General features: G+C 43.0%; 2 protein-coding genes across 3 annotated transcripts; one reads left to right on the forward strand and one right to left on the reverse strand.

The window, feature by feature from the left end:
• The first annotated feature begins 3,979 nt into the window (after positions 1-3,979).
• Positions 3,980-13,085, forward strand: LOC110721779 (YTH domain-containing family protein 2-like). Of its 2 annotated transcripts, none has more exons than XM_021900970.1 (10): positions 3,980-4,139; positions 4,841-4,887; positions 5,624-5,676; positions 6,939-7,083; positions 8,833-8,885; positions 9,031-9,426; positions 9,787-10,278; positions 11,417-11,629; positions 12,283-12,456; positions 12,732-12,872. In XM_021900970.1, the coding sequence occupies exons 2-10, from the start codon at positions 4,860-4,862 to the stop codon at positions 12,852-12,854; spliced, it is 1,677 nt and encodes a 558-aa protein (XP_021756662.1). In that variant the 5' UTR covers positions 3,980-4,139; positions 4,841-4,859; the 3' UTR covers positions 12,855-12,872. The 2 variants fall into 2 exon arrangements, with proteins under 2 accessions (XP_021756662.1, XP_021756661.1); XM_021900969.1 differs by having other exon boundaries at positions 3,981-4,139; positions 9,013-9,426; positions 12,732-13,085.
• A 27,151-nt stretch (positions 13,086-40,236) lies between these two features.
• LOC110721742 (translation initiation factor IF-2-like) lies at positions 40,237-42,996 on the reverse strand. The gene is made up of 3 exons (XM_021900931.1): positions 42,580-42,996; positions 41,575-41,694; positions 40,237-40,758 (listed from the first exon to the last, which is right to left on the reverse strand). Exons 1-3 carry the CDS (start codon positions 42,994-42,996, stop codon positions 40,237-40,239), a joined length of 1,059 nt encoding a protein of 352 aa, XP_021756623.1.
• Positions 42,997-71,735: the final 28,739 nt, after the last annotated feature.

Genomic DNA, 71,735 nt, shown 5'->3' on the forward strand with positions numbered 1-71,735 from the left:
GCCTTTCTCTTCTTGCCGCCTGCTTCTTGAACAGGCGCACTCTCCTTGACATTGTCAAGGTCTATTTTTCCAACACTCGACCCAGTGGCCATAACAGTGGGCTTGACATCCGAGAGATAGCACTCTCGGGCCATCCTCTGATCTCCCCTTAGGGACCCGACTGTTCCATTATCCCTCTCAAACTTGAGCAACATAAGAGATGGGATTATAACAGCCTTGGAATTATTCAGGGTTGGTCGTCCCAGAATCATGTTGTAGGCCGAGAGTTCTTCTACTACCAGGAACCGGACTACCATGTGTCGTCCTTCCCCTTTTTCGCCCAGGCGGATGGGTAAATCCACTCGTCCCACTGGGTGGACGACTCCTCCTCCAAACCCTACTAAAGGGTGGGATGCCGGATGTATGCAATCAGTCTGATATTTTAGTTTCGACAGACATTTGCTACTGATGAGATCTGAGGAGCTTCCGGTATCTATGAGGATTCGGCCAACTCTCTGGTTGGCCACTTTACATTCAATAACGATAGGGTCGTCATGCGGCCCTCTTACCCCTCCTAGATGTTCTTTAGTGATGACAATCTCAGGAAATGAATATTTGGAGGGCCGTTCTTGGTGAACGGAATTTACATCTAACCGTCTGATATTGTCTTTGTTGCCCCTAATAGTGGGGCCGCCTCCTGAGAAGCCGCCTGCAATGGTGTAGACGACTGCATCATCTGTATCGGAACTGTCGGCCTGTTGATTCTTTTTGGCCGACTGCTTTTTTGAGGAAGTGTTCCCCGTAGATTTCTTGACATAAGTGTCAAGATCACCTTGCTCAGCCAGGCGGTTCAGATACTGCATGAGACTGATGCATTCATTGGTGTGATGACCAACATCTTCATGATAATCACAGAATTTTTCTTGGTTCCGACTGTTTGCAGAACCCTTCATGGGGACCGGCTTCTCAATTGAGATCCGTCCCTTTATTTCCTTTAGGATAAATTGGCTATCCTTGTTAAACACATACTTTGGGGAGTGTTTGAATTCTTTTTTCTTCTTCTGGGACGGCTGTTTAGAGGAAACAGTTGCCCAGACCTCTTTTCTCTTCTCGTCTTTGTTTGACGACTGCTTCTGTCGTCCTTCTCTTTTGTCGGACCTTTTCCCGTCTGACTGTTTTACCGTACTACAAAGATCAGTTGCCTGTATATAGGCTTCCGCTTCAATCAAGGCCTCTTGAAGAGTCGCCACCCTCTTTCGGACCAAATCAAATTTGAAGGTCGACCCGTCTTTGAGACCTTTGAAAAAGTCAGTATAGGCTACTTCATCCGGTAACCCTTGAATCTGTATTCTCATCAGGTTAAACCGCCTGATGTAAGAACGAAGCCCCTCCTTCTCGCCCTGCTGAATTGTTCCTAAATCAAGGGTCGTCTTCTTCGCAGGGATGTTCATGGCGAAGTTGGAGGTGAATAAGTAAGCAAGCGTCGTGAAGTTATTTACACAACCAGTCGGCAAGTTGCCGAACCATTGTTGTGCGATTCCTTTGAGAGTCGCTGGGAAACACTTGCACCAAGTGGGATCATCCAACCCTTGAAGGTACATCAGGTTGGTGAATGCCATCAGATGGTCTTCTGGGTTAGTAGTGCCGTCATAGGCGCCTACTAATACATTTTTCACTTTGGCCGGCTGAGCGGCTTCAGTAATTTCCTTGGAGAAGGCCGACGGCTGTTCACCAAGTCTAAGAAACCGTAGCTGCCAGTCCATAGGTTGGACATTTTTTGCTGCATGTCCACCAAACGGAGGTGGCTGTAAAAAATATTGTTGCTGCGGTACAAACAGTAAGTTTGGTACCGCCTGGTCGCTATGAAAGCCGGACTGACGGGAGGTGCCGCCTGACTAACTCTCATGATACGACTGAGTATGCCTCATCGAGGTATTTCGCAGACTGTCTTGGAAGTTTGAAGTAGAGGTCGACTCTGACAATCGGTCACTCTTCTTCTGCTCTAGCAGTAGCCGAGCGTCTGTGTATGTTTTTCTCGACCCGTCCGCCTGAATATGACGAACAGGTTTCCTATTTCCTGGAGTAGGAAAACGGTATTTTGTGAATTCAAGGGCAGGTGGCTCCCACTTCCTATATTTAGGATGAGGGGTCGCCTCTCGCCCTTGAACTGGTTTCCTCTTCAGTGAAGTGGAGGGTTTCTTAGCCGACTGCTCCTTGCCCAGAGCAGGCGGCTTCTTGTTGATCAACTCTTGAATTTCTCCCTTGAAGTCCCTCATGAAGGTCATGAGTTCGTTCCTTGTGATGGGAGCAGACCCATTAGTCGGCTGCTGCCGAACAGGCGGTGCGCCTGCTGGCTCACTTCCAGTTTGAAGAAGTTCCCGTTCCCTCCTTTCGGTATGACGGGTACGTCGGGCCCTTAGGGTCCCGTCTGAAGCTGTGTGAGCTTCAACTTCAAAGTCATTCTCAGTATCGTGGTCCGACTGAACTTGAGGGTCGTCTAGGGGACGCCTCTCTTCAGGAGTCGGTACAAACGTGGATGCCATCTCAGAAGTACTCTCCCCACAGACGGCGCCAAAATGTTTCGGGGTTTTCTGATGTCCTGCGGGAGAGTTCCAATTCCGAGACTGGAACCGGACGCCTGTACCTGCAAAACAACGGAGACTCCTGGTGGTGGGAGCTCCGCCTCCGACGGTCAAGTTAGTACTTGATTAAGGAGTAATTAATGCGGAAATTAAAGTGATTGGGTCTCTCTAGGTGAGAGTGTTTAATGTATGTAATCTGCTTTTTTAGCGTGTTCCCTCCCTTAATGAGGATTAAGGGAGGTATTTATAACCTCGGGAAACGTGCCAATCTAGGTTTAGGTTAACCTTGGGCTGATTGGGCTTCCCTCGGAAGTTGGGCCTAGGTGACCGGTTATCCCAGGTGTCATGGGAAGGACACGTGTCGTGTCGTAATTGGTCCATGGTGGACGGATCATTGCTTGACACGTGGCAGGCTCCTATTGGCCCATGTGACGGACACATGGCGGAACCTGATTGGTCCACTTGTCAGATGGTGATTGGTGGGGAAAAATCCCCTAATCAGATCCCGCGCCCGCGGCCATGAGAAAATGTGGAGAGCCCTCTCCATGGGACTTGAAACTCCTTTGCTTGGCTCTTTTTGCTCCTCTTGAATCCTTTGCACAAAGCTAAGTCTTTAGGCACCTACAAGAGAAACCAAAGAGAGAAAATAGAAGAGAAAAAGAGCAATAAAAAAGGAAAACACGAAGAAAAGCACATAAAGGAAAGTAAAACACGAAAGAAGAAGAAATTGAGAAACTAGAGGAGAAATGATCAAAATGGGAAAAGAAAAGCATGAAAAGCATAGTGAAAATATCCTAAAACACTACCCTATGAGTGCCATAAATGACACTCATCAAATTCCAATCAATTAAAACTTGTAAACAAATGCGAAAATCAAGGAATTAGAAGGAAAGTGTGAGAGATTACCTACAGTTGTCTTCAATTGCTTGAATTCTTCAATCGGATTTTTGACTGTTATTAAAGGGAAAGGAATTAAAGAGGAGAGGAGAGAGGAGAGAGAAAAGGTAGTTGGGGGGGGGGGAGTAAATTGGGTGGGAAAGGTTAATAGTGGGCCCCATTAACGTGAAAATTGGACGGAAAACGTTAATGGGTAGTGCTATCCAAACGTTTTCTATCTTGCGGATAGTTGTAAACAATTTAAAAAAAATGGGTAGTTATTAACAAAATACCCTATCTTACGGGTAGTTATAGACAAATTTTCCTTAATTTTTAAAAATTTGTGGTAGCATTAGTGATTGACCTGATTGTTAAAGCACCACAGCTATACAGCAAACATACTAAATCTGACGGACCACGGTGAATCAAGAAGAGCGGGGAAATCCTCTAAACCGTCAGATCCAAAAACTTGAGGGTTTTAGAATTCCTGCAACTTTTCGTCTGCAATAGTCTTCCCCAACTTTATATATATCTTCTTCCCTCCTACAATCCCTTTTCTCTTTTCTCTTTTCTCTTTCCTCTCTTCCTCCCTTAAACCGCTCTCTACATCTAGAAAAGCGGATTTATCTCCGAACTCCTGGGAAGTTTATCAAGATCTACTCCTCTTTTAAACTTTGTATTCCTTGATTGGAGTTTTCTCAGGTTTGTTTTTTTATGTTCTCTGGGTTTTTAAACAAATTTATTATTAAATTTTAATTGATTTTCTTAGATTTTAAATTTTTTTTTTCACTGCTCCGTTTTTCCTAATTTTGAGTTTTGAATTTTACCCAAGTCGTAATTTTGATAACCAAGTTCTGGGTTTTAGTCAAACCCCATGAATTTTCCTGATCTTAATTTTTATTTTAAGGTTAATTTGATTAAAGATATTTTTTTGATGAACTTTCTGGATTTTGATGTGGTTCCCTCAGCTTTCTCATGTTCAAATTCCTTATCAGCTAAGTAAATTTCGTATAGAATTTTCTAACTCTTGATTTTGATTTTTAATTATTTTGTCGTTGTCATATTATATGAGCATAAATTTTTATGTTTTTAAATTTTATTAACCATCCTTTTCAAAAGCAAGAATCTTTTACTTTCCTTGATAAGTGATGCAGAATAAATCCTCTCTTATTGCCTTGCACTAACTTTCTGTTTATTTTTTTAAGTAATACTCGGCATATATTAGTGAAAGCGACATTTTTGTGCTATTATTGTTTATTATCTTCAGAATTTTAGTCAAATATCTAAGGAGACGCTACATACAAGTATATACTAAAGAAGGAAAAGGGTTGTTTGTTTAATAATCGGTTTTACTATATACAAAGACTTATTTCTCAGTAAAATTTTGCCATCTTGTAATACAGGTGATAAATTGGAGGAAGGATGGTTTGTGAAAAGCCGACCGAGCTATGTATCCTTTTCGTGTATGAATGTGTTTATATCTGATGCTTTCTGTGTGTCCATGGCAATTTTTCCCTTTGTTAATCAGTTAGTATTGATTATTATAGTTCGAATGTTTAGCTATACCTACGGTTATGAACTTTTGGGGCGAGTAGTGAAGGGTAAATGATGCTTAAATTAAGTTTAAAATTTGATGAAAGAACATCCATGTTATTGTTGATTTGGATTTAGTTCGATTTTATTCTTGGCATAGCTTACTTTTCAGGATTCAGTTTGATTTTATATCAGTTGAAACATTTCTTTTATCACGTTGCCGATGCATAAAATCAATTGAAATTGTCTTTTATTATACTATTAAAAAAAAATACTAATATTTGAATTTTTATTAAGTACACATTGAAAGGAATCTAAAAAAAATCACACATGACTACATTTTTTAATATCTATAATTTACAAATGTTAGTCAAAGTAAAGTTAATGAAAAGTGTATAAGTCAAAACCGTGTCAATTAATTTAGAATGGAGGAAATACTTTTATCGTTGATAAATATCCTCTATTTTTAAGCCTTGTTATTGTTGATGTTTATCCTCTGATTTGAAATTTACTTTTGGGATTTTGCTGAACGAGTGTTGATTAATTGAGAATTTGAGATTATTACGCATATGGATGTGGCGTGCTTAGTCAGTATCCCTTGTTAATTTAGTAGGATGCTACTCTTGCTACTTCAATCCTTGACTCTGATCCAGCTAAAGGGGCGGATTCAGGTTCAATCCTTTCCAAACCTGCAGAAAAGGCTATGGTATGTTAAATTTATTTTGGTATCTATGATAAGATTATTTTAAAGTTAACTGTTTATTTCATTTTTTCCCCAAGTATTTAGTTTCATTCAGGAGATTACTATTGGCCATTGCTGAAAAGAGATGGGTCTAGGGTAGGTTTTTAAGCCCTTTCCGTATAATTGGGGTTAGTTATTATGTATACCAGTATATTCTATGAAGTATCTGTGACACAATCTACTAGGCGGATATTCGATGAAACAATAGAGTAATCTCAATTGAAGTTCCTATAATCTTTTAAGTGTTTAGATGGATTAGTGCTGCACCATATTCTAAATACTGTTATAAGCTGCATTTGTATGTGACTGTTTAGATTCTTTTGTTTGCTGTCACTCATAGAATAAGAACTCGGCCGTTACGTCACAATGTGGCTGAGACATAACGGATTTGGAGCCTACCGTGTCACTTCATATGCTTTGCGTGTCTGGTCACTGTTTGTGATTCTGCTGCGGTGAACTTGAACATGAAACACTTACATAAAGGTCTAAAAGACAGTTGTGAATGAGTTAGTAGGACTGGATAATGGTCATGTTATATCTAGATGTTTCATAACCTGCTGTTTTTGTAAATTATTATCTGCATCAGTTGTTTCTTTCTGTATCATCATGTTAAAAGCTTATTTTTGTGATCAGCCATTGTTTATTAATCTTTCTTAAAAAAATAAATTTTTGTGACGAAAGCTTTCTTCTACTAGACTTTTTGTAGTTAGAATGGTATCAAGTTGTGTAATCCTTGAACCTTGGTTTTAAAAAGCGTGCCTCGCTCCCTGGGAATTGGGCTTTAGCCAGGCAAGGCTCAGTCACCTACGGAAGGCGCGCGCCTCAGAGCGCCTTTGCGCCTCAAAGAAAATAACTATTAAGTTATAAATTGAAGAATGATGGACATTTTTTTCAAATTCAGACTACCTTAGCTTTACATATATCATTATTTAATTTATTATGAATCTTTTAATTGTTATTAAGTACAATCAAACTAAAAATAATTTGAATAGATATATAAATACATGCGCCTTGCATACAAAAGGCGCGCGCCTTCTCCTTGCGCCTAGGCTGCAAGGACCATTTGCGCCTTGGTGCGCCTTGCGCCTTTTAAAACTAAGCCTTGAACCCCCCTCCCCTCCCCACCCCCCCCCCCCCCCCCCCCCCCCCCCCTCCGCGGCTCAAGCTTTACTGTTTAGGAAAGTTTATGAAAGTAGACCCATTAATCATTGCTTGGCATTCTCTAGGTTGCATCTGACAATGGGATCAGTTCTGATTACACCACTCCTAATCAGGGTGCCTCCAGTGTCAAAGGTGAGACTGGTCAAGAGTCAGTTGCAGGGCAAGATGTGTATAATCCACCTCCTAGCTATTACAATTATTATTATCCAGGTTAGATATTGACAGCTTTTTATCTTAAAATTTACTTTGTTGAATTTTTTTTTATTTAATTTTATATAACATGCTCTCTTGCTGAAATGCTATGCTGGATAATAAGTTTGCTACTAACTGTTACATCAGTTGCACAAACTAGGAAAATTGCATACATTATGCTTGGATCATGCACAAAATATAAATATAATATTGTGTTTGTAATGCTATATGTTGAAGCCTTGGCCAGTTGGCCTAAGTATATTGAATTATTCGTCAACTATGCAAATGTGGGAAAAGGTGTCCAAATTATCAATAAAATATGAACTGAAAAGATATACAAGGAGAGAAACGAGTTAGATTTAGCCACCACCCTGTATGCTCTTCCTTTTGAAATATTAGTTTTGAAGAATTGTAATATCAGTTTATTGAATATAAGTTCTGTTTTTCTTTTTACTTTCTTTTTTGTTCTTCGCTCTCTTTTTTTTGTATCACACAATGTGTGTGAAACAACTCACATTCCTCTTTGATTGCCGTTACAAATCCCATTTGAGACCAAAAGACGTTTTGTCAACATGGGACTACTCTCCCGACTAAACTTGTGTTTCTATTAAATGAAATGAAATGAAATGACAACTAATCTCCTCACTAAACTTGTGTTTCCATCAATTGATATGAAATGACAAACCCCATGTTATCACTTCCTCTTTTATTATTATATATTGACATTAATCTGGTTTATATCTATTCTTGGAGCTTCTTGCTTTTTTATTTTTATTTTTTTTCAATAAGATAATATATCTTCCCTTCAATTTTCACTCGTTTGAAATCAGATTAATTCATGAATATTTCTATAAAAAAAAATTATTTTCACATCATTCACAGTTCATGTAAATGATGACATTGCCACTCTTGCCCCATATGTACATACTTATACAATAGTTGGGATTATTCATGTGTAATGATGACATTGCCATTCTTGCCCCATATGTAAATACTTATACAATAGTTGGGATTATTCATGTGTAATTTCTGATTAAACTTTGTAATGTTAGTAATATTTATGTTCAACTCTCTGTAAGTTTAATCTAGCAATCTCTATAAATGATAAGCATGATGCATTATTTGGTAGATTTTCTTGACATGTGAATTGTTTATGCCTCTGATGTGAGTGATTGAACATCAGAATAGAGTGAAGATATGTATATCTTAATTTGGCTGGCATAAACTGCCAAAGTTTGCATTGATGCCATGGTATACCCTAGTGGCCAGTAGCTTTTCAAATTGTATTTTGTAGGGAGCTTAACTGCTTAAGTCCTCTCTTGCCTTTAGATAAGCTGTGCAAAATGCTTTTGTCATTAACTACAGCTTAATTACCAAGCTTGTCCTTAAACTTGTAGACCAATGTATTTTATTTCGTTTCTCACCCTTAATGTTTTCTTGTCACTGCATATTGTACATTGTTATGATGTACATCAATATCTTTATTTGTCCACTTTGGTACTTAGAATATGCCTACTGTTGATAGTAATAGTTAGTATTGGATAAAATGTTAACAGAATAGTTTCTCTGTGCATCTAAAGAAATATAAGCAGTGGATCTGTCAAATAAGAATAGATTGAAAATAAGAAGAAAAAAGTTCTTGACTATCAATGGAGTTTTTCCCTTTTCATATAAATGCTCCATCCATTGCTTTCTTCCTGCACTCCCAACACACACATTAAAATACAGAGGAAGTTTGTTTGACATTTATAAACCTTTCTATTGCAGGCTACAATGGGACTTTTGGTCAATCAGATGATGGCAGAGATCATTCATCTATGGTAACTCAACAAAGACATTTAAACTTAATTTGTGAACTGATTTTTTTGAATGCATTTTCCACCAAATATTTACTTATTTGGGCATTACCCACCAAATTGGGATCTGATGGTTCTCTCCCTCATGTAGCATTCTTTTGCAATGCAGGGTGTACAAACAAATCACAGCTCAATAGCTTATTACATGCCTGGCTATAATCCTTATGCTGCTGGAACTTTTGTTGGGGCTGATGGGCATTGCGTTAGTCAGCCATTTTATACACCAGTTTCTACCTATGGGGCTGAAGTGCCGCCTTGTTATGCTTGGGATTTAAATTATCTTGGAGATCCCTCAACTGGGTCAAATGCTGCCCCTGGGAATGTCAAATCGAACCCCTCTCCTGCTAACGTAGCAAGGTCAAATGGCATCAAACCTTCAAAATTATATGGATCCTTGGGCAAGCACTCTTCGACACCTGTAAACTCTAAATCACGTCCATCTGTTGCTGCGCCTAATGTTTCTCAGCCCAAGTTCGACACTGAACCCACTAAACCATTGAATAAGGTGCATAACACATTGCCAACATTAGAAAATTTTCGGTATGCTTTGACTGTGAATTCTGCTATAGCTTTTGCCCTAGTTTCTTTACAAATAAGGTGTTTGGACCTGCTTTCTGAACTGGTTAGCTACAAAGGTAGCATCCTTCAGGTCAATTAAATAATTTAAGTGAAATTTGTCAGTGGTTTTATGACATTTTTAAATGGATCCAATCACCCTTTTAACTCTGAGCCACCGTGTTGAGTTGATTCTGTCTTTTCTCATGGTTGTAGCTTAAGCTTAAATCCTATTTGCTACTGTCTTTAATGTTATTCTTTCAGTGTCATTCACTGAGATTGAATCTGTCTCTTTTCTATGTTTGCTCAGTCAGGTTCCTATTTTCCATCAGCTGGGTATGCAAATGTTTACCATCCTGCCGGAAACTATCAGTCTTTATCTTTCCCAAAACGAGGTGTGTTTGGAAATACTGGTCCAATGGGCTACAGATCAAATGCAAGGATGTGGAATGGAAATGATAAATTTAGACCTAGTAGGAAAAGTGAGTTAGAAATGTCAGCCGAGCTAACATGTGGTCCTCGAGCCAACAGCAAGAGCAATTCAGACTCATCTGAAAAGGAACCATTAGGTTCAGCAGTACAGAGATATACATATAACTTGGCAGAGTTCCAAACAGAGTATGAAGCTGCAAAGTTGTACGTGATCAAATCCTATAGTGAAGATGATGTTCATAAATGCATTAAGTATGATGTTTGGTCTAGTACTGCAAATGGAAATAAGAAGCTGGATGCAGCATTTCACGATGCAGAAGTGAAAGCTAGTGAGACAGGCGTAAATTGTCCAATATTCCTATTCTTCTCGGTAAGTAAAATCAGTACATCTAAAGATCTAAAATCACATTACGATGAATGATTAGGGACTATTATGGATTATTTCAAAAAGTTGTGGTGTACCTCTACCATGTAAGTTTAGACAATTTAATTATATTCTCTTCACCCCTAATTAAAAATCTAATTTTCCTTTTGCATAATTTTTAAGGAGTGAATTAAAAAATAAGATAGTGGGGTTTGGTATTAAAGGTGAATATAAAACACAAGATAGTGGGGTTGGGCTAGTTAACAAAAGAATAAGATAGTGGAGTTTGGTTGATTAAGTAAGTAAAGAAATCGATAAAGTTGAAATCTGAATTTTGTATAGGGAGTTAGGGACAAGGTTTTTGGAAGGAATAAGATTTTTTTGGGGATAGAGGGATCCGTGTTTTTTGTTTTACTTGCAACTCAGCCTTAGTCATGCACTTTTAAGAGGTGATTAAAGAAGTTAATTGAATGATTTTATCAAAATTATTAACACCATGAATAAGGAAGGGTTAGGTATTGTGTGTAAATATTATTTTGATTAATTTGTTTGTTTTCATTACATAATCTTGACCTCAAAGTGCTTGTCGTAAGGCTTTGTTGCAAGTAAATAAAGAGCAAGTATTTCTCATATGCTTAATTTTTAGTACTTAGAGAAAGGGGTAAAATCCTTATTTGCCCGTGATTAGCTTAAGTTGTTGGTTGGGGTGTCATATTTTCTATTATTGAAAACAAGGTGAAGATTATAAAAAAGTTTAGTTTATTTTGGCGCAGAACTGTTGGATGACTGGGATATATACAGTTGCTCTTATAATATAGATCCTTCTCCACTATATAGAACTAATTTCCCCGTCAAAAAAAATAAAATAAAATATAGAACTAATTTACCTAGACTGGCTGCTAATGATGGACATTAGATCTGAGCAGTTTATGGAGACTTTGCATTAACTCGATTTAAATGAATAATAGTTATGCCCCCACTCCTTGTTAAAGTGCTGCATTTCTGACTCAAACCTTAGGTGTTTGTATAACCTAGTCTTGAAGATGTTACTTTGCATTTTTATTTTTTCTGAAAAGTTGTACTCCTTTTTCATTAGCATTGTAATTTTGGTAAAATTTATTAAGCCTTTCGTTTCAAATTACAGGTTAATGGAAGTGGACAGTTTGTTGGAGTAGCTGAGATGACCGGCCAAGTGGATTTCAACAAGAATATGGATTTCTGGCAGCTTGACAAGTGGAGTGGTTTCTTCCCAGTGAAGTGGCATATCGTGAAAGATATACCAAATTCTCAACTGCGACATATAATTCTTGAAAACAATGAAAATAGGCCTGTGACCTACACTCGGGATACCCAAGAGGTAACAAAATTTTGTAAAAATTTAAGTAATGGATTGGGTTTATAGCAATGTCTACATGAATTTTGACCTCGAACTATTTGTAGTTTGCACTATAACCTTTAATTTGATTGCATCTTTTCAACCAGATTGCTGGATGCTGAATTGTGCTTGTTAGTCATTTGTGGTTGTGGACCTTGTAGTGTAGGTTGTGGTTTATAAATGATATATTTCCCAAATTGTTACTTGGAAGTGAATGGTTCCTCTTCTATCTTTCTGTCTGGGGTGTGAGGTTGTCTAATGTAAGGTGGATCACAAGTTCACAATGCTGTGGTAGCTCATGTGTGTTTTTTTTTTTAACTTTTTTCTTCATATAAGCTGTATTGGTCTCTTTTAAACTGTATGCTTGTCTATATGACGATCGACTACTTTCTATTTATCTTGTTTCTAGTGACCCATGTATATGTGTATTAAATTGTTTTAATCTGGCATATTTAATCTTCTGTTCTGCTTCATACCCCACCCAAAAAAACTTTGCGATGATGCTACATAAGTGGGGTGAGAAATCACAGAGGCTTTTGCCAGCGCCTCTGATGGCATGCCCCATTAATGTTTGAGCAATAAGTGAAGAGGCCACCTTTCTTTTCTCTGATTTCTACATCTTAATGGATTTGTAGATTGGGCTAAAGCAAGGGTTAGAAATGCTGAAGATTTTCAAGAACTATCTATCGAAGACATCACTTGTAGATGACCTCGATTTCTATGAAGGCCGAGAAAAGTCCCTGCAAATGAAAAGAAGTAGCAAATCTGGTGGTCATCAGACAGAAGTATTTGGGAATGGAAATTTACCGGTAAGTTCAGCTCTTATATCCTTCAGTTGACTTCTGTTGGTTTTCTTTTTCCATGTTTTATTACTCTGTACTTTATATAGAGCAAGAATAGACGGAACATTTGTCAAAAAAAAAAAAAAAGAAAAAGAATAGATGGAGCATTCTACTTTGTGTTTTGTATAAGTTTTTGGATTTTCTTAATCAACCCTTCTCCTCCAATCCCGAATATAAATAGTGTTTATTAATTTGCTAAAGATGGATACTTAAACTAATAGCTCCTCTGTCTGGTGTTACAGAAGCAGGTGGAGACAGAAGCTAAACGGGGAGAAGAATTGAAGTCTCAGGTGGCCTCTGTTTTGGCTCTTGTCAACCTTACCAGTAACTTATCCCTCAGTTCCGATCCAAAAGTAGTTCTGTAGTTGGTTTATTTCTGTTTTGTGCAATCTTTCTGATAGGGGTGTCTGAGAGTAGTTTGCTTTGTATCTTGGTTCTTTTTTAAAATGGATGCTTTCTTAGATAGGATTTTTTTTTTTTCTTTCTAAAAAATGTTGTTCGATACCTCGATTCTGAATGCGCTGTCATATGATCTGTCAAAGCTTAATGGCTCTTGTCATCCTTTTATCTTCCTTTGATTATTGTTTTCATTTCAACATTATGTTTTTTTTAATACCCCCTTACATATTAGTTGTAAATTTCAAATTTTTTCTTTTTCACAATTAATATTTCAAAGTTATAATTAACGTAAAGTTTTATATGTGGATGGCCACACGGTGTAGCCATCCTTCACGAGGGTTACTTCGTAATTGTTATAGGGGTTACTTGTTCAATTTTACAGGGATTACTTTGTCAGTGTTTTAGTGGTTCTTTAAGAGTTAGGGTCTGTTCTCATTGACTGAGCTGAAGTGAACTGAACTGAATTGAAATGAATATTTTATAAGAGAAAGAAATTAGAAACTAAACTGAACTGAATTTCAACGTAAGAGAACAGACCCTTACTTGGTCAGTATTGCAGGGGTTACTACTATACAATTAACATGTTATAGAAGTTGTATATTTTTTTATTTTATTAATTTATTTTTAGTAAAAGCAGCTATGGGCACAAATTAATATACTACCTCCGTTAAATGTTATATGCAACTTTGGAATATTTTATATTTCACAAATAATACCCTAAAGTTGCATAAAACATTTAACGAAGGTAGTAGAAACTTAAACAATAAGGAGTAATTGGAAGGAACCTCCTCTATGGTTCTATCACACGGACAAACCTCTAACGCATAATTTGCTCAATTACTTTAGAAGACTAAAGTTAGCTGTAAGAATTAAGATTAGCTTCTTTAGAAACATGAACAAAATTAACCTGCTCAAATACCTCCTCTTTTTTTTTTTTTTTTTTTTTCAGCTTTTTTTACCTAACTGTCATTCCTAATTAAGAGCCGTCTCTTTATTTACCCTTTACTCAGTAAATCAATTGTAAGCAATCACTTTTGAGGACGATGACGACTATGTTTCTAGCATCACATTGTATTGCCGTCTTTAGGCCGAGCATAGCTTTTGCTTCGACCACAGCTACATATCAATTTAGTCGAGCTTGTTGGCAAGTAGTTATAATGACCTCCCTCCCGTTAAAGATTACACATACAACTATCGTGTGTGGGAAAATTATTCGTTCAAGTGGGACTTTCTCTCTCTAAAAAAATAAAAATCTACCTTCTCTCCTCAAAACAGAGCCACACCCCCACCTCGTGTTTTCCCCTGCCGTCGGTGACCTGAGTGTCGCTGCTCTTATTAGGTCGCCGGCGAGCAGTCTTTGAAGGGTTGCGCTTGATTAGACCTTGTTTCTCCTACCACTAATCCATACGCTTTGATTTTTCAGAGTATAGGTAGGTTAGGGTTTCAATTGGGGGTTTCTTCTTTGGTACCTTTGGCGACTTGTATCAAGGTTCACATATAGTTTGGCGTTCCCTTTATGCCACCAGTTATCTCTTTGTCCCGTCGGTGAAGACGAAGTGGAGTTCGGGTTTCCTTCATCGCCGACCTGCTATCTTCTTGGTATGGTCTGTCCTTTTGTGTAATTAAGGGAAACCCTAGTTGTTTAGGTTAGCTTTGTCTTTGGTGTTTTCATATGTTTGTTTAAGTTTTAATGGCTAGCTTTGAGGAACTAAGGGGGATATTGTGTATTTCACATGTTGAAGAGAATGACGTCTCTTCTCATTGGTTGGAGTTTTTAGTTAGGCAGTTGGAGAATCCTTTTGGTATTCTCAATTTTGTTAAGGGTTTAAAAGATGAGGGAAGCAATTTCTACAAGCAAACCAAATAGGGGCTGCTATTGCGAAATACTCTCTTGCTCTAAATATATTGTCCTTTGCTTCAGTTTGTAGTGATGAGGATAAATTGTTGTTTTCGAGCATAGCTGTGTCCCTTAATCTAAACTTGGGCGCTTGCTTCATCAAGGTGAAAGATTATGACAGAGTGGGTAAATTATGTTCAGCGGTTTTGTGTTTTGATGCTACTACTGTGAAAGCTTACTTCAGAAGAGTGATTGTTGCGTTAGAGCTTAATAAACCTTCCTTAGCTTACATAGATCTTGCACAAGCCCTTAAATTAGATCCTAAAAACACCGAGTTCCAATAAAAACTAAAGGAGGTGATATCCTTATTGGGTTGGACTCCGGATTTCGTTGATGAGGTACTTGCAGTAACAAGGGAGAATGATAGGTTTAGAGATTATGTTCATCCGAGGAAAGAAGATAATAGTAAGAAGTTAGGAAAAAAAAGGGAAAAGAAAGGTAGGAGATGGTCGTGGTGATGGTGATGTTCGAAGGTGTACAGGTGTGACAGACAACGAACTCCAACTTGGAAAAGAATGTTGATGGAAATTCTTTGGTTTGGAGGGTAAAGTCAACCCTACCAACCAAGATCCTAGGCCCAACATTATAGATAACAATTCTGTCCTGAAGGGAACTTCAGAAACAAAAAATTCAAATCTTTCAGGGTCAAGTTTTCGGTTTTCAAGCCGGGAGCGATATGATTCCTATTTGCATCTCACTCCAACAATGTATGGAGCGATTTCCAAAGGGCGAACAATAAAATACTATTGTTCTTCCCAAGAGAATTTCATTACCATCCGAGTAGCTAATCCTTTGAGAAAGATGGATAGTGGAGAAACTCAAGAAGGTTCTACACCAATGGAGCTTAGTCACCCCCGTGTGGAAGGGCACGACAGTTTTGAAACGACTCCAGATTTGATGCATGTAGATCCAACTATAGGTATTGCAAGTCAAGAGTGATCATGTGAAGCTACGTCGACATTCCTACAAATTCCACCAGTTTCTTTCCCTTTGTAGACTCCCATTCACCCAACAACGTCCTCCTCTGAAATTTTTTTGGGTTTTGTCTCATCTTCCCGTCCCAGGTTTAGAAGGAAATATGCCACTCTGCATAGTACGTCTCCCGTATTTTTTACTAACTCTTTCTTTTGCAGGTTAAGCGGCCTAGCATGGTAATCATAGCCAAGCACAAAATCATTCCCCAAAGATAAAGAAGTCAACACATTAGCTACGGAATCAATTTTAGCATTCAAGCTAGGCAAATCAAGTTGATAAATAGAAGAAGAAGAAGAGGAATAGATAATAGGAGTACCTCCCCAAGACATCGGGGGAAAATATTGAGAGAGAGTATAAACGGGAGCATACGGATTTAGTCGAAAATTGGGCGGAGGAGTCCTCTTGAGAGATGGGTGGATAGGCCACTTTTTAGGCCGCCAAGGAAGTGAGGTTTTCAAACACCGGGCCATAGCCTCCGGATGGGGAATAGGACACCAATCGGTTGTCCTTGACACTTTCCAAATATACACATCTTCCTTAGAATCCGCTCTAAGATTTTTTGATTGATCAAAGCATCACTAGGTGAAAAAACAAAATTGGCACCGGTTCAAAACCCCTCAATGCCACCGGTTTTGAACCGGTGCCAAAGTGGGGGGTGCCAATTAGTGTATGAAAAATTCAATGTTTTTGGCACCAGTTAACCGGTGCCAAAGTTCCCAAAAAATCAACTTTATTTTTTGTCTTTTTTTCACTTTAAAATAAAATCTACTAAAATAAATAAGAACAACAAATATAAATCGAATATCAATCATTATAATAGAAAATTTACAATATATAATAAAAAAAATTAAGTTATAGATTAATTACAACATATAAATAAAAAAAATTACAATATAAATGAAAAAAAATTACAATATAAAAAAAAAATTACAATATAAATAAAAAAAAAATTTACAACATCACAATAAAAAAAACCCCATACAACATCTAAATCAATATTCTTGCATCTTGATTCTTCGATTGAAGATCTAAATCCATATACCTGCACCAATTAAAACAACCAAAATAAATCGATTAAAATGATTTAGCTGCGAAAAAAATATAAAAAAAACTCAGAAAATAGAAAAATAAAAAAGAAAATCAGTTAAAAACCCAGAAAAAACCCAGAAAATCAGTTAAAAAGAATTGAACCTAGAAATCCAGTTAAAAAGAAAATCAAAAAATAAAAATATAAAAAAAAAACCCAGAAAAAAATCGATTAAAATAAAAACCAAAATAAAAAATCAGAAAAAAACCCCAAAAAATAAAAAAAAAATCGAATTTAAATCGATTAAAATAAAAAAAAATCGATTAAAATGGGCTAAAACGATTAAAATAAGTTAAAAACCCAGAAATAAAAAAAAAATCGAATTAAAATAAGTTAAAAAATCGATTAAACAAACCATAAAATCGAAAATCACTTAAAAAAAGAAAAATAAAATCGATTAAAATAAAAAATAAGTCGATTAAAATAAAAATAAAATTTGAAAATCAGTTAAAAACCCAGAAAATTAAAAAAAATCGAATTAAAATCAAGAAATTATACCCTCACCTTGCTCATGCATGTGTTCGTGGTGGATTAAACCAAAAAAATTTCGAAGAAACCCATAAAATTTTTTGAAGACACCCAAAAAAATCAATTAAACTCAAAAACTTTGAAGAAACCCATAAAAACTTCGTATAAACCCATAAAAAATTTCGAAAAAAACCTAGAAAAATTAATTTCGAACAAACCCAGAAAAATTTCGAGAGAAAGAGGAGATGAAAGAACGAAAGAGAATGAGAAAGGGATTGAAAGAGAATGAGTGAAAGAGAACGAGAGAAAGAGGAGATGAGAATGAAAGATCAGATGAAAGAGAAAGGGATGAGAGAGAGAATGAGAGAGCGGCGAGAAAGTGAATGAAATAGGGATAGGGTTTGAGTGATTTTATACATGGAATAAAAAAAAGGCCGGTTTTTTTTTTTAAGGATTGGTACCGGTTCAAACCGGTGGGCTTTATTTTTTTTCCACCGGTTTGAATTGATCTGGTGCCATATTTCCTGATTCATTAAGCCGCCAATTTTTTAGCCCATTTTTACCACCGGTTTAGACTGAACTGGTGGCAATTAAGGGGTGCCTTTTTGATTTTTTCTACTAGTGCATAAATGTTAAGGAGATGGTCTGGAGACTTCTCACGGCGGTCTCAGATAGTCTCAAGGGACACAAGAATTCTCTCGTACTTGTTGAGAAAAAGAGCGATGATGGTGATCAATCCTCCCAATTGAATGCTCCCAGAGAGGAAAAATACCATCACAGATGTGTATAAAACGATCAAGCTAGTGTACCCCAAAGTCGATGACCTTGACATCCCCAAATGGTTGGATCCGCCAACCAAATCCAACAAAACTCTTCTCTAGAGATGGCGCCAAGGGTTTCCTTGGAGAAGAAAGCATAGGTGAGCAATCTATTGAAAAACCTCAAAGCGGGATGAATGATTGAATTCGCTTTTGAATATTGAGGCCCATATGTTCCCTTTACTGATATATGCCTCCACCACCTACCCTCTTTGTAACCATGATCTCGTTGCAAATCTTCAAAGGCCGGATAGATGTAGTCATTTTCGTCCAATGGTACGGGGAACTTGAAGATTTTGTTGAGGAAAGATAGTGGAACCTGTTTTGGGTGTTTTTGTCCCTCGGGAGAGTTATGTCACGAAGTCTGATCCGGCTGAGTTGTACCTGCAAAACAACGGAGACTCCGGGTGGTTGGAGCTCCGCCTCCGACGATCAAGTTAGTAACTTGAAAGGGAATAAAGAGTACGGAAATTTAGGTGGGGATCTGCCTGGATTCCAAGCTCAGGTATTTCTCTAATGTGAGAGAATGTAGGTGTAATAAATTATTGAATATGTGTGTCCCCCAAGTGGGGGAAATATCTCCCTATTTATAGGGTCCTTGGATAGCGTGCCCCTACCTAGGTCGCTTGACCTAAATTTCAGTGGGCTGCGCCGAATAACGGCGCTTCTAGGGATTTAGGCCCTTGAAGGCCGCCATTTCAGAGACATATCTGAGGGCGCCAAGTGTCAAGAGGATGTTGAGCCACATGGGCCATCCTGAGCTCGACACGTGGCGTCCTCTCATTGGTCCACGTGTTTAGGGTATAAATACCCTAAACATTTTCCCCTCACAGGTTGCACGTGCATATCACGTGGGGCCTGTGATACGTGTCCACCTTTCATAGGTGAACAGTAACGGGTTAAAATTTTGAATTTCAAATCAAAAATTTCCCCCCGCTTTCACTTTCTATAAATAGAAAGTTACCCCCCCTTTTCTCACCTTACATTCACATTTGACTCTTTAGAGAGAGAAAAAGAGTGATTCTAGAGAGAGATTCTCAGCTTCCGTCTGCATCACAACAAGTTCAAGCTTCCGTGTGCCAGCAGTTCAACACCCGGTTTACCGGCTGTAGCGGTTTTCAGATTTTCCAGAGTAAAAGCGAGGTAACCGCCTGTACCATTTTAGCTTTTCTCCCTTTCAATTTGTATACCATTTTTTCTCCGCCTGTATACCTATCTTTTTAGAGAATATAAATGAGTTCTCGACCCACTCACTCGGCACTGCCTAGGACACTCAGCCGATCCCCCGGAACGGCTGAGTCTAGAACAGGGGGTGCCTTTTCCGGACTGTCGGAACCAATATGCTCATCTCCAAATTCCTCCCTCTCTGTGTCTGTGTAGGACACAATGGCCAGAACGAAACAAACGGCCAGACGGACTAAGAGCCGGCGCACTATGAGAATGCCAGCCGATGAGGTTTTCCCAGACGGGGAACAGAGGGATTGGGAGGAGAGCGGATCTGACGAAGAGGCTCCCTCTACTTCCGGGAGCTCCGGGGTACGAGAGGTAGGCGGCGAGGGTACCGCCTCCTCTAATGGAACCGGCAACGCTGAGGTTGGCGAAGGGTCAAGGGAAGAATCTTCTGGCTCTGACCAAGGCAATTTTGCGGCTGACTATCAGCAGCCGCCTAAGGTCGCTGACAACCCCAACCCCAAAAGGACCCGGATGCTGCCGGGCAACATCGCCCTCCTCAAGAGCGGATTCAGGGCCTTCAAAGAAAAACACCCCTTTGGAAGGGGCTGGGAGATAATCGTTCCTCCGGCTGACGTCGTAATGGCCTGGGGCGATGATATTGACCATGCAGACGACTACTTCATCTGCTACAAGGTGGTTATCGAAGCCGGCCTCCGGTTCCCCCTCCACCCTGAAATTAGGAAAATTCTTAAGGGGTACGATGTAGGGGTTTGGCAGCTCACCCCCAACTCGTGGGTGAATATTCTTAGTTACATCGCCGCTTGCGAGTTTCAAAATATAAACCCCAGCTTTTCCGCCTTCGCTCATATGCACTACTTGAGCAAAGCCCCAGGTGGCCATGGGGCATGGTATACTCTGACTACCTTGCCCCAATACCTGATGACTTTGGACAAAGTGTCCAAATGGTCCGGGTGGAAGGACAAGTTTTATTTGGTTTCTTCCTCCACCTTAAGACACAACCGGACACTGCGCTGGTACAAGACTGAGCCGGCTCTTCTTGGACGTAAATGCCCTCTCCCGGTGCTATCTACTAAGGCCTAGGAGAAAATAATGGAGCTGGGATTTTTTGAAACAACAACTGAGCCCATGGGGGATGGGACCCACATCATAGTTCCCAAGAACTGGATTTCCCATCCGGACTTTTTCAAGGACGAGTGCTTCTTGTCCGCCTGCGGGCTGAGTACAATGTTTCCCAGGGGTAGAATACTTCTCATCCGGAATGATTATTATTTAATTTTATTGCAAACTTGCCATAATTTCTTCTAACCATAAGTTCTTGCTCTTGCAGACGACGCCTTGAGAATGGTCGACTCGGCGAAGACTCCGGCCAAGTCTGCGGCGCTGCTGCGCAAAGAGGCTGCGCTTGCCAAAAAGGCAGCCGTTGAAGCCAAAGACTCCAAAAAAGGCGGGGTAAGACCGCCTGACTTAATGTGTTTGCCCTTTTTTTTTTTTTATTTTAACGGTTGGGTATACTTACCCTTTGCTTATTTCTCAGGATTCCGTCAAGAAGATTCCACGATCTTTCTCCAAGCTGCTCAAGAGGAAAGGAGACGATCTGGAGAAAACTCCGGCTGCGAAAGCCGCAAGAAGAGACCCTCCTCCCCATAAACAATCTTCTGCCCATTCCGATCGTCCAACGACTGGGGGCAAATCGCCTGCTGCAATGAAAATTCTGAGCGAAAGCTCGGAACGCTCGTAGCAGAAAGCGCCGGATGCCTCTACGGCATCGAAGGGTGGCGAGCCACCTAATGTTGCAGCCGGTGCAGCAACGCCTGGGGAGAGGCAGAAGCCGGAGACCCATCCGAAAACCCAAGGTAAGGGGCGAATTGAAATACCTTGGCCACTTGATTTTATGAGAATCAAGACCAAGGTTGATCCTTCTAAGGGGTCGGTCAGCAGCCGGCAATGGATGAATGCCGACTACGCTGCTTCTTTCTCACAGAGTATTACTTTTGATGCAGATCTGACTTCTGACGAGCCGGATCTTGCGGGTTTTGCAAAACGGATGGTGAGGACCCTCACCCGTCTGAGAAGAACTCCATACCTGATTTGCAGGTCGTGGATTTCGACCGGATAATGGGTCAACTGGCTGAGGTAATAGATCCCGCAACCTTGATATCTTTTATCTTTAATTCTGCTAAGTAAATCATAAACTGGTTGCTCTTGTCTCAGGTGACGCTGAGAGTGGACGGCCTCCGGGGCTCCTTTAGGTGGAAACAGGAAGAGGTAAATGACGCCAAACGGAGGACCCTTGAAAACCTCAACTCTACTGAATATACTGATTATATGTGTAATTTAAAGATTAAAGCAGTAGAGTTGAAACAGGAGGAGCTGATCCGGAGTTTGACGGCTGCAAACGACGAAGCTAACAGCCGGGCTGATGACCTTGATAAGAAAATGAAGGATGCCAAATCAGATCTCAAGGCATTAGAAGATGCTGATAAGGAAAACGCCCAACTCCGAACAGACGAGCTTGCCCAAGAGCAAAAACGACTGACAGAGGAGAATGAGCGCGACAACCTGGCCCGACTGAAAATCACCTGGAGCCTCCTTTACCCAGAAATAGACTTTGAGGTCTATAAGCTGAGGTATGATTACGCCACTGAGGTGTATGATGCCCAGCTACTGGGTGATGCTCCAAGCCGGCGGATGAGCATAACGAGGGCCAAGCCAGTCAAACTCAGCCGGAGCAGCAGCCACCTCAGCCTTAGGCAGGCCTCCCTACTTTCTGCGGCAGTATGCCATTTTGTTTCTTTACCGGCTTGTATGCCGTGTTATGTTGTATTTTTACCAACCATGGGGTTGGGTTAACAATTTATTTTTGTTTCCTCACCGGATATAACTCCGGTTTAACACAACTTATGGCCTTTGAGCCATTTTTTATATTAATGAAGTATTCCGATTCAGTCGGTTGTTTTATACATGTTTGTATGAGTTTTTCCATTTGAATTTTGCGTATGTTTGCAATTCTTTAATGTTTTGCCTAACTTAAAAAAGCACGCGGCAGTTTGCAATCCGGGTGTTCTTGCCCCTGGGCGGCTGTGTGGTTGGTTTTATTTCAAATTGATTGATTGGCTTGAAAACACTTGATACTAGGAGAAGTATGGAGTGTTTTTAGGCCAATCAATCACAATGGTGATTGCCCCAAACCAAGTGCACAGCCGGCCATTAAAACGGGTGCTTTGAGCTTCTTGCCCAGGCGGTTGTATTCCATCTGGGGTTGACGCGTAGCCATTACACAATCTTTTTCTCCAATAGGGGGAGTGTGTGCAACTTTGGAATAAATAACCTAAGTAAGAACTTCAGCCGATGACCGACTGATGCCTCAGGGCATCCGGTTTTTGGTAACTTAATCGTTCTTTAGATTATTCTGGTCAGACGGCTATGAGCTGACGAATTTGGTCTTTCAATTTTCACCATCTGCGTCGGTACATAGAACCGACGAATAGTCTGTTCTCTGCAACGATTGCACCCGGAGGGGTGTCGCCGCACGCCTTTGTCCATGTTGGGACAGGCGGTTTTGTAAAATAAGCAACCATCCGGCCAGATTGGCCTTTGGTCTTGTTTGAGACCGGTTGTGTAGCCACTAGGAGTTTTTGTGCCAAGTTTTTTTCTTACGTGAACTTAGTTGGTTGAACGAATAATCCTTTTGAGTATTACCCAAAAGAATAAGCAATTGATAATTTACACCAAGTATCAAACGTTATTAATTTAAACAAAGAGTCCGTCTGAGCTTTACTCAGGCGGACTAACAATTATTAAATTACACCAAGTATCAAACTTAGTGATTCAAACAGAGAGCCCGTCTGAGTTTTACCCATGCGGACTAGCAATTATAATGTTCAACTAAACTAAGTATCAAACTTAGTTAGTTAAACTCAGGGTCCGTCTGAGCATTGCCCAGGCGGACGGACAATAATAATGGCAAAATAAATCTGCAAACAAAGCCTGAATTTTCATTAATTGACTTACTGTTTACAAAAAATATACATTCTCAGAAGTATTACTTTTTCAGATTATCTACATTCCAAGTTCTAGGCAGGTGACGACCGTCTGGGGTTTCCAGACGGTAGGTGCCGTTCCTGACTTCTTCATAAATCCGATAGGGGCCTTCCCAGTTAGGGGTTAGCTTCCCAGCCTCATTGGCCCTACCGATTGCCTCCATTTTTTGTAACACAAAGTCATCCACTTTCAGAGGGCGCTTGTGCACTTTCTTGTTATAAGCTCTGGTCATTCTCAGACGGTATATCTCATGGCGCAGGGCAGCGTTGCCCCTGCGTTCTGGGAGGGAGTCCAATGCCAGCCGCATGGCCTCCCAATTTGCCTCTTCATCATAGAGCATAAATTTGAGAGTCGGCTCGTAGTGCTCAATGGGCAAGACAGCTTCAGCACCGTATACCATAAGAAATGGGGTTTCTCCGGTTGCCCCTTTAGCAGTAGTCCGGATGGCCCATAGGACATTAATTAACTCTTCTGCCCATAAACCACTGGCTCTCTCGATTTTCTTTTTTATGCCGTATGAGATGAGTTTGTTGAAGGCTTCAACTTGGCCGTTTGCTTGGGGTCGGCCGACTGATGCAAAACAATGTGAGATACCCTGATCTCCCAACCAAGTCTTGAGCTAGGGGGTCTCAAACTGAGGACCATTATCAAACACCATAGACATAGGTACCCCAAACCGGGTGATGATATTCTTCCAGATGAAAGAGATGACATCCTTTGTCTTGATGTTCTTAACCGGCTCAGCTTCTACCCATTTGGTGAAATAATCCACAGCCACCAAAATGTAGCGCTTTCCGCCTGGAGCAGGTGTATAAGGACCCAAAATATCCATGCCCCATTTAGCGAACGGGACTGGGCTGTGGATTGCCGACAGATCAGTAGCCGGGCGGTGAATAAGAGGGCCAAACCTTTGGCATTTGTCACATCTTTTGACTAACTCTTTAGCGTCTGCTTCAAGAGTAGGCCATAAGTAATGCCGCCTAGCTCTGACGGCTAGGGACCTGCCGCCTATATGAGAGGCGTAGTACCCAGCATGCAATTCTTCGAGAACTTCTTTCCCCTTTTCTGGGGTAACGCACTTCAATAGAGGTTTGAGGACACTCGCCTTGAAGAGCTCTCCGCTTCTCAACTCAAAGTTTGCTGCTCGCTTTTTCATGACGGCTGCCTCCTGCGGTGAATCAGGAAGTTTGTCGTCTGCTAAATATGCCCGGATGCCATCCATCCAGGTAGAGCTTCGGTCCAAAACTCCAATGGGCTCTTCGTATATGCTTCTCTTTTCAAGAACTTCCCAAAACCGACCGAGGAGTATCACAACATGCGGAAGCCAATTTGGACAATGCATCCGCCTGGTTGTTATCTGACCTAGGCATTTGATTCAGACGGAATTCCTCAAGTGCCCCAGCCTCTTCTTTGACTGCCTGAAGATATTTGATCATAGCCGGATGAGTTGCCTCATATTTTCCCTCATACTGGCTGACGACCAACTGTGAATCAGAATAGGCGTCAACTTTAGTTGCCTCTGTTGCCTTACACATGCGGATTCCGGCTAGCAGGGCTTCATATTCCGCCTCGTTATTTGAGGCTTGAAACTTAAACCGCAGTGCATATTCAAATTTGTCCCCCTCAGGAGACTCATATATAATTCCTGCACTACAACCGTTCTTCGTTGAGCTTCCGTCTACATACACTTTCCAAACCTGGTCAATGTTATCCGGTTGCATCGATCGTGTCATTTCAACAATGAAGTCGGAAAACGCCTGACCTTTCACTGCCTTTCTAGGTTCATAAGTGATTTCAAGACTTTGCATTTCAATAGCCCATTTCAACATTCTGTCGGAAGACTCCAAAGTAGACATTGGCCGTTTGAGGGGCCGGTCGGTGTATATTACCACCGGATGAGCCAGAAAATACGGTTTTAATTTCTTGATAGCCATATACAGGGCAAGGCCAAATTTTCTACCATGGGGTACCGGAGCTCAGCATTTTTTAGAACATGGCTAATGAAATAGACCGGAAGCTGAACACCGTCTCGTTCAGCAAGGAGAACGACATTGAGGGCATGATCTGAGACGGCTAGGTACATGTATAACACTTCTCTAGGCAGTGGACTAACAAGCCTTGGCAAAGAGTGCAAGTGTTCTTTCAGCCGTTGAAAGGCCGTCTCAGCATCATCCCCCCATTCAAATCTGGTCTTCTTCCTGATTGCTTGGAAGAAGTAGAGGCATTTGTCACCTGACCGGCTGAGAAATCTCCCCAATGCCGCCAGGCAGCCGGTTAGTCTCTTTGCTTCCTTGACAGTGCGGGGTGACTTCATGTCAATCACCGCCTGTATCTTCTCAGGGTTAGCCTCTATCCCCCTTTAATCAATCAGAAATTCGAGAAACTTCCCAGACTCAACACCAAAGACGCATTTCTTAGGATTTAACATAACCTTATGCCGCCTGAGTGTGGTGAAGGTTTCTCGGAGATCAACAAGGTGATCCGCCTGCTGCTTGGATTTAACTATCATGTCTTCAATGTACGCCTCTACATTCCTCCCAATTTGATTAATAAAGACCGTATTAATCATCCGTTGGAATGTAGCCAATGCATTTTTCAAGACAAACGGTATCACAGTGTAACAGAATAGCCCCTGATCAGTGACGAAGGCCGTCTTTTCTTGATCTTTCTTCCATAGGGGTATTTGATGGAAGCCGGAGTAGGCATCCATAAAGCTCATCAAGGCATGCCCGGCTGTCAAATGGACCAGATTGTCGATCTTAGGAAGCGGATAACTATCTTTGGGACATGCCTTGTTGAGATCTGTGTAATCAACACACATATGCCAGGTACCATTCGACTTCTTTACAAGCACAACATTCGCCACCCAGTCGGGGAAATTACATGGCAGAATGAACCCAGCATCCAACAGCTTTTTAAGTTCGGCAGCTGCCGCCTGACTTCTTTCCTCGTCGCGATTTCTTTTCTTCTGCCGGATAGGCTTCTTTTTAGGGTCCACGACGAGTTTGTGGACAGCAAGATCCGGGCTGACGCCTGACATCTCTTCCACTTCAAAGGCAAAAATGCCTTTGAATTCTTTCAGCAGAAGGTGCAAGTCTGCACCCAACTTAGCAAAAGCTGTCATCCCAACCTTCACGGTACGCTCCGGACGACTGTCGTCTAGAGGTATATCAATATGTCCACCAGCCGGTTGGGGACGGAGCTCATCTGACCGTTCACCAGTCAGTAATTGCTACTTTTTCTCTTTCTTCACCTCCACCAGCATAGGAGCCTTTCTTTTCTTCCCGGCTGCTGGTGGGGCTGGTACTGGATCGGCATCCTTGACATTGTCAAGGTCTATTGGTTCCTGGTCGTCTAGGGCCACGGTATCTTTAACGGCTGAGAGATAGCACTCCCGGGCCGTCTTCTGATCCCCATTCAAGGAACCAACAGAGCCGTCATCCCTATCATACTTGATGAGCATGAGGGAAGGGATGATTATAGCCTTGGATTCGTTGAGGGTTGGCCGACCCAAAATAATGTTGTAGGCGGTCAGCTCCTCAACTACCAAAAACTTGACGACCAGGTGTCGCCCCTTTCCTTTCTCACCCAGTCGGATTGGTAGATCAACCTTTCCGACTGGGTAAACCATTCCACCCCCAAAGCCGACTAAGGGGTGGGTAACCGGATGCAAGCTGCTGTCATTATATTTCAGTACTGCAGGTACCGGAGGCTGATGATGTCTGATGAGCTGCCGGTATCAATAAGGATCCGTCAAACCAGCTGGTTGGCAACCTTACATTCAATGACGAACGGATCATCATGCGGATGGCGAACACTGCCCCTGTCCTTCTCAGTGAACAGAACATCTGGGAAGGAGGAGCTTGCCGACGCCTGCCATCATCATCTTTGTCCATCTTTCGAAGATGGCTCTTGGTGCCCCGGATGGTAGGGCCACCACATGAGAACCCGCCTGCTATTGTGTAGACTAGCTCCTTGTCGGTATCCGAACTACTAGCAGGCTGGGGGGTAGTCTTAGAGGACTGACCCTTATTCTTCTTCTTTGTCCTGGCTGGGGACTTTGAAATGTAGGACTTCAGTATTCCCTTGTCAGCCAGACGGTCCAACGCCCGTTGAAGGCTGAAGTAGTCGTTGGTGTCATGGCCAACTTCCTCATGGTACTGACAGAATTTATTTTTGTTCCTTGATTGAATGGAACTTTTCATTGGATTCGGCTTCTCTAGGGACAGCCGGTCCTTAATTTCCATGAGGATGGAGTTGCAGTCCTTGTTAAACTCGTACTTGGGGACACACGGTTTAAATTCTTTCTTCTTCTTCTGGGACGGCTGGTCAGAATCACTAACCGCCCAGATTTCTTTTCTCTTTCTGCTTTCTTCTTTCTTTTTGGCCGGCAGGGCAGGCCGGCTGTATTTCTGTTTGTCGGACTTCTTAGAGTCCGACTGGTTACTAGGCGAGCAGAGGTCAGTAGCTTGAATGTAGCTTTCTGCCTCCCTCAGAGCCGCCTGTAAGGTGAAAGCCCCTTTTCTGACTAGGTCGAACTTAAAAGTCGACCCGTCTCTCAGACCTTTGAAAAAGTCTGTAAAAGCTACCTCATCAGACAGTCCTTGAATCTGAATTCTAATCAGATTGAACCGCCTGACATAGGAGCGCAACCCTTCTCTCTCCCCCTGCTTAATGGTGCTCAAGTCCAAGCTTGTTTTCTTAGCAGGGATGTTCATTGAGAAGTTGGAAACAAATAGGAAAGCAAGTTTCCTAAAACTATCGATGGACCCGGTTGGCAGATTGCCAAACCATTGTTGGGCAATGCCCTTCAACGTAGCCGGGAAGCAATGACACCAAGTGGAATCATCCAACCCCTGCAGATACATAAGGTTGGTGTAAGCCATGAGGTGGTCTTCCGGATTGGTGGTACCATCATAGGTACCAACCAATACATTCTTAACCTTGGCCGGCTAGGCCGCCTCAGTTATCTCCCGGGTGAACGCAGAAGGTTGTTCACCCAGGCGGAGCAGACGAAGCTGCCAGTCCAGTGGCTGGACATTGTGATATGCCGCCTGGCCTCCGAAGAGAGCCGGCTGCATATAGTAAGGTGGATACTGTCCATAGACCTGAGAAGGTACATATGGTGTAGCCCCAAACATCTGAGGGCCAGAGTGGACAATATTACCGCTTGTCTGACTCTCATGCAAGGAAGGTGCATTCCCCGCAGAAGTATTGTTAAAGCTGTCTGGAAAATTCGACGTAGAAGCCGATTCAGACAACTGCTGATTTCTCTTCCGGTTGATAATCTCCCGGGCTTCAAGAGTTGATTTTTTACTTCTCACCGGCTGCTGAGTCCGGCGGGTGTTGTTGGTATTCTTCTTTGGGAGAAGAATTTTCGACCAATCAATGGTCCCGACTGCCTTCTCCTCTGGATGAGGAGTGGGCTGCCGCTCTCTGACTGACTTCCCCTTTTCCAGAGGAGTCTTCTTGGCCGACTGACCTTTACTTGGGCCAGCCCGGCTCTAGGTGATCAGTTCTTTAATTTCACCCTTGAAACTTGTCATGAACCTCATGAGTTCGTCTCGGGTGACAGGTGCTGATCCAGCGGCAGTATGGGTTTCCCCTTTGGCTGCCCAGGGGGTCGACTTGTACCCGCCTGGGAGGCACCCCGCTCCAGAATATCTCTGGGCCGGATGCTCTTGATTCTGAGCGAGCCATCATCGGCTGTAAAGGTTTCGACCTGAGGGTCCTCACCCTCCTGGTCTGTAAAGACTTCTGGGTCATCGCCCAGACGGTTAGGGGGTGGTACAGACTCTTGAACCATCTTCGAGGTACTCTCCCCACAGACGGCGCCAAATGTTTTGGGTGTTTTTGTCCCTCGGGAGAGTTACGTCACGAAGTCTGATCCGGTTGAGTTGTACCTGCAAAACAACGGAGACTCCGAGTGGTTGGAGCTCCGCCTCCGACGATCATGTTAGTAACTTGAAAGGGAATAAAAGAGTACGGAAATTTAGGTGGAGATGTGCCTGGATTCCTAGCTCAGGTATTTCTCTGATGTGAGAGAATGTAGGTGTAATAAATGATTGAATATGTGTGTCCCCCAAGTGCGGGAAATATCTCCCTATTTATAGGGTCCTGGGATAACGTGCCCCTACCTAGGTCGCTTGACCTAAATTTCAGTGGGCTGCGCCAAATAACGACGCTTCTAGGGATTTGGGCCCTTGAAGGCCGCCATTTCAGAGACATATTTGAGGGCGCCAAGTGTCAAGATGATGTTAAGCCACATGTGCCATCCTGAGCTCGACACGTGGCATCCTCTCATTGGTCCACGTGTTTAGGCTGCCATTTCAGAGACAGAACCGAATGATCATTATTGAACATTTGGAAAGTGAGAGTGCGGGAGGTTATACCGTCTTCTTCTTCTTCATGCACTTCAAGAGAGGAAAGGAACTCAAAAGTAATGCGTGAAAGGAATGGTGTCCTTCAAACAAGTATATTATTCCGATGGAGGGTTCGGAGTTATTAGAAAACTAATTATTTAGTGAGGTCATGTGATCAGAATGCCTGGGTAGAGGCCGCTTCCGATCAGTTCTTTTAATGTATAATTAATATTATAGTATAATCTTGACTGAACCCTTCGGGTTACACCCAAGCAACTAACGAACCAATGTGACGAATCAATTCGGAATGAATTAATGAGTCACCTGAGTAATTAATATTTAGACGTCGGAAATTCGAGCTTAGAGCGTCCAATCCAAGCGTCGAAAGTCAAGCCAAAATTTGAGAATTGGCGAGACGGGAAAATGCTTCGAGTAACAGTTAAAACCCTAGCCACGCGAAAGGTTAGGGAAGCGCCAAATAGGAGCGTGCCACGTGGCAGCGCGCCACATTGGCAGTGCCATGTGGCATGGGCCGTGGACCCGGGTGAAGGGTCATGAACACGGGCCAAAAAGTAGTGGCCTAACCGAACCCAATTTGGGGCCCAAGGTTGGGTGACACATGGTTAGCTCACAATGCATGTGAGTTACCTTGGAGAGCAAGTGAGGAAGTGGTCCTCACCTAACCATGTGACACTTGTTACTTAGTTATTTCTTGGTTTATTTAACTAAGGATTGAATTCACCAATCTTTGTGGGATCTTTTTGTGAAAAAGTCCCACATTGAAAGATGAGTGGAATTCACAAGGAAGCTTTCCTTATAAATACCCAAGGCATGCCTTGTGATTATTCACTTGAGTAAGTGTTGAAAAAGGCATCACTATTGTGAAAACCTTTGAACACAATTAATTACTCGTGTTTAGGTCGGGCTTTGCTAACTCCAAAGCAATAGACCAATTTCGGTGCTCGCGTTGTGGGTGGACTTCGTTGAAGGTCCTCGTGTGAGTAGGGCTAAGAGCTTTCGAAGTAAGAGCTCAATTAAGTGAGTGAAGCACGCTACAAAGGTAATAATCTCTTACTTAGTTTTATGTTTATGTTAATTATGCTTTATGGTTATAATTATTATGAGTTTGGTTTTGGGTCGGGTTTCTTTCCGCCGCGGTGGGTCGGACTCACCGAAATCCAACATCGGTATCGGAGACTTGCTCATTTAATTTTATAATCATACTTTTCAAGGTGTTTTTATGGCTTAATTTTTCTTGTTCTAAGTTGCTAATTAGATTAGTAGCTCGATTTTACTATTTTTAAACCCGTATCAGAGCTTATTTCAGTACCGAACCTAGATTTTCGCCCAAAAATAGTGAATTTTGGGTGGAAAAGGCGTTATGGAAATGGCTTTACCCTGATAGGATTGTGTTTTTAGCAAAAAAAAAAACGACCAGAAGTGCACTTTTTGAGGGATTTTTCGTTTTGACGAAAATTTTAAGTCTTTCTAACCTTGAAATATTATTGCATATTTATGTTGGTTATGTATTTGGTTCATTCCTTAATTTATATGCAATTTAAAACCTCTTTAAGCATGGTTACTTGGTAGTAATTGGTGCTTGAAATTTTGGTTTTATTTTTCACATAATTGCAAATTAATTGCATTAAGTGTGAAAAAGTTTGTTCTTTGTTGCTTCCAAGTACTAAAGATTCAATCTTTAATTGTTTTAAGTGACTGAAACTTTGAGTTACTAAATTCCACGATTTTTGGTTGAACTTTTGATTTAATCATGTATTAAGTTGATTGGAATCATAAAGTTTGAATCTTGTGATAGAAGTTTCATTTATCTTCATATTGGAAGATATAATTTTTCAAGGATTCACATATGTAAAATTAAAGTTGGAATTTTTATATTGAACTTTGTTTTCATATTTCCAAATCCCTTTTATTTTGTCAAAATCTCATGATTAATTTAAATTAATTAAATTAATAGTGAGTTATTGCCCTTATTATTTTATTGCACCAAGTTAAACCAATTTTATTAAAGAATGGTTCTTGGAAATAATTTTGGTTGTATGCACCTTTATGAATTTTTAATTAAAGTTGGACTTGTTTAATTTTCATTTTTGCTCATTAAATTAGTTCTAAAATAAATTTAGAATTAATTGCAAGTCATGCAAAAATCGGGTTGGAAACCCAAAGCTAAGGCACGCAAGCCGAGGCAAGTGCCTCACTTGGCTAGAGATATGTTGCTACCAAGTGGGCTGGCCCAAGCATTGGTGCGACTGTGTGAGGCGTGTCTTCTGCTTGTGCAGCTCCATGGCAGCCAAGGCCATAGCATGGTGCGGCAGCAGCTAGCTGCTGTACGTGCACATAATGCGTGCAGCCTCGTTGCTGGCCGTGGATAGCTGTGGGCTGGGTCATACTTCGAGCTAGTGTGGTGTGCGTTGCTTGGTACTTAATAGGGGTAGTATGCGTAGACATTGCTTGCGAAGCAATGTGGTGCAATGAGTTCGCGAACATGGCCATCAAGGGCCACGACTTGGTGCGTGAAAGTTCGCTGATGTGGGCGGTGTAACGCTTAACGACATCGGACCACTCCCACGGTCATTGAGCATCATTCGGTTGTGCGAGTAGTGAGAACTCCAAGTCTTGGTTCTAGGCACTTAGACATTTTGGACTACGTAATTTTTGCTTAATTTTGCTATTTTAATTATTTTTATTAATTAATTTGGTTTTAATTATTTTAATAAATGTTAGAGGCTAGGCCTTGGTTTTTGAGTGGCATTTGCAAAATTTAATTTTCGCAAATAATTGGATTTACCGGCTTAATTAATTGGATTAATTAAGATGGATGCGGAATTTAGTGGGAGCTTCAATTATTAATTGCGCTAAATTACATAATCAATTGAACAACTTTGACTAGTTTTAATTAGGCATGTTAATTGGATTAACGACCTAAATTAGTTACTAGTTTACGTGCGTTTTATGCATTGTTACCTGTTTTATCGTTGTTGATTTGGGTATTTTATACCCTGCCAAGTGGCCCAATCAGAGCATGACACCTGTCACTGGAAGGGGCACCTACTTGGACCTTCCAGATGGTGACACGTGTCACGTTGATATTGCCCCCTGGGAATGGCGGCTTTCAAGGCCCAAATCCCAAGGGGCCCTTAAAAAACGGCGTGCCCTATTCCCTAGGTCACCAGATCCTAGGGAGGGCACACTTTCCAAAAGGACCCTATAAATAGGGACATTCTTACATTTATGACAGGACACAGAAATACATACACAGAAAAAGAGAGAGAATATTCACGCACTACGAGACAATACGTCACTTACTGCAGAGTTGTCATTTTCAAAGAACAGACAACACTTTACCTGAGCTTGGAATCCAAGCAGATAACTTTACTTCCGCACACTTTTATTACCGAACGTTTACTAACTTAATCTTCGGAGGCAGACAAACGACCATTCGGCAGTTCGTTTGCTTTGCAGGTACAGGCGTCCATTGTTGAATCCAGTTTCAGTGTTGTAACTCTCCCGGGGGACAAAAACCCCCGAAACATTTGGCGCCGTCTATGGGGAGAGTACCTCTGAAATGGCTTCACAAGAACCTGTACCAAATCCAGAGGCCAATCGCTCTCCAGAAGACATACTGGTCCAGACAGACCATGACTCAGGTGACGACGTTGACGTCGAAACCTATGTGGATCCAAATGGATCCCTCATCTCTAAACGCATCCGCAATAAGGAGAGGCGGGAGCATCATCATGACCAAGCAGGGCCAAGTAAAACTGCTGGTCAGCCAAAGAAGCCCTCGGGGCGGCCGGTTGATCCTTCCCAGGCGGCAGGATCAACTTCCGTCACTCGAGATGAGCTAATGAGACTCCTGAGCAGCCTCAGGGGTGAAATCAAACAACTCGCCTCAAAGAAGTCGCCTACTCCTAGAAAGGAGCAGTCGGCCAAGAAGCCAGCCCAGGTTGGCAAACAGAAGTCGGTCAGGGACCGTCAGCTGACTCCTCATCCTGCCCCTACGGAGAAGGCCCGACCCCAATTTAACCTTACTCGGCTCCGTTTCCCGGAAGCGAGCACAAGAAAAGCCATCCGGCACATACAGCCGGATGGTAGCAAGAAAACATTCTCTGATGCTCGGCAATACATTGAGCAGAAGAAGACCCAGCTATCAGAGTCGGCTTCATCGGCGACTTTTCATGATAGCTTTCGGAATGCCTCTGTTAAGTGTTCCCAGTCTGTACATGAGACTCCCGTTAGCAGCCCACGGGTTCAGTCTGGTCCTCATATGATTCAATCGGCCCATTACATGGCACAACCATTGTACCAGGTGCCGATCTTACCTTACATGCAGCCTGCCCTCTTTGGAGGACAGGCGACATACGACTATCAGCCGATGGACTGGCAGCTTAGGCTGCAACACCTTGGGGATCAACCCTCTGCTTTCTCCAAGGAACTAACTGAAGCCGTACAACCGGCTAAAGTTAAAAATGTTCTGGTTGGAGCCTATGACGGGACCTCCAACCCAGAAGACCACCTGCTAGCATACACCCACCTCATGTATCTACAGGAGTTGGATGATGCCGCATGGTGTCGTTGCTTTCCAGCCCCCTGATGGGCATAGCCCAGCAGTTGTTTGGCAATCTGCCGGCTGGTTGCATAAATAGCTTCAAGACGCTTGCGTTCTTGTTTGCTTCAAACTTCTTTATGAATATCCCTGCCAAAAAGACGAGTCTTGATTTGGGCAATGTTCAGAAGGGAGATAGAGAAGGTTTGCGTTCCTATGTCAGGCGGTTCAATCTGGTCCGAATCCAGATTCATGGGCTGTCTGATGAGGTCGCTTTCACAGATTTCTTTAAGGGTCTGAAGGATGGGTCTACTTTTAAGTATGAACTCGTCCGCAAACAAATCTTTACTCTGCAAGGAGCCTTGTGAGAGGCGGAAGCCGAACTCTGCTCCTCTAATAAGCAGTCGGACCATAAGAAGTCCGACCAGCAGAAAGAGAGTCGGCCTGCTCAGCCGGATCCTAAGCCAGAAGAGAGCAAAAAGAAAAAGCAAGTATGGGCCATTGATAACTCTGATCAACTGGCCCAGAAGAAGAGAAAAGAGTGGAAACCGTATGTCCCAAGGTACGAGTTCCACAAGGACTGCTGCTCCATCCTGTTGGAAATCAAGGATCGGCTGAATCTTGAGAAGCCGACTCCTATGAAAGGTTCCGCTGAAAATCGGAACAAGAACAAGCATTGCCATTTCCATGAGGATGTTGGCCATGACACGAACGACTGCTTTAGTCTCAGGCGGGAGCTCGACCGTCTGGCCGACAAAGGACAGCTGAAGTCCTATGTGAAGTCCAAAGTGACTTCAAAGGCAAATCAAGGGCAGTCCAAGAAAAAGACTCCCCAGCCTACTGTGAGTGCCGAAACTGATGAAGAATCGGTATACACCATAGCAGGCGGCTTTGCCGGTGGTGGCCCGACCATTCGGGGAACCAAGGACCATCTAAGGAAGATGGTCAACTATGTTGAGGAAGGAGATGCGGCAGGCACATCTGCCTTCCCTAAAGTTGTCATTACCGAACAGGACAGAGGCAAAGTCCGTCGGCCGCATGATGATCCTGTTGTCATTGAATGCAAGGTCACCAACCAGCTGGTTGGCCGAATTCTAATTGACACAGGAAGCTCCTCTGACCTCATCAGCCTCAAATGCTTATCCAATCTCAAGTAAAAACTGGATAGCATGATGGAGGTCTCCCACACCCTTGTTGGGTTTGGGGGAGGACTTGTGCACCCACTCGGACGCATTGACTTACCTGTCCGCCTAGGAAGCAGGGGAGACGGTCGGCACATGACCATCCGTTTCCTCGTGGTTGAAGAGCTCACAGCTTACAACCTCATCTTTGGCCGTCCCACTCTTAACGAGTGTAAGGCTGTCATCATCCCTGCACTCATGCTACTCAAGTATGAGAAGGATGATGGAACAATCGGTTCCTTAATGGGGACCAAAAGACGACTCGAGAGTGTTACCTCTCGAACGTCAAGCCTGTGGCCGTAGCATCCGGTCGGGGCAAGAAAACGATCGACCTCGACGATGTCGAGGACGAACAGTCGGCCCCACCAACCGAAAAGAAAAGAAAGACTGATCCGGTGGTGGTGGTCAAAAAAGAAAAACAATAGCAATCACTGACCGGGGAACGGTCGGATGATCTCCGTCCCCCGCCTGCTGGTGAGCACATCGATATCCCTCTGGACGACAGCCGTCCAGAGCGGACGGTTAAGGTGGGGACGGTTGCACTTGCAAAGCTGGGTAAAAGCCTTCATTAACTCCTCAGAGAATTCAAAGACATCTTTGCCTTTGAAGTGGAGGAGATGCCAGACATCAGCCTGGATCTTGCTGTCCACAAACTCGCCGTGGATCCTAAAAAGAAGCCCATCCGGCAAAAGAAAAGAAACCATGGCGAGGAAAGAAGTCAGGCGGCAGCTGCCGAAGTAAAAAAGCTGCTGGATGCCAAGTTCATTCGGCCGTGCAATTTCCATGAATGGGTAGCTAACGTTGTGTTAGTAAAAAAAGCCGAATGGAACTTGGCGGATGTGTGTTGACTACACAGACCTCAACAAGGCATGTCCAAAGGATAGTTATCCATTTCCCAAGATCGACAGTCTGGTCGACTCAACAGCTGGACATGCCTTGATGAGCTTTATGGACTCCTATTCAGGTTTCCATCAAATCCCCCTGTGGAAAAAAGATCAAGAAAAGACGGCATTCGTCACTGATCAGGGGTTGTTCTGTTATACGGTGATGCCATTTGGTTTGAAGAATGCGCCTGCTACTTTCCAACGAATGATTAATACGGTCTTCATTAATCAAATCAGAAGGAATGTAGAGGCATACATTGATGACATGATAGTCAAATCCAAACAACAGGCAGATCATCTTGCTGATCTCCGAGAAACATTCTCCACACTCAGGCGGCACAAGGTCATGCTAAACCCAAAAAAGTGTGTCTTTGGCGTTGAGTTTGGGAAGTTTCTCGGATTTTTGATTGACCAAAGGGGAATAGAGGCCAACCCTGAGAAAATTAAGGCGGTAATCGACGTGCAGTCGCCCTGTACTGTGAAGGAAGTGCAAAAGCTAACAGGTTGTCTGGCGGCCTTGGGGAGATTCCTCAGTCGGTCAGGCAACAAGTGTCTCTACTTCTTCCAGGCAATCAAAAAGAAGACCAACTTTGAATGGGGGGATGATGTAGAGGCGACCTTTCAAAAGCTGAAAACTCATTTGCACTCTTTGCCAAGGCTTGTCAGCCCTTTGCCCAAAGAGAAGCTCTTCATGTAATTAGCCGTCTCTGATCACGCCCTCAGTGCCGTTCTCTTAGCTGAAAGAGACGGCATTCATCTCTCGGTGTATTTCATTAGCTATGTTCTGAGAAACGCGAAGCTTCGGTATCCCATGGTTGAGAAATTCGGCCTTGCCCTTTACATGGCCATCAAGAAGCTAAAACCCTACTTCTTGGCGCATGCGGTAGAAGTCTATACTGACCAACCGATCAAACGGCCACTCACAACCTTGGAGTCTTCTGGACGAATGCTTAAATGGGCTATTGAAATGCAAGGATTAGAAATCACTTTCGAACCAAGGAAGGCAATAAAGGGGCAAGCATTCGCCGACTTTATTGTCGAAATGACAAGGCCGACTGTACTGGACAATACAGACCAAGTTTGGAAAGTGTATGTGGATGGGAGCTCCACTATGAACGGCTGTGGTGCAGGGATTATCTGTCAATCTCCTGAGGGAGATAAGTACGATGGAGCATCATCCGCCTCTTGTGAAACGCCTCGGTTGGTCTTCTGGGAGCTCATGGAAAAAATAAGTATATCTAATGAAGACCCCATTGGAATTCTCGACTGAAGCTCTACCTGGATGGACAACATCCGGGCTTATCTTGCAGACGACACGCTACCTGATTCACCCCAGGAGGCGGCTGTTCTAAAAAAGAAAGCGGCAAACTTCGAGATGAGACAAGGGGAACTCTTCAAAGCTGGTTTCTTGAAACCCCTATTGAAGTGTGTTACCCCAGAAAAGGGTAGAGAGGTCCTCGAAGATTTGCATGCGGGTTTCTGCGCCTCCCACATAGGCGGCAGGTCTTTAGCTGCCAAGGCCAGGCGGCTCTATTTCCGGCCAACTCTGGAGTCGGATGCTATGGAAATGGTAAAAAAATGTGACAAGTGTCAAAAGTTTGGCAAGCTCATCCATCGTCCGGCCACGGACCTGACGACCATCCACATCCCAATTCCCTTTGCCAAATGGGGCATGGACATACTTGGGTCTTACACCGCGGCACCAGGCGGCAAGCGCTACATATTAGTAGCTGTGGATTACTTTACCAAGTGGGTAGAGACGGAGGCGGTAAAAAACATTAAGACAAAAGATGTCATTTCCTTCATCTGGAGGAATATTATCACTCGTTTTGGGGTGCCCATGTCTATGGTTTTTGACAATGGTCCTCAATTTGAGACGCCTCAACTCAAGACTTGGCTGAGAGAGCAAGGGGTCTCAAGCCTCTTTGTATTAGTCGTCCGCCCTCAAGCAAACGGCCAGGTTGAAGCCTTCAATAAGCTAATCTCAGACGAGATTAAAAAGAAAATTGAACGGGCTGGTGGCCTTTGGGCGGATGAACTACGACACCTCCTCTGGTCCATCAGAACGACTGCTAAAGGGGCGTCTGGAGAAACCCCATTCCTCATGGTGTATGGTGCAGAAGCTGTCCTGCCCATTGAACACTATGAGCCGACTCTTCGAGTCATGTTATGTGACGAAGAAGCTAATTGGGAGGCCATGCGGCTAGCATTGGACTCACTTCCAGAGCGAAGGGGCAATGACACCTTGCGTCATGAGATTTACTGTATGAGAATGACACGGGCTTACAACAAAAGAGTACACAAGCGTCCTCTCAAAGTGAGGGACTTTGTGCTACGGAAAAAGGAGGCAATCGGTAGGGCGAATGAGCAGGGAAAGTTGACCCCAAATTGGGAAGGTCCCTACCGAATATATGAGGAAGTAAGAGACAGCACTTATCGCCTGGAAGAACCAGACGGCATGTAGCTGCCTAGAACTTGGAATGTGGATAACTTGAAAAAGTACCATTTCTAAGTACAAATGTAAATACCACAACTTTTGTCACTTCAAACTTTGCTAATGAGAATATGCCTTCATTTTTCAACTTTTCTTTTTATTTTTAATATCGCCTATACAAAGTACAGACGACCAATGTATTTGGGTAAAGTCTGTCCCAATAACAGACGCCCCAACCTTTATGAAGGAACCGACTACTCTAGAGCACTCGTTCCTACGAAATTATTACTACATTATGTTAAACGCATAGAGGCCGAATGGTCACAGTCTGCTCTAATATGAGTATGACCGTCTGCTCCAAAATGAGTCAGATAACCGGCGACGCCCATTTGGGCAAATTCGTCGAGGAGAAGCATCTCCCATTTGGGTGGCACATTGATCTACAAATACATCAAGCAGCCCTACTGAATGTTAAGGCAGCATTCGCAGTCGTTTGGTTTAATCGAAAGTGAAATCCAAGAGGCCAAGAATTTTCTAACTGTTCTAGCACAGTCGGAAAAGGGGTCACTATTTCACAAGTAGAAACTATTGAGGCATTAGGCCGGATGCGCCTGTTTTTGCTTTAATGCAAGATAGGCGGAAAACTTTTACTGATCTATAAGTCACCTAATGAGGCCTTTGGCCAGATGCGCCTGATTCTGTCTGACCGCAGAATAGGCGGACTATTACTTACGAGAAAACGAGCTAAAACACTTAGTAGATTAAAAAAGAGACTTGTGGGTCGAATGCGCCTGTTCTTTGCTCTTGGGGCAAGACAGGCGGATTATTCTAAAGAAAAATCAAGACTAAGTTAAAACTTAGCACCTTATCTCGTCAAGGCCTAAGGCTGAATGCACCTGCTTTTAGTTCTTGGAACAAAACAGGCGAGGGATATCTTTTTAGAAAAATTTGCTAAGTCAAAAATACTGTATTTCGCTTGAGCCAATGGCTGAATGAAAATAATTATTCATTCGCTCCTGATGGCCGTCTGTCGCGTGGTTTGGGGCAATCACCATAGTGATTGATTGACTTAGAAACCATGTATACTCTTCTAAGTATCAATAATTTCTAAGCCAATCAATCCACTCAACCGAAACCACTCGACATCAGTCCAGGGGCAAGAACATTCGCATGCTAAACAGGTTATAATACTTAGCCAAAAAACATGCAATGAAAAAATTTAAAGAACAGCAATATGAATAACTTCAGCCAATGGCCGAATGATTTTAAATTAAAAAGGCTCAATCGCCATCAGACGATTGGGTAAGATTGTTAGCTGGCAAAGCCAGAGGAATTGTCAAATCACCCGACCCCTCGGTCGGTAAAGATACATGGATACTCGGGACGCAGGCCGGAAGATGAAATTAATGGCCATTCGGCCGCAAACATAACTACTAAAAAGCTTTAAGGGGCAGAGGGATTGCCAGCATTGGCAGTCGCATCATCAGTTGCCGGCTGCTCTTCATTGTCATCACCATCCTCTTCCCCGTCTTCATCCCCGGAGGATCCTGAAGAGGAGTTGGCCTCTTCACCATTCGCATCCTCCTCTTCAGCCCGGCGAAGGAGTTCAGCATTGTAATCCTCGTTTTCCTGATCAAACATGGATTTCCAGATGCCAAAATCAACACCCGGCTGTACCGCCTCCCATGTCGCCCGCATGATGGATTCGTAGTTTTCCATCATTTGTTGGACAAGGGCCTGTTTCTCCTCCTCAGCCCGGGACTCGAACTTGGCCTTCAGCTGCTGCTCCTGGTTCGCCAGGTGCCCCTCCAGGCAGCTCACCCGCTCCTTGGCCCTCTCGGCCTCATTCTTGGCCTCTTGAAGAGGCTCAAGTTTTTCCTTAAGGCCTTTAACTTCGGCCTTAAGTTCATTGACTTTGGAGCAGGCCGAATCTAGGTCCTTCTTCACCTGCAGGTTGGCGTCCGCCTGGGAATACATCATATCAAGGGTCAGAAGCTCATTCTGAGCAATTTCAAATTGAGCTCGGTCTAAGGCGGACTCGGCTCGAGCTTTAGCGGCTGTTACCTCTTTTGATTTTTCCTGGATTGGCCGTTTGAGCCCTTAGACGCGCAACATGGCCTGGAAATAAGAAAAGACCGAATGGTCAAAACCAGTCGGATATGTGTTAAATTTTATGGAAAATTTAGCTAACTCTTTTACCTCGCAGAGGTTCCCCAAGATGGCATCCAAGTTAAGGGTGCCGACTCCTCTTACGGACGCCCTGTCCTCAGGATCAAGCGACCGTAGCATCTCCTTGGCCATCTAGACGACGATCGACCTTTGTGCGGGGGGGGGGGGGGGCTGCAAAATTATAAGTTAGTCAAGTTCAAGGAAGCAACATTAAGCATTGAAGTTTAATAAAAATGCGGCCCATACCGTCCGGCTGGGCCTCTTCCTCCTTCTCCTTCCCCTGACGTCTCTTCTCTCCTGCTGAGCCGACAAAAGTGCTGGGTTGCTTAAAGCCACCCTTTGATGCCTGAATAGCATCCGGTTTGCTGACCTCCCTGCCAGCTTCGAGAGTAGAGTCGTTCCCTCTCTTGGACTTTTGAGCAATGTGTTTTCGGTGTTTGCCGGATGCACTCACATCACCCGCCCCAATTTTTTGAATTTTCGGTTAGGATTGTTTGGGGGGAGAAGGCCTGACAGAACCACTCTGTTTGGACGAAAAGAAAGGCGTCAGAAAAGCAGGCGGACAAAATTTAACCTTTGTTGAAAAATATTCCAAGTATCATAAACAGCTACCTTGGGAGTTCCGGCTGCTTTCTGCTCGTCATTCGCCCTGTTAAGGACGTTGGTGCGGTACTTTGCTGCAGAGATGACAGACGGCTTTTTTTGTTGCCGAGAGCTTTTCCGTTGCTTTGTCTGCACTTAAAAGAGGGAGATAGGCTTATTAAGCATACACTGAAAACAATTTTAAGTTTACTTAAAGACAGACGGCCGACAACCTCTCGGCATCTCAGAACTTAGACCACAAGCGGCCAAGAACACCCCATCTTCTAGCCATTTGTAAAGGGGAATGTAGCTCTAGGGGACGACTATTTTCACCCCATGCTCGTTTGTCCGAACGGACACCGCAAACAGACCCCGGTCAAAAATTTCCTCCTGGGCCCGCCTAGGGAGAGGGAGCAAGACACTCTTGCCAGCCAGAAGGGGCGGATCCTTGTTCCACCGATTGTATTTTTGGTTCAGTCGGCTTTCAGGGGAATGGACAATGTAGAACTTAGTTCTCCAGTCCTTCCATTTGTTTTCTTTGCTGACTACCATCATGTACCCCTTGCAGGTGGTCAAGGTGTACCAGCCTTCGCCGCCCTTGGCAGGCGCTCGGCTGAGATAGTGCATGTGGGCGAATGCCTCAAAGCTGGGATCCACCTCCAGCATTTCACATGCGGCAACGTACCCGATGATATTTATCTATGAATTCGGGACAAGTTGCCAGATACCCAGTTGGTATGCATCCAGTATCCTCTCCATGGCCGGATGGAGAGGGAAGCATAAGCCAGCCTGAAGGACCGCCTCATAGCAGCCGAAGGCTTTGTCCTTATAACTGGCCAGGGAGGGCCAGGTTATTGTATCCTCCTTGTTGGGGACGGATAAGGAGAAGCCATGTCCCATTACGACCTTGCGCCTGTAATTGGCAAGGCCGGATGTCATGGAGGCCCGCTTGCTCTGCGGGACATGGTGAAAATTGGGGGTGCACTCCAAGCGCCTGGAAGCACTCGGCTCCGCCCAGCCTTCCCCCTTTTCTACTGACAAGGACTCCCTTGCAGTATCTATTTTTGCTCGGACCTCCTCTGACTCAACAGAGGCGCTATTAGAGGATGACGAGGCCGAATCGTCATCAGAACCTTCCCCAGAGCTAAGGGACTGCCGGCTAGGGCCAGCAGGGTCCTCCCCTAGACTCTCCTCAGGCGCCTGTTCTGAAGGCTCGGCCTGGTACTGACTGTCGGGTTCCCGCAGTATAGAATCACTGGGGGTGCCTCTTGAGGAAGAGGGAGAGTAATAAGTTGGAGTTGGGGGAAGGTCAGAAGAGGGGTTTGGGGGGTGCTCAGAAACTTTGCTAACTGGCACCCTAATGGAGCCGCCTGAAGTTGGAGTCTCACTGTTCGAATGGTAAAAGGAACCATCCGGCCTATATCTCCTTGTTGTTTGCTTTATTCGAGCCATTGTGTCCTGCAGATGCACAGACACTGTCGGATTTGGAGATGCACTTAAAGGAAAGTTCTCGAACGAGCATTCGGCACTCCTAGTTCTAGATTCAGCCGTCCCCGGTGACCGGCTGATCGCTAACCTAGGCCGTGCCGTGTACGTTTGGGAAACCATTTAAATAAACGAAAACCACAAGAAAAAATAAAAGAAAAGAGCATGCGGTTACCTTTAAAGAAGGTACTTGAGACGCCTGGTTGGCTGAAGCAGTCGGTAGGAAAGGCCGAGTTTCGGATGCTTGGCAAAAGTCCGGGTTTTTAAAGTCTTTGAGAGTCAAAAGTCCAGAGATTCTCCAAGATTCGCAAAGGTGTGAAAGCAAAAATGAAGTCAAACCTTCCTATTTATAGAAAGGGGAAACCCTAAGTTTTTCCCCCCAAAATACAATTTGAAAATCCAGCCAGTCAGATGAAGACACCTGTCACAGGTGCCACGTGCAATACACGTGACCCCTGTGAGGGGCAAATGATTTGGGTATTTTATACCTTGCCAAGTGGCCCAATCAGAGCATGACACCTGTCACTGGAAGGAGCACCTACTTGGACCTTCCAGATGGTGACACGTGTCACGCTGATATTGCCCCTTGGGAATGGCGGCTTTCAAGGCCCAAATCCCAAGGGGCCCTTAAAAAACGGCGTGCCCTATTCCCTAGGTCACCAGATCCTAGGGAGGGCACACTTTCCAAAAGGACCCTATAAATAGGGACATTCTTACATTTCTGACAGGACACAGAAATACATACACAGAAAAAGATTGAGAATATTCATGCACTACGAGACAATACGTCACTTACTATAGAGTTGTCATTTTCAAAGAACAGACAACACTTTACCTGAGCTTGGAATCCAAGCAGATAACTTTACTTCCGCACGTTTTATTACCGAACGTTTACTAACTTAATCTTCAGAGGCGGACCACTGACCATTCGGCGGTCCGTTTGCTTTGCAGGTACAGGCATCCATTGTTGAATCCACTTTCGGTGTTGTAACTCTCCCGAGGGATAAAAACCCCCGAAACAGTTGTAAAATTCATGGGCCATTCACAAATAGTGAATGGAAGAACGAATTGTATATTCTCTCACAGGTTTTATAAAATGACAAATAGTGGGGCCCGATTATGATAGAAAATACGGACTGCGATCCGTGATGTTTTTTTGTAAATCTAAATACGGTCTGCGAACTGTTGAGTATTTTTGCACTTTAATATTTAGATAAGTCCTAATCGTAGATACTAGTATTTGCATAATTATGATCATGTCTTGAAGGCGGAGGTTCTTGGAAGATGAAGCCATGAAGTTGCAAAAGCCGTCCCTTGAAGACTTGAAGATTCCAGGGGTCATGCTAGTTACCAGATGCATCTTTATTTATGTTCTCTATATATATTTATGAATATTTATATATGAATATATGTTAGATGCATGTTTAGGATTTCAAATGTTGTGATGATTAATTACTTAAATCAACCAATATAGAAACCCTAGGTCCCTAAAATATTGAGTGAAATTTCCATTCCAAAACAACACTTATCGACCTATTGAGAGAAGTGATGGGCTACGCCAAAGCGAGGCATCACTATTTCTCCCTAGGATTCATGACGCATACCGGGTTTGCAAGTTGGTTTTGGTTATACTCAGCGGTATGAGTGATGGAGTCCTAACATGTCGTGGAAAAGTGGATAAATTATTGAGAGAGAATTAGATGCGACGATTTATCCAACCAAGAATGGCTTGGATCCATTAGCAAATCGTTGCTTACCTTAGGAGATTGAGTGTTAAGACAAGCAAAGCATTCTTAACCACTCTTTGTTTCTTTGGATCTTGGAATCGTCTTATTCTCACCACATGGGGACAAATTTAATGCGTGGATAAGACGCTTAATAAGATTGAATTTGCATGAATGTTTAAAATTTCAAACTTATTATGTTATTTACTTGATAAATGGTTATACTTTGCACTTATATTTGTAGAATTCCAAATTAAACTATATTGTTTTCCATGATTGGTAAAGGAAATCATTGAGAATGGTTCTCAAAGAAAAGAAAGGAAATTCTAAAAATACAATTCTCATAAATGACTTTTATAAGTCCGAAAGGACGGTTGGACATCATGTATTCAAAACACTAGATAGTTTTGACAAACATGAAGTATTGAGTTGGAAACTCAAAATTGTCAATGCTTGACAACCAGCATATCTTTTCGCTTTATACGCATGAAACTTTGTAATACGGCGCATTACATTCTTAATTATGCCTAACAAAGTATAAAAGTCAAAGACTCTTAAAAAAATAATTCTGAAAGATTATGAGATAAAGTATGATAAGATTTATAGAACGAGGAACAAAGACAAGGAATTAGTTTCCATTTCTGCTAAAGAGTTCATGTTATGCTAATGAACTTATTAAGTTATTATCTTCACAAGTATCAGATACCTCTTGAGAGTTACACTTGGAAAGTGACCTCAAACTATTGAATATAAGATAAGTTATTAACTTACAAGCTTAGAATGAAGCAAGTAGAGCTACATCAGTTGTAAGATCGTATGCTTTGTTTAAATACCTTTTAAGCTAAGGCTGGAACAAATAAATTATTATTATGTTCCATAATTAGCAAATAATCCGTTTACACACGGAAAGACTCACATTCAAAGTAAAGAGCAATAGTTGAGAATTTATTTGAATGGAATGGCTAGTTGTCTAAACCATGAGTCAAGAATGCTTGATTATAAACAAACATTTCCCTAACATGAAAACTCACAAAGTTCAAATCATAGGAATGATTTGTGTTCTGGACATCTTTAGCAATGTCAGATTAACAAGAACGTACTTTTAGACACCCATTTGTGTCTCCCCAAAACAAAACCAAGTGATAAGTACCTTTCACGTCGAATCATAATCGAATGAAGTGAAAGTGTGGAAAGTTTAGTATTGCGGATAGTTTTAATTTCTTTTATCTTCTCTCTGATTTTGAAAAACTATTTTAAGAAAACAGCCAATGCAGTTCGGTTGATCCATGATATGGGTCCAATAGTAGTGTAGGGCTTGAAAAGAGCTTTCCGACGATATATTATAAGCCCAATTCCGATGAATATTGAGGAAGTTATGGCCAAGTTACCGAACTGGGCTTGGTTTGAGCCTTACATGCGGCCCAATGATCTAGAGGAGGACCTAATATAGATTTATCATTTCTAATGCAATTAGGAATGGTTTAAGTCTTCTAGATTCTTCTAGAAGGTTCTTTTCATTCCTAATTTAATTAGCATTGATAAATTGACTTTTGTTGACTTTTTAGAGTTTTAATTAGAACAAAAGAATGTTTTTGAGGAAAATACAATTTTATCCTCCCGTACGACAATTTCTATCTGATTTTAAGAAAACGCGTCAAAAACTTAGTTAGCGCTAAACGCCAGCATTAGCGCTTGACGATTAGCTTGGCGCCTGGCGCTAGCATTAGCGCTAATGTCAGCATCTGGCGCTAACATCCGTTTTACGCGTTAGAATTCTGTTTTGATTTTTTTATCTTTTTGGCTGATTTTCTCTATAAATAGTCTTCTAAAAACCCCGTTTTCATTCACCAACTCTCATCAAGATTTTCCTGATTACTCTCTCTCTCTTTTTTCTAAACTAGCCTTCTCTCAAATATAAAAATTCCGCATTCATTAGACTGAGATACACCTAGCCATATTCGAAGTTGCCTTCTCCCTAGACATGAAAGGTTTAATTTCTGAGGGTTTGGTCCCAAATCTCTCTTTCGATTATTTAATTCTTTGTGTTTCGGGAGTTTTTGTCCCTTGGGAGAGTTACAACACTAAGACTGGATTCAGCAAAGGGCGCATGTACCTGCAAAGCAAACGGACCGCCGGATGGACGGTGGTCCGCCTCCGAACATTAAGTTAGTAAGTATTCGGAGTAAAACGTGCGGAAATAAAGTTATCTGCTTGGATTCCAAGCTCAAGTGTACTGTTTCTTGAGAGTGACAGTTCTGACAATGATTGGTCTTCAATCAAGGTTAGGTCATAAAAGTTTTCCTTAAAATTCTACCTCCATAAATGAGGGGAATGTTCCCTATTTATAGGGCTCTAGGAACGTGTGCCCCTTCTAGGGTTTTGTGCCCTAGGAAATGGCACGCCGCTTTTGCAGGGCCCTTGGGATTTGGGCCTTGAAAGCCGCTATTTCCAGGGGGCCTAATCTGCCTGCCACGTGTTACTATCTTGAAATTGTGCATGTGTGTAAAACAACGAGGAGATATAGAGCAGATGGTTCCTTTTACCATTCGAACAACGAGACTGTCAACTCTTGATGGCTCCATTAGGGTGCCTGCTAGTGAGATTTCTGAGAACCCTCCAAACCCTTCTTCTGACCTTCCCCAAACTCCAACTTATTACTCTTCCCCTCCTTCAAGCGGCACCCCAGTGATACCATACTGCGGGAAGCCGACAGTCAATACCAGGCCGAGCCTTCAAAACAAGCGTTCCAGGAGAGTCTAGGGGAGGACCCTGCTTGCCCCAGCCGGCAGTCCCCTAGCTCTGGGGAGAGCTCTGATGACGATTCGGCCTCGTCATCTTCTAAAAATGCCTCCGTTACTTCAGAGGAGGCCAGAGAAAAGATAAGCACTGCAAGGGAATCCTTGTCAGTGGAAAAGGGAGAAGGCTGGGCGGAGTCGAGTGCTTCTAGGCGCTTGGAACACGCCCCCTACTATCACCATGTCCCACAAAGTAAGCGGGCTTCTATGACATCCGGTCTTGCCAATTTCAAGCGCAAGACCGTAATGGGTCAAGGCTTTTCCTTGTCCATTCCCAACAAGGATGATACGATAACCTGGCCGACCTTGGCCAGCTATAACGACCAAGCATTTGGCTTCTACGAGGCGGTCCTCTAGGCTGGTCTACGCTTCCCTCTCCATCCGGCCGTGGAGAGAATATTGGACGGATACCAACTAGGTATCTGGCAACTTGTCCCGAATTCATGGATTATTATCATCGGGTACGTTGCCGCATGTGAAATGCTGGAGGTGGATCCCAGCTTTGAGGCATTCGCCCACATGCATTATCTCAGCCGAGCGCCTGCCAAAGGCGGCGAAGGCTGGTACACCTTGTCCACCTGCAAGGGGTACATGATGGCAGTCGGCAAAGAGAACAAGTGGAAGGAATGGAGAACAAAGTTCTACATAGTCCATTCCTCTGATAGCCGACTGAACCATAAATACAATAGGTGGAACAAGGATCCGCCCCTCCTGGCTGGCAAGAGTGCCTTGCCCCCTCTCCCTAGGCGGGCTAGGAGGAAATTTTTGACCGGGGTTTGTTCAAAGTGTCCGTTCGGACAAATGAGCAGGGGGAGAAAATAGTCGTCCCCCAGAGCTACATTCCCCTTTACAAGTGGCTAGAAGATGGGGTGTTCTTGGCCGCTTGTGGGCTAAGCTCTGAGATGCCGAAAGGTAGTCGGCCGTCTGATTTTATGCAACCTTTAAATTGCTTTTCAATGTTTGTTTATAAATTCTAACTCCTGCTTTTGGTGCAGACAAAGCTATGGAAAAGATCTCGGCAACAAGGAAGCCGACTGCTGTCTCTGCAGCGAAATATCGCTCGAACATCCTTAATCGAGCGAGTGACGAGCAGAAAACAGTCGGGACTCCCAAGGTAGTTATTTATAACACTTGGTATATTTTTCAGCAAAGGTTAATTTTTGCCCGCCTGTTTTTCTAACGCCTTTCTTTTTGCTAATGCAGAGTGGCTCCACCAGGCCCTCTCCCTCCAAGCAATACCAATCCAAAATCCAGAAGACTGGGACTGGTGATGTGAGTGCATCCGACAAGAACCGGAAGCACATTGCTCACAAGCCCAAGAAAGGAGACGACTCTACTCTCGAAGCTGACAGGGAGGTCAGCAAACCGGATGCTACTCAAGCATTGAATGGTGGCTTTAAGCAACCCACTACTGTTGTCGGCTCAGCAGGAGAGAAGAGGCGTCATGGGAAGGAGGAGGAGGTTCAAACGGACGGTATAAACCGCATCTTTATTGAATTTCAACATCAAGATAGTTTCTTAGAGTTTTTCTTGACTAACTTAATTTTGCAGCTCCTGTGCAAAGGCCGACCGTCGTCCAGATGGCCAAGGAGATGCTGAGGGCACTTGATCCAGAGAACAAGGCGTCCGTGAGAGGAGTCGGCACCCTTAACTTGGATGCGATCTTGGGAACCTCTGTGAGGTAAAGAGTTGGCTTAAATTTCTTATTGTTTAAGCACATATCCGACTGGTCTTGACCATTCGGCTCTTTTCTCATCTCCAGGCTATGCTGCGCATCCAGGGGCTAAGGAGGCCAATCCAGAAAAGTCCAAAGAGGTAACAACCGCTAAAGTTCGAGCCGAGTACGCCTTAGACCGAGCTCAATTTTAAATTGCTCAGAATGAGCTACTCACCCTTGATATAATGTATTCCCAGGCGGATGCCAACCTGCAGGTAAACAAGGACCTGGATTCGGCTCACTCCAAAATCATTGACCTAAAGGCCGAAATTAAAGGTCTTAAGGAAAAACTTGAGCCTCTTTAAGAGGCCGAGAGAGCCAAGCAGCGGGTTGGCCGCCTGGAGGTGCGCCTGGCGAACCAGAAGAAGCAGCTGAAGGCCAAGTTCAAGTTCCGAGCTGAGGAGGAGAAGGAGGCCCTTGTCAAACAAATGATGGAGGACTATGAGGCCATCATACGGATGGCATGGGAGGCGGTACAGCCGGATGCTGACTATAACACCAGGAAATCCAAGTTTGATCAATCTAACGAGGATTTCAATGTTGAACTTCTTCGCCAATCTCAAGAGGAGGCGAACAAGGTTGACGCTGAGGGCGAAGAGGCCGACTCCTCATCAGGATCTTCTGGAGACGAGCAGGGGAACGAAGAGGATGATGAAAATGCGGTGCAGCCGACGGGTGATGATGCGGCTGCCAATGTTGGTAACTCCCCTGCCCCTTAAGATTTTTATAATTTCTTTCTGCGGCCGAATGGCCATTTATCTCATCTTCCGGCCTGCTTACCAAGTAAATGTGTATCTTTACCGACCGAGGGGTCGGGTTACTTAACAATTTCCCTGGCTTGGCCAGTTAACATTTGTTAGTCGTCAATTTTGATGGCTGTTTAATTTTATGAATCATCAGGTCATTCGGCCGATTTTATTTATATTGGTGTTTATTCATGCTTTAAAATTTTTCAAAGCTTATTTTTATGCATGAAATTTCAGCTAAGTATTTTCAATGCTTTAAATCTTGCCTCTAGGCGGATGTCGATTGGTTTCGATTGATTGGATTGATTGACTTAGAAATTACTGATACTTAGAAGAGTATGCATGGAATGAATCATTACGGTGATTACCCCAGACCAAGCGACAGACGACCATACAGAGCAGTCGATTCTTTAATTCCATTCGGCCATTGGCCTTGTTAAAAATTAAACGCTAAGTTTTAACTTAGCTTTTTGTTTAGAGAAAGTATTTCGCCTAGATTTGAATCTAGGGTTTTGTTCTAGTGAGAGAAACTCTAGCTTCTCACTAGCCCTTTGAAGAAGGATCCCGGTGGTTGCCTTCATCAGATTCGTTCTTCAAAGGGTTAGATAGGGAAGCTCGTTTCTTGTTCTTCAATTTTGTAAAAATACAAACCCTAAGGGCATTTGCAACTTGGATATGTTCTTCAACCTTCGCTCAAGGTTGAAGAAGGGCTCATTGTTCTGGTGGGTGTGTTGGGCGAATCGGCGGTTGGAAGGTGCTGCGGGGCTTATCGGTTCCTTCTTCGATTTTCTGGGTTCCTTACTTAAGATTGAAGAAGGGTCTAAGTTCGGTGTTCCGGCGGTTGTTCAAGTTGGCGCGGCGGCTAGGCGGTGTTTCAGGCTATTCTATCCCAGCAGTCGGAATCTAAAAGTTTCGTTTTCTCTTTTATTTGGTTGTTCATCAAACCCTTGATTTTCTTGGTTTTCGTTCTTTGGCTGATGTCGGTTTCTAGGCTAGTTCGCTGGTGTCGAATTTAGTTCAGTGAGAATCGGCGGCTGGAAGGTGCGGCGAGTCTAATCGGATCCCTTGTTCGATTTTCTAGGTTCCTAGCTCAAGATTGAAGAGGGTCTGGGTCTTATTGTTCCGGCGGCTGTTTTGGTTGAATTGGCTGCTAGGTGGTGTTTCCGGCCTATTCTATTTCCTAGCAGCCGGAATTGAAAGTGTTGATTTTTCTTCGTTGGGCTTTGAGGTTTTGTTTAGCGATTGTTGTGGATTTTTGCTCCAGTTCGCTGGTGGCTGGGTTTCTTTTTGATCCCTTTTGCTGGTGTTAGAGCTGTTTAGCAGGTCAGCGTGCGCTTTGATGTGATCGGCGAGGGGTTCGTCGGTTGTCTTTGCTCTGATTTCTCCCCCTGTTTGATGTTCTTTTCTGGGTTCATCGTTCTCTGGGGTCTGGTGCTTGCGGGTTGCTCTTAGGCTGGTGGCAGCTCCCTTGGTTGTTGGGGTGTTGCTCTATATTTGGAGGTTGAACTTGAGGTTTGTGGCAGCTCCCCTGAATTGTAGATTTGTAGATGTTGAGTATTCCCTGATGTTCTTCAATTGTTAAAGGAAGGTTGAATATCTCTTGTTTGCCTCCCTTTTGCTATCATGTTAAAATGGGAATTGTTTTCTTTGGTTTTAACCACTGTCTAGATGTATTGTGTTATTTTGTCAGCTTAGGCTTCCTAGTGATTAGTGTTGTTGGATGATGGTTATGGTAGCGATCCTTTATCCTGTTTTGTATTGTATGCTTGTCGTGTTGTCGTCCTAGCAGGCTGGTTTCTGGGTTGTTAGTTAGCTGTGATATTATGATTATGTCTATTGATGGTGGATTGGAGGTTGGTTGTCATTGTTAAGTCTGGGTCTTGTTAGCTTTCTTGGTGTGTAGTGGGTTGAGGACGTTTTTAGTGCTGTCTCCTAGCATGAGGTGCTAGTTGATGGCCTAGGTTGTATGGTGGGTGTTTCTCCTATTGCTACCTTGTTTCTTGCTTCTGTCTGGACTTCTTTTTATGCCCCTTCTTTTGTGGTAGTTGTTGACCTATCTTTTCCTCGGCATCTTATGCTTTTCTGCTTTGCTTGAGGCCCCTTGTGTTTGTGATGCTGGCTGATGGATCATGGCAACGATCCTTTGTCCTGGTTTGTATTGCATGTATGCTTTTGTTCTGTCCTGGCATGCTGATAACAGGGTTATTACCTAGCTAATTTTATGGTGATGCTGGTGGAAGGTGTTCTTTGTTTTATTTGGTGGAGGTTGGCTGTCATGGTTGAGTCTTGGCCATTTTAGCTTGCCTGGTATATAGTGGGATGAAGCCCGTTTTTAGTGCTGTCTCTTAGCATGAGGTGATAGTTGATGGCTTGTATTGTATGGTGGGTGGTATCCCTCTTTATACCTTGGTTCTTGCTTTTGTCCAGGCTCCTTCTTTTACCTCTTTTGTTGTGGTGGTTGTTGATCTACCTCTGTCCAGGCATCTTATGCTATTTTGTTTTACTTGAGCCTCCTTGTGTTTGTGCTGTTGGCTGATGGTTCATGGCTACGATCTTTTGTTCTGGTTTGTACTGCGTGTATGCTATTGTTCTGTCCTGGCAGGCTGACTATGGGGTGTTATCAAGCTATTTTATGGTGATGCTGGTGGTGGTGTATTCTCTGTCGTTGTTTTGGCGTGGTGGAAGTTGGTTGTTATGGGTGAGTCTTAGTTATTCTAGCTTTCTTGGTGTGTAGTAGGTTGAGGCCCTATTTTAGTGTTGTCTCCTAGTATGAGGTGCTAGTTGATGGCCTGGATTGTATGGTGGGTGATATTCCTATTGCTTCCTTGTTTGCTGTTTCTTCCGGGACTCCTTCTTTTGCCTCTTCCGTTGTGATACACGTTGATCTTCCTTTATCGTGGCATCTTGTGCTTCTCTGTCCTGCTTGAGCCTCCTTATGTTGGTGCTGCTGGATGATGGTTCATAGCTGCGATCTTTTGTCCTGGATTGTACTGCATGCATGCTGTTGTTCGGTCCTGGCAGGCTGACTGTGGGATTGTTATCAAGCTGCTTTTTATGATGATGTTGGCGGATGGTGTATGCTTTCAAGCTAAGCTAATTCTTCTTTATACTCACCTTTTTTGTTATCTTTGGATTTTTGGGTTTATTACCTACTTTTGGTTGTAGCTTCGGTTTCCTCTACCTTTGTTAGTAGAAGTTTCGTAGTTGTTGTCTTTGTATTGCCTTCGGGCTTTGGTTTTGTTGCTTCTTTGGCCCAGAGGGCATGTACTGAACTTTCATTTCTTGTAGTTACTACTTTTTTGGGTAGTAACTCTTTACTTTTGGTAATAAAATTCTTTATTTACCAAAAAAAAAGTATTCCGCCTGGTTTGCCCCTATAGCAGAATAGGCGCATTCGGCTATAAGCCTATGCATAATGCTAAGTTTTTGGACTTAGCTTTTTTGATTGAGAAAGAGTTCTCTTCTTGCCTTGCCCAGAGCAAAAACACGCGCATCCAGCCTTATGCCTCGATAGCCTCTAATCATGAAACAATAACCTCTTTTCAATTGTACTAGAACAATTCAAAAAACTTCCGGCCTTTTAGATTTCACTTTCGATTTATTCAAACGACTGCGGATGCGTTTTTAGCATTCAGTAGGGCCTTTTGGTGTATTAGTAGAGCAATGTGCCACCCAAATGGGAGATGCTTCTCCTCGACGAATTCGCCCGAATGGACGTCGTCGGTTATCTGACTCATGTTGGAGCAGACGGTCATACTCATGTTGGATCAGACTGTGGCCATCGGCCTCTATTGTTTTATTAATATCCGGCCATTGGCCTCTTATAAAAATGGTAAATAGATGTTAAGCGTTGGACTTAACTTGAAAATAAATCAGTAGGGTCGACTGCTTTGGTGCAGTCGGCTCATTCAAACGGAATGGGGCGTCTGTTGTTGGGACAGACGCTAAAAAATAGAGTGGTCGTCTGTACTTTGTACAGGCGACGCTAGCATAATTTACAAAATTTAGCAAGGAGACAAGTTTGGGAAATGAAGGCATATTCTCATTAATCAGAACTTTGAAGTAATTACAAAAATTCTTAGAAGTAGTACTTTTTTAAGTTATCTACATTCCAAGTTCTAGGCAGCTGCCTACCGTCTGGTTCTTCCGGTCGGTAGGTGCCGTCTCTTACTTCATCATAGATTTGGTAGGGGCCTTCCCAATTTGGGGTTAGCTTTCCTTGCTCATTCGCCCTACCGACTACCTCCATTTTCCGTAGCACAAAGTCCCCCACTTTGAGAGGACGCTTGTGTACCCTTTTGTTGTATGCCCGAGTCATTCTCAGACGGTAAATCTCATGGCGCAAGGCAACATTGCCCCTGCGCTCTGGAAGTGAGTCCAATGCCAGCCGCATGGCCTCCCAGTTTACCTCTTCGTCATATAACATGACTCGAAGAGTCGGCTCATAGTGTTCGATGGCCAGGACAGCTTCTGCACCATACACCATGAGTAATGGAGTTTCTCCAGTTGCCCCTTTGGTGGTTGTTCTGATGGCTCAGAGGACGTGTGGTAATTCATCTGCCCAAAGGCCTCCATCCCTTTCTATTTTCTTTTTAATCCCGTCTGAGATTAACTTGTTGAATGCTTCGACCTGGCCGTTTGCTTGGGGCCGACCGACTGATGCAAAGAAGCTTGAGAGCCCTTGGCCTCCCAACCAAGTCTTGAGCTGAGGCGTCTCAGACTGAGGTCCGTTGTCAAAAACCATAGACATAGGCACCCCGAAACGGGTGATAACATTCCTCCATATGAAGGAGATGACATCTTTGGTCTTGATGTTTTTGACCGCCTCCGCCTCTACTCACTTGGTAAAGTAATCCACAACTACCAATATGTAGCGCTTGCCGCCTGGTGCTGCTGTGTAAGGCCCAAGTATGTCCAGCCCCATTTGGCAAAGGGTATTGGGTTGTGGATGGCCGTCAGGTCTGTGGCCGGACGATGGATGAGCTTGCCAAAATTTTGGCACTTGTCATATTTTTTTACCATTTCCATGGCATCCGACTCCAGAGTAGGCCAGAAATAGAGCCGCCTGGCCTTGGCAGCTAGGGACCTGCCGCCTATATGGGAGGCATAGAAACCTGCATGAAAATCTTCGAGGACCTCTTTACCCTTTTCTGGGGTAACACACTTCAACAGGGGTTTCAAGAAACCAGTCTTGAAGAGTTCTCCTTGTCTCAGCTCGAAGTTTGCCGCTTTCTTCTTCAGAACAGCCGCCTCCTAGGTGAATCAGGGAGCGTGCCGTCTGCAAGATAGGCCCGGATGTTGTCCATCCAGGTAGCTTCGGTCAAGAATTCCAATGGGGTATTCATTGGATATGCTTCTCTTTTCCATGACCTCCCAGAAAACTGACCGAGGCGTTTAACAGGAGGCGGATGATGCCAGTTTTGACAGAGCATCCCCCTGATTGTTTGAAAATCTGGGCACTTGAGTTAGATGAAACTACTAAAGTGTCCCGACTTCATTTTTGACCGCCTGCAAATATTTTATCATGGCTGGATGAGTGGCCTCGTACGTTCCATTGACCTGGAGTACGACCAGTTGAGAATCAGAGCAGGCGTTAATTTTCTTTGCCCCTGCCGCCTTGCAATACCGAATGCCGGCTAGCAAGGTCTCATATTCAGCCTCATTGTTAGAGACCTGGAACTTGAACCGCAATGCATAATCATACTTATCTCCCTCAAGAGATTGACAGATAATCCCTGCACCGCAGCCGTTCGTAGTGGAGCTCCCGTCCACATACACTTTCCAAACCTAGTAAGTATTGTCCGGTGCAACCGACCTTGTCATTTCAACAATAAAGTCGGAGAATGCTTGCCCCTTTATTGCCTTCCTTGGTTCATAAGTGATTTCTAATCCTTGCATTTCAATCGCCCATTTGAGCATTCGTCCAGAAGACTCCAAGGTTGTGAGTGGCCGCTTGATCGGATGGTCAGTATAGACCTCTACCGCATGCGCTAAGAAGTAGGGTTTTAGCTTCTTGATGGCTATGTAAAGGGCAAGGCCAAAATTTTAAACCATGGGGTACCGAAGCTCTGTGTTCCTGAGAACATGGCTAATGAAATACACCGGGAGCTGGATGTCGTCTCTTTCAGCTAAGAGAACGGCACTGAGGGTATGATCAGAGACGGCTAAATACATATAGAGCTTCTCTTTGTGAAAAGGGCTAACAAGCCTCGGCAAAGAGTGCAGATGAGTTTTCAGCTTTTGAAAGGCCTCCTCTACATCGTCCCCCCATTCAAAGTTGGTCTTCTTTTTGATTGCCTTGAAGAAGTAGAGACACTTGTTACCTGACCGACTGAGGAATCTCCCCAAGGCCGCCGGGAAACCTGTTAACTTTTGCACTTCCTTCGCAGTACGGGGTGACTGCATGTCGATTACCGCCTGCATTTTTTCAGGGTTGGCCTCTATTCCCCTTTGGTCAATCAATAATCCGAGAAACTTCCCAGACTCAACACCAAAGACACACTTTTTTGGGGTTTAGCATGACCTTGTGCCGCCTGAGTGTGGCGAATGTTTCTCGGAGATCAGCAAGATGATCCGCTTGTTGTTTGGATTTGACTATCATGTTGTCAATGTACGCCTCTACATTCCTTCCGATTTGATTAATGAAGACCGTATTAATTATTCGTTAGAAAGTAGCAGGCGCATTCTTCAAACCAAACGGCGTCACTGTATAACAGAACAATCCCTGATCAGTGACGAATGCCGTCTTTTCTTGATCTTTTTTCCATAGGGGGTGATGAGTGACATTTATTTTACCCTTAGGGGTAGTGTATTGGTCTCTTTTCTCCTGTTTTTCTTAGGTTTTTCTACCTCTTTTCTCCTCTTATGGCTTCCTTTTTTTTATGGATGAAAAGTATGCTTATTTGCGCTTGTTTTGATAATCTTTATGCATAATTTTATCATCCCCATGCTCTCGTGATCTTTGCTATCTTTTGCAGGTTCCATGACGGTCCTAAGCACGCTAGGAGGCCCCTTGGCCAAGTATGGAGGCATGGACAAAGACAAGAGGAGCAAAAGGGAAGAAGAGGAAGTTCAAGAGGAGGTGTGGCCGAACCTCTAAGAGGTTCGGTCGAACCAAGGTGTGGTCAAACTTTTGAAAAGTTCGACCGAACCTCCAAGGCAGTTTCAACCAAGTTTTCAGCATGTTTACAGGAGGGGTCGAACCAGGAAAGTTCGACCAAACAAGGATCAGGGAGGTTCGACCGAATCTACCCTGAGTTCGGCCGAACCTACCCTGAGTCCGACCGAACCTACCCAGAGTTCGGTCGGACCTTTTCCCGTTTCAGCTGACTTTTTGCGGAGCTTCCTAAGCAATTTTGTAATGGGTATAAATAGTTTTTTTTGCTCATTAAGGAGAGGGGAGATTTTCAGTAGTTTTAGGTTAGTTTTAGGTTTTAGAGAGAGAAACTCTCAAATTTTGGAGAGAGAAAGTGAGAGAAACAATGGTTTTCATGGATTTTGGATAATCAAAGGAGGAATTTGATGATTTGAAGATCTCCATTTTATATCAATGAGCATTTCTTACTCTCTTTTCTCTTTATGCTTTATTAATTGCTTTGTTAATCATGTTTGAGTAGATTTCCTTCTACTAGGTGTTGAGTGAAGCTTTGTTATGGTTAATTGAGTTATTTGAGATAAATTTGATGATAATTGTGTGATTAAATTGATTGAATTGATGATGGCATGTTGTTTGTTTTAAATTGGATTGATCTCCCAAGATAGCAAACTTAATTGCATGTTAGTTCTAGTTTGACAAGGGATTGTGAATTAGAATTTATATATTTGATTGCATTTTGGGTAAATTTCTTCTATGCACCTAGTCAATGAGGGATCTAGGCTAGGAATTTGAGAGATTGCTATTGATGGTAATTAATTCCCATTTTAATTCTTTCTTTGCATGATTGATTATCAAATCGATTCCCATTAACTTGTTAATTGTTCAAAGTGGATCTTTTCCCCTAGTAGACTTTGTAATATCTTGATCTTTATATGTGTGTTAGTGTAGTTGTAGTGTCCACTATCCATAAACCGACTTCGGCGTAGCTTAAGCATTAGATCGAGAACAATCCAACATTATCATTCCTTGTGGTTCGACTCCGAACTTACCACTAGACTTGTTTAGGGGTTAGTTTAGGATTATAATAAATTTCGTTTGGCCGTGAGGAGGTTAGTCAACGACCTAATTTCCCCGCGCTCAGGGGGATCTGATGGAAACCTGAGTAGGCGTCCATAAAACTCATCAGGGTATGTTCGGCTGTTGAATCGACCAGACTGTCGATCTTAGGCAGTGGATAACTATCCTTTGGACATGCCTTGTTGAGGTCTGTGTAATCAACACACATGCGCCAAGTTCCATTCGGCTTTTTTACTAACACAACGTTAGCTACCCACTCAGGGAAATTTCACGGCCAAATGAACTTGGCGTCCAGCAGCTTTTTAACTTCGGCGGCTGCCGCCTGACTTCTTTCCTCGCCATGGTTTCTTTTCTTTTGCCGGATGGGCTTCTTTTTAGGATCCACGGCGAGTTTGTGGACAGCGAGATCCGGGCTGATGCCTGGCATCTCTTCCACTTCAAAGGAAAAGATGTCTTTGAATTCTCTCAACATCTGGAGCAGGCTCTCACCCAGCTTAGCAAATGCAATCGTCCCCACCTTAACCGTCCGCTCTGGCCAACTATCGTCCAGAGGGATATCAATGTGTTCGTCAGCAGGCTGGGGACAGAGATCATCTGACCGTTCCCCGGTCAGTAATTGCTATTGTTTTTCTTTTTTGACCACTACCAGCTGATCAGTCTTTCTTTTCTTTCCGGCTGGTGGGGCCGACTGTTCTTCCTCGACATCGTCGAGGTCGATCGTCTACTTGCCCCGGCCAGATGCTGGGGCCGCGGGCTTGACGTCCAAGAGATAACACTCTCGAGCCGTCTTCTAGTCCCCATTGAGGGAACCGACTGTTCCATCATCCTTCTCATACTTGAGCAGCATAAGATCTGGGATGATGACGACCTTACACTCATTTAGAGTGGGTCGGCCAAAGATGAGGTTGTAAGCTATGAGCTCTTCAACCACTAGGAAATGGATGGTCATGTGCCGACCGTCTCCTTTGTTCCCTAGGCGGACATGCAAGTCTATTCGTCCGACTGGGTGCACAAGTCCTCCCTCAAACCCAACAAGGGTGTGGGAGACCTCCATCATGCTATCTGGTTTGTATTTGAGATTGGATAAGCATTTGAGGCTGATGAGGTCCGAGGAGCTTCCAGTGTCGATCAAAATTCGACCAACCAGCTGGTTGGCCACCTTGCATTCAATGACCACAGGGTCATCATGCGGCTAACGAACTTTGCCACTGTCCTGCTCGGTGATGACAACTTTAGGGAAGGCGGATGTTCCTGCCGCCTCTCCTTCCTCAACAGAGTTGACCATCTTTCTCAGATGGTCCTTGGTGCCCCGAATGGTCGGGCCACCACCGGCAAATCCGCCTGCTATTGTGTATACCGGATCTTCATCGATTTCGGCACTAACAGCAGGCTGGGGAGTCTTTTTCATGGACTGCCTCGGATTTTCCTTTGAAGTCACTTTGGACTTCACATAGGACTTCAGCTGTCCTTTGTCGGCTAGATGGTCGAGCTCCCGCTTGAGACTGAAGCATTCGTTCGTGTCATGGCCGACATCCTCATGGAAATGACAATGCTTGTTTATGTTCCGATTTTCAGCGGAACCTTTCATAGGGGTCGGCTTCTCAAGAGTCAGGCGATCCTTAATTTCCAAGAGAATGGAGCAGCAATCCTTTTGGAACTCGTACCTTGGAACGTACGGTTTCCACTCCTTTTTCTTGTTATGGGCCGGTTAATCCGAGTTATCAATGGCCCAGATTTATTTTTTCTTTTTGCTCCTTCTGGCTTAGGAGCCGACTGAGCAGGTCGACTCTCCTTCTGTCGGTCGGACTTCTTAGGGTTCGACTGCTTGTTGGAGGAGCAGAGTTCGGTCGCCTGTATATAGGCTTCCGCCTCTCGTAAGGCTCCTTGCAGAGTGAAAATTTGTTTGCGGACGAGTTCATACTTAAAAGTAGACCCGTCCTTCAGACCCTTAAAGAAGTGTGTGAAGGCGACCTCTTCAGACAGCCCATGAATCTGGATTCGTACCAGATTGAACCGCCTGACATAGGAACGCAGGCCTTCTCTATCTCCCTGTTCTACATTGCCCAAATCAAGGCTTGTCTTTTTGGCAGGGATGTTCATAGAGAAGTTTGAAGCAAACAAGAACGCAAGCGTCTTAAAGCTATTAATATAACCAGATGGCAGATTGTCGAACCATTGCTGGGCTATGCCCTTCAGGGTGGCTGGAAAACAACGACACCATGCGGCATCATCCAACTCCTGTAAATACATGAGGTGGGTGTATGCTAGCAGGTGGTCTTCTGGGTTGGAGGTCCCATCATAGGTTCCAACCAGAACATTTTTAACCTTGGCCGGCTATTCGGCTTCGGTTATTTCCCTAGAGAAGGCAGAGGGTTGATCTCCAAGGTGTTGCAGCCTGAGCTGCCAGTCCATTGGCAGATAGCCGTATGCCGCCTAGACTCCAAAGAGGGCAGGCTGCATGTAAGGTAAAGCCGGCGACTGGTACAATGGTGGAGCCATGTACTGGGCCGACTGGATCACATGAGGGCCATACTACCCATGGGCTGCTTGCAGGAGTCTCATGTACAGACTGGGAATACCTCGCAGAGGTATTCCGAAAGCTATCATGGTAGGTCGACGTTGAAGCCGACTCTGATAGATAGGTTTTCTTCTCCTCAATGTAATGTCGAGCATCAGAGAATGTTTTCTTGCTACCATCCGGTTGTATGTGCCGGATGGCTTTTCTTGTGCTCGTTTCTGGGAAACGGAGCCTAGTGAGGTCAAATTGGGGCCGGGCCTTCTCCGTAGGGGCAGGATGAGGAGTCGGCTGGCGGTCACTGACCGATTTCTGTTTGCCATCTTGGGCTGGCTTCTTGGTCGACTGCTCCTTTGTGGGAGTAGGCTACTTTTTGGAGGCGAGTTGTTTGATTTTACCCCTGAGACTGCTCAGGAGTTTCATGAGTTCATCTCGAGTGACAGGAGTCGATCCTGCCGCCTGGGAAGGATCACCCGTCCGCACCGAGGGCTTCTTTGGCTGACCAGCAATTTTGCTTGGCCCCGCCTGATCAGTGTGATGCTCCTGCTTTTCCCTACCGCAGATGCGTCTTGAGATGAGGGACTCGTTAGGATCCACAGAGGTTTCGACGTCAGCGTCGTCCCCTAAGTCATGGTCATTATGGACCACTATGTCTTCTGGAGGCCGATTGGTCTCAGGATTCGGTATAGGGACTTGTGAAGCCATCTCAGAGGTACTATCCCCACAGACGGCGCCAAATGTTTCGGGGGTTTTTGTCCCTTTGGAGAGTTACAACACGAAGACTGGATTCAGCAAAGGGCGCCTGTACCTGCAAAGCAAACGGACCACCGGATGGTCAGTGGTCCACCTCCGAAGATTAAGTTAGTAAGTATTCAGAGTAAAACGTGCGGAAATAAAGTTATTTGCTTGGATTCCAAGCTCAAGTGTACTGTTTCTTGAGAGTGATTGTTCTGACAATGATTGGTCTTCAATCAAGGTTAGATCATTAAACTTGTCCTTAAAATTCCGCCTCCATAAATGAGGGGAATGTTCCCTATTTACACGGCTCTAGGAACGTGTGCCCCTTCTAGGGTTTTGTGCCCTAGGAAAGGGCACACTGCTTTTGCAGGGCCCTTGGGATTTGGGCCTTGAAAGCCGCCATTTCTAGGGGGCCTAATCTGCCTGCCACGTGTCACCATCTCGAAGGGCCAGATGGTTGCTCCTCTTAGGGACACGTGGTTGGCTCGGATTGGGCCAGCTGGCTGGGTAAAAATACCCAAATCATTTGCCCCTCACAGGGGACACGCGCTTGCCACGTGTTGCCTATGATAGGTATCAAAATCCAACTGACCAAATTTCAAATTAACTTTTTGGGGGGAAAAATTAGGGTTTACCCCTTCTATAAATAGAAGGGTTTGACCCCCCTTTTGTTTTCACACCTTTGCGAATCTTGGAGAATCTCTGGACTTTTGACTTTCAAAGACTCTCAAAGACTTAAACTTATCAAGCATCCGACGCTCGGCTTTCGGTCCTTTTGTTTCAGCAAACCGGGCGTCTCATAATACCTTCTTCTAAGGTAACCGTCTGTTCTCCTCTTTTACTTATTTTTTTCTTGCATTTTTTCTTTATCAAATGGTTTCCCAAACAAACCCGGCACGACTTAGGTTAGCGATCAGCCGGTCACCGGGGACGGCTGAATCTAGAACTGGGAGTGCCGAATGCTCGTTCGAGAACTTTGCTGAATCTAGAACTTGGCTGAATCTAGTCAAGGTCGATTTGAGTCAAGTAATTAAAACAAAATGGTTTAAATTATAGCGCGTGGTCAAGAAAGGAAGGGCGGTTAATCAAAGACAACCTTTTCGTACAAGTCCAACTTTTCGACAAACCCATTGCTCGTAAGAGGAAAGCTAGGACAGTAGTGGCAACACAAGAAGAAGTCAATGAGCTCAGTAACCAACTGGTTACCGCGACTGAGGCACTAAAGCTCCTAACTCTTAAGATCGATGATCCCGTGAAACAACAGATGGACCTCATGCAAGAGAGTCTAAGCAAGCTATCTAGAGACTACAAGTTTCAAGGGATTAGTTCACAAGGGGTCTCGGTGGACAAAGATCTTCTTCCGCAGAAGTTCAATGCCAACGACATCCCGAAATTCAAAGCAACTGATAACCCTTATTTTCATTTAAGAGCCTTCGAAACAATAATGAGTATTAAGGGTATCGACAAGAAGGTTTTCCCCTCTCTGTTCTCACTATCTCTCGAGACCGTTTGCCAGCAACGGTTCTTTTCTCTCGAGAAAGAAAAAACCTCCACCTGGGAGTCCATAACAAATGCTTTCGTTGATAGATACAAATGCAACATTCAAGTTGAGACTGACCATAGGGAGCTTGAAATCCTCAAGCAGAAGGAGAACAAAGGCTTCACCTCCTTCTTTAACAAATGGAGAGAAACCTCAGCTAAGATGATTGGGGTGCCGAGTGAAAAAGAGTCTGTAAGGTTATTCATAAAAAAACTTCAAGAAAAATACTCCAAGCATCTCAAGTATCAAAATAATCTCCATACCTTCAAGGTCGTCTATGACATTGGAATCAATATTGAAGATGACCTGGCTAAGTTGAAAGCTGCCATCAATAACTCCAACAGTGGCTGGAAAGGCAAGAAGAACGACAATCCTTCTTCTTCCAAAACCACCCACTCAAACAATGTTAGCACTTTTAACCTAGGTGAAGTCCTTGCTATAAATAATCAAGGACAAAAGAAACCATTTAGGAGGAACTTTACTCCTATTGGCATGAGTTATGACACCGCATTTGATCGATTAAATGCAAAAGGTCTTATAACTCCTATTGGACCATTTGGGGACCCACCAGTCAAAAAGAGGTCGGCTAACTGGAACCCAAATTCACATTGCAAGTATCACCAAGGTAGGGGCCATCTCACCGAGAACTGTTGGAAGCTTAAAGAAGCTATCCAAGACTTAATCGATAACAATAAACTGTCGTTGCCCCCTACCAGTAAGAATCCAAGTATTGATAATGCGCCTCTCGCTCATTCCTTGGCTATCTCTGATGGAGAAAACGAGGTTGACCCGTCGTCTCTCATCAAACCTGTTAAAGAAATCCATGCCATCGAAGAAGAGGAGGAGATCTTTTTCGACGCCATGGATAATCTTCCGAAATTAGCAAGTAAAGAAGACATACAATCGCTTACACTGTCTATGATCGAAGGATCGCACTTGCTACGTGAAACTCTCAAGGCTGTAAAGGAACTTCAGAAGAAATATGACGAGGTTCCACTATCGAAAAATGAGCCAAAGAGATAGTTCACACCCATGGGAACGACTTACGAGGTGAAACGTTTTCCTTTACAAGTCACCGAAAAACCCAAGAAGAGTAATAGACTCTACACTCCAATTGGGATCCCCTATATACAAATGTTCAAAATGCTCTCCGAGAGTGGCGAGATCAAACCTCTTGAGCCGAGACCATTCGAATCGTTGAAAAGGACAGATAGATATTATTGTCAGTATCATCAATCAGGAGGTCACACTATCGAAAACTGTTTTAAATTTAAGGATTTAATTCAAAAAATGATTTATGAAAAGAAGCTTGTCCAAGTTCCACAAGAAGAGGATGCAAGTATTAATGGAGTTTGGTACAGCGACGAAGAAGACGTCTACTTAAAAGACATGGTAGGACCTCCACCTTCAGTGTCATACGCCATGGATGACTTTTGGGATGAAGAAGATTCATCAATAGACGTCCTCACAAGTTCCGGGAGAATGCAACCTCCCGTTTCAACACAACCCGTGCCAACCACACAGCAAGTTCCCATGCCTATCATTGAAGATAATGATATCGTCAATCAGTTCAAGAAGACAAAAGTTGAAATGAACGTATGGAAATTTCTGGCGACATCTCGAGAACATAGATTGGTTGTAATGAATGCCTTGGACAAATAAGGGATAGATTCCGACACCACTCCTGAGGGGTTCGATAACTTCCTCACGAGTGATCTACCTAGTCCCATCAATTTGATCACCTTTTCTGACAAGGATTTGACCCCAGAAGGTGAAAAACACTATAAGGCGTTAAACCTCATAGTAGTTTTCAAGAGAATGAATGTCCCTATGACTCTTGTAGACAATGGATCAGCCATTAACGTCTGTCCACTTAGAACTGCAAGGATGCTAGGCATAAGGGATGAAGACTTAACCCCGTCAACTCAAGGAATAAGAGCCTACGAAAACACTCCTCGTCAAGATCTTGGTAAAATTACCATGGATGTAACGGCGGGAGCAATTGAACATGCTACTACTTTCCAAGTAGTAGACATTAAAGCTTCATTCAATTTATTGTTGGGACGCCCTTGGCTTCATGACCTAAAGGTCGTCCTCTCATCTCTCCACCAACAAGTAAAAGCCATAGTTGGGGGAATTCCTATCACCATCGATGCTTCACCTATGAGAATCAAGTCTATAGAAAACCCAATAATTAACGTGGAGCACGACAAGGATGATGAAGATTTATGGGGCTTTAACGAAGAGGTCTCCTTAATCCAGGAGGATGAAAGGACCCCTCTCTGCCACGACCCCCATTCTAACATGATCGTGAATACTATTCTCAAGAAACAAGGACATTTTCCTAGAATGACCCTAGGAAAGAAAAAAGGAATAGCACAACCGCTGGAGTCACCTGGCCTTCCTAAATTAGATACTTTCGGACTTGGTTTTGAACCGACTTGGAAAGATCTTAAGCGAGCCCAGGAAAAATCAAAGGCATGTAGGGACGCTCGCATCCAAAAGAAAGCAATCCCAATGGATCAGTACCTTCTCACCCTTAATGGTCAATTTATAAAAGAAGGAGAGGACTATCCATGCCACGAATTTCCCGAACCATTTGTCGTAAACGGCATAAGGCAACCAGGATTTGAAATTTTCTTGGATTGCTATTTCACAGATGAAATCCCAACTCTTGTCCATAAGGAGAAAGCACCCCCATGCTTTGACTTTAACGTCATGGGACTACTATTTGGGTGAGAAAAGGATGAGCCGACATACAAAGAGGATAACTCCTCGCTCATTCAAACGGTCCTACAAAGTGAAAACTTCGATCCCTCGAAGTTAATCACTCCAGCGGAAGGATCACTACAAGGGTGGCGCAGGACCGTCAAGGTGACTACTCCAAGTGGAAGAAAGATATCCATCACGACAGGGCAAGGACCGATGTTCGAAGAGTCGTCTAAGTCAAGGTCAGAGTCAGAGTCCCTCCCTATAGAGTCATTTAGGTCTTTAGTAGTAGCACCTTCCCCTTCGATCTCTTCTCCTAGGATAGTTAGTGATCAAGTCCCTAAGAACATAATAATCTTTGATGTAATGATCTCAGTGTATAATGATATAATTTCTTCTCCTTACTTCTTGTGTTCCTCTTTAACCCAAGATGACGAGCATTGCTTAACTAACAATGAAAAAGATAAAGAACTTATTAAAGCAATGGAAACACTTGAAAAGAAAACACCGATAATTGAAGAAACTGAGACGGTTGATATCTCAAATGATTCAACCAATAAAAGAGAAGTTAAAACAGGACTAACACTTAATGAAAAAGAAAGAACCGATTTAATTAACTTACTTAAAAAATTCTTCGATGTATTTGCTTGGTCATACGAAGATATGCCAGGCATTAATAGAGAAATAGCTCAACACACTATACCACTAATTCCGGGAATGAAACATGTAAAACAAAAGTTACGTCGAATGAAACCCGACGTAGCTCTTAAAATAAAAGAAGAAGTTCAAAAACAAATAACTGCAGGTTTCATCAAGGTATCTAAATACCCTAAATGGGTCGCCAACGTCATCCCTGTTCCGAAAAAAGATGGAACGGTAAGAATGTGTGTCGACTATCGAGATCTAAATAAGGCAAGTCCAAAGGACGACTTCCCTTTACCACACATCGATATTCTGGTAGATAACACAGCAAATCACGCACTTCTTTCATTCATGGATGGATACGCAGGTCATAATCAAATTCTCATGGAAGAAGAAGACATGGAGAAAACAACCTTCATAACACCATGGGGCAGTTACTGCTATACGGTAATGCCATTTGGGTTGAAAAACGCGGGTGCCACTTACCAACGTGCAGCGATTGCCTTACTCTATGACATGATGCACAAAGAAGTCGAAGTATATGTGGACGACATGATTGTAAAATCAAAAGACTGCCCAAGCCATCAAGTAGCCTTAAGAAAATTTTTCGAAAGGCTAAGAAAATACAATATGAGGTTGAACCCATCTAAGTGTGCCTTTGGAGTCACCTCAGGCAAGCTTTTGGGTTATGTCATAAGCTCTAGAGGAATAGACATAGACCCAACCAAGATCAAAGCAATCATGTCAATGACACCGCCCAAAATCAAGAAGCAAATTCGAGGATTTATTTGCCGGTTGCAATACATAAGTAGGTTCATATCAAAATTGACAACGATATGTGAACCAATATTTAAAAATCTTAAGAAGAATGTACTAGTAATATGGGATGACGAGTGTCAAAAAGCCTTTGAAAAGATCAAAGCCTATCTCGCAAATCCTCCTGTATTAGCGCCAGCACTTCCCGGAATACCTCTTAGGTTGTACTTAACAGTTACCAAAGAGACAATGGGAGCTATGCTAGCACAAGAAGTAGAAGGCAAAGAAAACAAAATCTACTATCTGAGCAAGAAAATGCTCGAATATGAAGCACGTTATACGCCACTTGAGAAATTGTGCCTCGCCTTGGTGTGGGCCACAACCAAGTTAAGACATTACATGCTAGAGCATACCGTCTTTGTAGTCTCCCGATTAGATCCACTCAAGTATCTATTCGAGAAACACTACACTCAATGGACGCATATCGAGATGGATAGTCAATTTAGCCTAGTTTGATGTAAGGTTTATGCCGCAAAAAGCTATCAAAGGATTTGTGGTGTCAGATTTTCTAGCGGACTTTACAATAGAAGCCTCGACGCCAATACAAGACAACGAATTTCCAGATGAAGACTTGATGGTCACTGAAGATGATACTTGGACCTTATACTTCGACGGAGCCTCAAACCAAAAGGGATGTGGCGTTGGAGTACTACTAGTATCACCTAAAGAAGAGCATGTTCCAATCTCCATAAAGCTTGATTTCGACGTTACCAACAACGCTGCTGCATACGAAGCATGCGTGGTAGGCCTTGAAACAGCTTTGGCATTGGGAGTAAAAAAGTTACGGATATTCGGGGACTCTTCATTAATCATCAATCAAATATCCAAAAGGTGGAAAGTATTGAGCGAAAGTTTAGCCCCTTACCAAACCTATCTGGAAACTCTTACTAATAAGTTAGAGAAGGTAGAATACACATATCTACCTAGAGAAGAAAATCAATTTGCTGATGCCTTGGAAAGACTAGCCTCGATGGTTAAGATTCCCACGGAAATCGAGCAAATGCCTCTAACCATAGAAAAAAGGCACAAACAACATATATTCAAGCTATAGAAGATGATGAAGTAGTCCAAGACGAAGAAGAAGAAGAAGAACCGTGGTACACGGATATACTCAACTACGTCACCAAAGGAGAATACCCTCCCCATGCTGACAAAAGAGCAAAATGAGCATTAAGAATCATGGCTTCCCAAATACGTACTCATAGACAACGAGCTACATACAAGGGTACCTAGGGGTCAAGCTCTCTTATGTGTAGGAAAAAGCATGCCCAAAGAGCAATGAGGATAGTCCACGAAGGAATCTGTGGAACTCACATAAATGGCAAAATGTTAGTCCAAAAGATAATGCGAGAAGGATATTATTGGACTACAATGAATAGGGATTGCCATCAATACGTAAAAAGATGCCCTAAATGCCAAATATATGCCAATTTACAACATGTTCCTCCATCCTTGCTCTACACCTACACGTCGCCATGGCCGTTCTCTACATGGGGAATTGACATCATCGGCAAAATCACTCCCCAGGAACAGGAGGTCATGAATATATCCTAGTGGCAATTGATTACTTCACAAAGTGGGTCGAAGCGCAATCATACGCTAAACTCACTGCAAAACATGTAGCACTCTTTATCGAGAAAAATATTATTTGTCGATACAGAGTCCCACATGAAATGATAAGTGACAATGGAACTCACTTTCAAGCCGAATATGAAGAATTGCTACAAAAATATGGCATTCAAAATCATCATTCTTCCCCTTATAGGCCTCAGGCAAATGGAGCAGTCGAGGCAGCTAATAAAAATCTAAAGACTATCATCGAGAAAATGACGGAAAATTATAAGGATTGGCCTGACAAACTTCACTTTGCATTGTGGGGTTATTGCACGTCAATTCGCACGTCAACAGGAAATACGCCATTTTCCTTAGTTTATGGAATGGATGTCGTACAACCTGTCGAACTAGAGATTCCATCTCTACGCATCGCGTTATAGAGCAAACTCGATGAAGTTGAATGGACTAGGGCAAGATATGAAGAGTTAATTCTACTCGAGGAAAAACGACTATAAGCTCTACATCACACTCAGTGTTATCAAACTCGTATGGCTAGGAATTTTAATAAGAAGGTCAAGACAAGAAACATCAAAGTAGGAGACTTGGTGTTAAAAGCATTAAGGAAAAATGTTTTAGATCCGAGGGGAAAATTTAGAGCTAATTGGTCTGGACCCTACATTGTCAAAACAATCTTGTCAGGAGGTGCAGCAAAGTTAACTGATATGGATGGCAATGAGTTCTCGAACGTGACAAATCTTGACCAACTTAAGAAATACTACCCATAATTACTTGAGTAGGATACTCAAGGGAGCTACATTTGGCCTGATTCCTTAAGAAAGGATACGTAGGCAACCCTTTACGGGTGCGGCCACTTTATTGTTTTTAAAATCTCGCATCCCAGAATTAATAAAAATTCGACAAAAGATCGACGGAACATCGGCGTCACAGAAAAAATTCTGGCGCCAACCAATGAACATCAGCGCCAGACGACAGCATCCGTCGCCTGACGCCAGACTGTCGCAGCCGGCGCCAGTCGAAAAATCGTGGCGCCAATTTACAGTTAAATTTCTAGGAATATTTCAGTGTTTTTCGGAAAATTTTTGACTTCCGTACTCGAAAAAATTTCTAGAAAATTAATTCTTCAGTTTTCATTGCTTTTATAAAATAAATTTAAAGTAAATAATTTAACTAAAAAGCTTGAATTTCATTAATAAAATAAATCACCTTGTCACCTAGGCGACTCTTCACATCAGTTTTACTTTGATTTTCTTCACGTCCTTTGAGGGTTTCTTTAGAAGCCACTTTTTCACATCATTGGGCAAGGAAGGAGGAACCTTTTGGGTAATTACTTCCCATAAAGGTCTGGCCCTCCAATAAGCATCAAATTTTTCTACTTTTTGGGAGACAGGGAACTCGTAGGGACGATGAAGATCACCTGAAGGAATAGTCTAAAGTAAGCCATATTGTCTTTTTACCCTGCATGGATAATAAAAATTCATACGGAACAAGCTTGGAAGACGGCATAAAGGTTGCTTGTTAACACCAACCATCTTTTCTATTTTCCACCAAGGGATGACCCACTTGATGGAAAAATTACAAGACTCGAAGACCTTCTTCCATTCTTGGCGCCCCATCTTAGAGTAGCGTTTCTTCCTTCCCACAAAGCAATTTGGAGTATATTTCTCAATGTTGTCTGGAGGGCTAATTAATTCCAGTCTTTCCATTAGCCACATCTGTAAAAAATTACATTGAAAATAAATTATTATTACTATACAAAAATATATTTTTGATTTCTGTAATTAAAAATATTATTTTTCTACCTGTAATAAAATTGGAGAGCCCCGAAAAGGTGCTTTTGGATTCCTCTTCAATTCCACAAGACTAAGCATAGTCTCTCCAACTATTAAAGGCATTGGATTCCTCCCAGACTCAATTTGTTCTAAAACAGTGGATATAATTGACTAACCCTCATTATTTTTACCATTAGTAAGGAAAAATTTATTAAGCATGCAAAACAAGAAAGCTCTTCTTCTATAAACATGGAAAGATTCAGAATAAGGCCTATCAAAATAATGTCGTGAAAATTCTTTCAAATTAACTATGCTACAATCTACTATTTTTGATAGATCTCTGTCTTTTAAATTGAAGAAGCGTTCAAAATCCTTATAATAATATTCATTTATTCTAGGGATTACTACAAGATCTAGTGCAGGGAAGCCTAAAATAGCACCAAATTCTTCCGGCAAAGAGCTAATTTCATCATACCCTATTCTAAAGCAATGAGTATCTACATTCCAATATTCTAAAGCGGTATGAATAAAATTGGAATCTAGATCTACCCCTTTGACACCATAAATACCCCCCAAGTGAAACACATCTAATTCTTTTCTCTCCTTGGCATTAAGAGACCGACACCATTCTTGGGTATAGGTGGTAAAACTTTTGGAGACTAGAGACATGATGTTATTTTTCTAAAAGCTAAGAAATATTTTATTTGCTAAAATTATGAAGAGAATCGGCTGGGCAGGGGGCTATTTATGCACAAAATCGGAGCAGTTTTAATCTAGGAGGGATTTGGAGTCAGCGCTTTTTAGCGACAGACGCCAACTATTGGCGCCTGACGCCAGAGCCTAGCGCCAAACGCTAAGTGTAGCGCCTGGCGCTACACCAAAACGCGTGGCGCCAGCTGGCGCCAATATGCCTCATCGTACGCGCTTTCTAAAAAACCGTGTTTTCAACTTAATTCGAGTCTGCTAATGACTTTACGATTTCCTTATCTTTTTCTAAATATTCATTTATTCCTCCCTTTTAATTAATATAGCTATTATATTAATTATATTATTTTTCTGATATTATTTAAGACTAACTTCCAAGTTTTTATAAATCCAATATTTTATTTGACTTTTCCTTTTTTTTATTTTTTCTTTTTTGGGGGAGAAAGTCGGATACCCTCCATCAATAATAAAAATGACGAAATTTTTGCGCAAAATTATTTTTCACATTTCCTTACACACACAAACATGCACATAATAATAAT

The sequence above is a fragment of the Chenopodium quinoa genome, unplaced genomic scaffold, assembly GCF_001683475.1.
Source record: "Chenopodium quinoa cultivar QQ74 unplaced genomic scaffold, ASM168347v1, whole genome shotgun sequence".
NCBI classification, from domain to species: Eukaryota; Viridiplantae; Streptophyta; class Magnoliopsida; order Caryophyllales; family Amaranthaceae; genus Chenopodium; species Chenopodium quinoa.

Excerpts from the sequence above, each read along its gene's own strand:
- LOC110721742 (XM_021900931.1), bottom strand. The coding sequence starts at position 42,996 with ATGGCTCGAATAAAGCAAACAACAAGGAGATATAGGCCGGATGGTTCC. Across the intron at positions 41,695-42,579 it reads CTGCAAGGGAGTCCTTGTCA|ACAAAGCAACGGAAAAGCTC; the intron begins GTAGAAAAGGGG and ends TTTTAAGTGCAG. Across the intron at positions 40,759-41,574 it reads AAGCAGCCGGAACTCCCAAG|GCGGACGCCAACCTGCAGGT; the intron begins GTAGCTGTTTAT and ends ATGTATTCCCAG.
- LOC110721779 (XM_021900969.1), top strand. The coding sequence starts at position 4,860 with ATGGTTTGTGAAAAGCCGACCGAGCTAT. Across the intron at positions 4,888-5,623 it reads TGAAAAGCCGACCGAGCTAT|CTAAAGGGGCGGATTCAGGT; the intron begins GTATCCTTTTCG and ends ACTCTGATCCAG. Across the intron at positions 12,457-12,731 it reads TTGGGAATGGAAATTTACCG|AAGCAGGTGGAGACAGAAGC; the intron begins GTAAGTTCAGCT and ends CTGGTGTTACAG.